Source organism: Panthera leo, chromosome B1 (assembly GCF_018350215.1).
Source record: "Panthera leo isolate Ple1 chromosome B1, P.leo_Ple1_pat1.1, whole genome shotgun sequence".
NCBI classification, from domain to species: Eukaryota; Metazoa; Chordata; class Mammalia; order Carnivora; family Felidae; genus Panthera; species Panthera leo.
The window spans coordinates 178041334-178113422 of NC_056682.1; the positions used below are offsets into that span (position 1 = coordinate 178041334).

At 34.2% G+C, this 72089-nt stretch overlaps 1 pseudogene; it reads left to right on the top strand.

Moving 5' to 3' along the window:
* The first annotated feature begins 9425 nt into the window (after positions 1-9425).
* Positions 9426-42675, top strand: LOC122218524 (annotated as a pseudogene).
* Positions 42676-72089: the final 29414 nt, after the last annotated feature.

The following is a 72089-nucleotide window of genomic DNA, read 5'->3' on the forward strand; positions in this document are numbered from 1 at the left end:
TCTGTAATTATAAGGTCTCTTTGGTTTATAAATATCTTTTTTAATCTATTAAGTTCTTTTATAGGTGATTTCTAATTGAAAAAAAAACATATTTTAAACAAAAAGCAGTTACTGAGTAGTTGGTAATCTAGATCACCTCTTCCGAAGGGTTATTCAGAAAATACATGACTCACTGGGGTGCCTGGGTGGCTCAGTCAGTTGAGAAACTGACTTCTGATTCTGGCTTCGGTGATGATCCTGGGGTTGTGGGATAGAACTCCGTCCATCTCCTTGCTAAGTGTGGAGCCTGCTTGAGATTCTCTCTCCCTCTCTCTCAATCTCTCTCTCTTTCTCTCTCTCGCTCTGGCTCTCGCTGTCTCCCTTTCTCTGCCCCTTTGCCCGGCTTGCCCATTCTTTCTCACTCTTTCTCTTAAAAAAAAAAAAAGAAGAAGAAGAAGAAGAAGAAGAAGAAGAAGAAAGAAAATACATGTCCTGACCATCTTGTTAAAATTGGTTTGGCTTAATAGGTTCTGTGTGGGATCTAGTATTCTGCATTTCTAATAAATTCCCAAGTAAAGCCCATGCGTTCAGTCTGCAGTTTACACACTGAGTAACAACAATCTAGATCTAGAGGGGGGCGCCTGGGTGGCTCAGTTGTTTAAGCATCCAACTCTTGATTTCCGCTCAGGTCATGATTTCACAGTTGTGAAATTGAGCCCCATGTAGGTCTCTGCACTGAGTGTGGAGCCTGCTTAATTTGGTTCTTTCCCTCCCTCTCTCTCTGAGCCTCCCGCACTTGCATGTTCTCTCTCTCGCTCTCAAAATAATTTTTTTTTAAAAATATAAAAAGTGTCAAAGAGAGGGGAGGGAGAGATTAAGAAATTAGTAAATAGGGGCACCTGGGTGGCTCAGTTGGTTAAGCATCCAAGTTCAGCTTAGGTCATGATCTCATAGCCCATGAGTTCAAGCCCCACATTGGGTTCTGTGCTGACAGCTCAGAGCCTGGAGCCTGCTTCAGATCCTGTGTCCCCCTCTCTCTCTGCCCCTCCCCTGCTCACCCTCTGTCTCTCTCTCTCAAAAATAAGTAAACATTAAAAAAATTAATTAGTAAATGCAAGAAATCAAACAAAAATACAAATAATGGTTATAAATATATAGCTTCAATTAAATATTAGTTCATTACTTGTATCAAATTTGGTGACCAACAATTATAGGGTTTTGAATTAGAACAAAATAGTTTCATATTGTGATCCCAAATTTTTAGCAGTGGGAATTTTATAACATTACTTTAAATTATGGTTGCCTTGGGGCGCCTGGGTGGCTCAGTCGGTTAAGCGTCTGACTTCGGCTCAGGTCATGATCTCACGGTCCGTGAGTTCGAGCCCCGCGTCAGGCTCTGGGCCGATGGCTCAGAGCCTGGAGCCTGTTTCCGATTCTGTGTCTCCTTCTCTCTCTGCCCCTCCCCCGTTCATGCTCTGTCTCTCTCTGTCTCAAAAATAAATAAACGTTAAAAAAAAAATTAAAAAAAAAAAGTAAATCATGGTTGCCTCAACCATATGATGGGGAAAATAACACCCACCTTTTAGAAGAGTTTTGAAGACTAGGCGTGATCATTTTATATAAGCGTTTAACATAATTCCTGTCACATAGTATTAGACTTTGAAAAATTACATTAATTATAGTCAGCATTTGTAATACTATGGTTACATGTACTTTTAAAATTATTTTATACTTTATAAAATAATACTTTTCTTCACCTATTTTATATTTTCTTTATAAGAAAATAAGAGACAGTTCAATTATTTTGAATAAATTTACTTTTCAATCCTATATGCTGGAATTTTCCAGAGAGTTTTAGGAATTGATCCTTAATTTCTATCTTGTCTCACAATAAAATCCCCAAACACTCAACAAAATAGGAAACTATGTTTATGATAATTATAAAATGAATTTCCTGAAGCCATCCCAAAGCTTCCAAGTGGTTTCTTTAGAATACCACCCATCCTCAATTGCAACATTATGGTATGTGAAGGTTTCAGTTACCATGGTTTAGTTAAGTAATCCTGGCTCCTCGGTAACATGCTTCATATCCCATTTGCCATGGCATATTGTCAGTAATTACACAAGGCACAAAGTTTGCTGTTTCAGTCTATGAGTGAATCACTAACTACATTAATAATAGATATGCATCATGATCAGTAACAAATCACTTCTTTCAAAGTCTGTCAAAGATTGTTCCGTGTGTAGCTGTTATTCAGTTCATGCACAGACAAAAATAATAATGTGAAGTTTTCCCGATTTCTTGCCTTCTTAGTAAATCCATCCTAATCATGTTACAAAATGCATAATTCAGGTGGTAATTGACAAAGCTGAAAGTACAGCAAAGAAGTGAGAAGTGGGAACACTGGAAGAGAAATCAGAATTAAAACAGAAATGGGGTCATAAAGACATTTACCTGCTGTTGGAAATGTTGACATCACTGCTTTTCTAGACTCTAGAGAAACATAGTGAAAGTGAACTGACTGACATAAATGAGAAAAATGATTTAACAACAACAAAAAGAAAAGAGATGAATTTGTTCTAGAGAAAGTGACACCAGCAAAACATTTCACAGTAAAGTAACTGTCAGAGATATTTCACAACATTTAAAGTGTGGAGGATTAAGTGAGGGATCCAAATTTGGAAAGGATTAAGACAATCTGCTAAATCATTGAAAAGGTGGACACCCCATGTTAACAGTTACATTATAAACAAAAGGCCAGCATTGTTCGAACTATTCCTGATAAGTATTTTTTTAAAAAATAAAAATATCTTAATGTTTTAAATAACAGTGCATCAAATAAATATTAGTTCTGTTTTTCATTTCCCTTTACATTTATAACAGATATTAAAAGATATTTTGATATTTTGACAATTCTTCTGGGTTATGGAAGTCATAATTTTTCACTATGATTAATGTCTCTTTTCATAATTTTAGCTGTCACATTTTTAGAGTCCCACCCTACTGTGCAAAGCAACTACCTGTAGATTAACTCTGAAGATTATCCTTAGCCCCAAACTTCCTGTTTCCACTTCTGTAAGTTTTATTATATATAGATATTTTAATTGACTATGACATCACATACTTATATATATAGACATATTTTAATACTTCAAATAATGCGATGGGTACATTTCTAAATTTCTGGTTTTGTTTATTTTTGTTCCTGCTCATTTATTTTGTTCTAGCCTTTAATTCAAAGAGGCAAATTCTAAGAGAATTGATACAGGCTTCTAGTATAATTTGCATGGCATTAATAATGTCCACAAATGCTTAATTAGCTTCTGTAGAATCACATACTTATTAAAAAATGTTAGAAATTTGCTTACAAAAACCTTAGAACATGCAACTAATAAGTAAAAAAGAAGTTGATATAATTTGAAAAAAATATAAAATCCAAATAAAAAAAAATCAAAGCTACAAAAAATGAACATATGTTTAAAGCATATTGCACTTATCTAATTGTGAGAATTTGTTAATCTAAGATGTTTTACAGCGGATGCTGCATTTTGTAAGAAACCTTCCCTACAAATTCTTGTATGGGCATTTCAGACAATAATAAAACATAACTTGAGATCGGAGGTAATCAAACATACATGGTTGTAAAAATAAGAATTGCCCTTGGGGTTCCTGGGTGGCTCAGTTGGTCAAGCACCAGACTCTTGATTTCAGCTCAGGTCATGATCTTGCAGTTCATGGGATTGAGCCCCACGTTGGGATCTGTGCTGAAAGTGTAGAGCCTGCTTGGGATTCTCTCTCTCTCTCCTCTCTCTGCTCTCTTTCTCCCTCTCTTTCTCTCTCAAAATAAATGAAGAAACTTAGCTGTAAAGAGATATAATTCACATGCCATACAATCCATCCATTTAAAATAGATCATCTTTAATTGCTTTTTCATTGTCATTACAATTTTAGACCATGTTCATTGCTCCATAAAGAAAACACGTATCCGTTAAGTTACTCCTCATTTACTGCCACCTCCCCAAGGCATAAGTAATCACTATTCTACTCTCTATATCTATGAATTTTCTTATTCTGGATACTTACTGTAAAATGAATTCTATAATATGTGGTGTTTTGTGGCTGGCTTCTTTCACTTAATGTTTCCAAAGTTTACTAATGTTGTAAATGTATCAGTACTTCATTGCTTTATATAGCTAAATAATATTCAATTGTATCAAACATACCACATGTTGTTAATCAATTCATCAGTTAATAGATATATAAGTGTATTCTACTTTGGAGCTATATGAATAATGTTATAAATATTAATGTAGGAGTTATTATGTGGATTTAAGTCATCATTACTCTTGGGTATATATTTAGGATAGAATTGCTGGGACATATAGTAACTATATTTTTAAGCTTTGCAGGGAATGCCACACTACTTTCCAAGGGAGTAACTCTGTTTTATGTGCAGCAGTATATAAGGGTTCCAAATTCTCCATAAACTCACAAACATGTGTAAATAAATAGTTGGGGTTTTTTGGTTTTCTTTCTTTTTTTCTTTTTTTTTTTTTTTTTTGATCTTTATTTTTGAGAGAGAGAGACAGAGTGTGAGCGGGGGAGGGGGAAAAGAGAGACACACACACAGAATCTGAAGCAGGCTCCAGGCTCTGAGCTGTCAGCAGAGATCCCAATGTGGGGCTCGAAATCACATACAGTGAGATCACAACCTGAGCCCAAGTAGGATGGATGCCTAACCATCTGAGCCACCCAGGTGCCCTGGTTTTGTTCTGTTTTTATTATAGCCATCCCAGGGAGTGTGAGGTGGGAGTTCACTGCGTTCATGATATACACTCCCATATTGACTAACAATGTTGGCCATCTTCAAATATGTTTATTGTTCACTTGTATATTGTTTTTGAAGAAATATTTATTCAGATGATTTGCTCAATTTTGCGGGCAGTGGGGGGGTTCTTTGCCTTTTTATTATTGAATTTTAAGTGTTGTTCTATATCTCAAATATAATCCCCTTATCAGATATATGAGTTGTAAATATTTTATCCCATTCTGTGAGTTGACTTTTAACTTTTTTTGATAGTATGTTTTGAATTGCAATTACTTTTCTTTTGTAACTTGTGCTTTTGGTATTATATTTATGAAATTATTGCCTAACCCAAGGCCAGAAAAATGTACCTATGTTTTCTTCAAGTAGTTTTATAGCTTAAGCTCATTTAAAACATTTTTTAAATGTTTTATTTATTTTTTGAGACAGAGAGAGAGACAGAGACACAGCGTGAGCAAGGGACGGGCAGAGAGAGAGGGAGACACAGAATCTGAAGCAGGCTCCAGGCTCTGAGCTGTCAGCACAGAGCCTGACGCGGGGCTTGAACTCACGAACTATGAGATCATGACCTGAGCTGAAGTTGGACACTTAACCGACTGAGCCTCCCAGGTGCTCCAGGACTATGACTCATTTTTATTTAGATTTTGAATATGGTATGGGAAAGACATCCAGTTTCCTGGATTTAATTAACGATTTAATGTGGATATTTATTTAATGTGGATATCCAGTTGTCCTGGCATCATCTGTTGGAAAAGCTATTAACCCCCCTCCCTCCCTCGTGTAATTGTCTTGCCACCATTGTCAAAAGTCAATTAACCATAAATACAGAAATTTACTTCTGGATAATCAGTTTTATTCTACTAATCCATATGACTCTACTTGAACTGATATCACACTTCTTTTATTGTAGCGTGGAGTGAATTTTGAAGCTGGGAAGTTAAAAGTATCCTAATTTTGTTCTTTTTTACAAAATTGCTTTGGCAAATTTGTGGCCCAATAATTTCTATATTAATTTAAGGATTAGCTTTTCATGTTTGCAAAGAATCCAAGAGATATCTTTATATGGATTGGTTTAACTTTAAAGATCAATTTGGGAAATATTGTCTTCTTAATGTCATAAGTCTTCTGATCCATGAACATGGGGTATCTCTCCATTTCTTTAGATCTTTACTTTCTTTCAACAACATTTTATAAATTTCAGAATATAAGTTTTGCATTTCTTTCATTAAACATGTTCCTAAGGGGTTTATTCTTTTTGATGCCATAGAAAATGGAATTGTTCTTTTAATTTAAGTTTTAGATTTTCATTTCTAGTGTGAAAATAAAATTCCACGTTTTCTGTTTATCTTGTGATCTGTCATCTTACAGAACTAGTTCATTAGTTCTAATAACTGTAAGTGGTCTCATTCAAATTTTCTATATATAAATCATGTCATCTGCAAATAGAGATAGTTTTACCTCTTCCTTTCCAATCTGGTTGCCTTTAAATTTTTTTTTTTTCTTGTCTAATTTCTCTGGCTAGAACCTCCAGTAAAATGTTGAATGAAAGTAACTGGAATATACATTCTTGTCTTGTTTCTGCTTATAATAGGAAATAATTCAATCTTTATCATTAAATATGTTAGCTGTAGACTTTTTGTAGATGTCCTTTATCAGTTGGGGAAATTTCCTTCTATTCCCAGCTTGCTCAGTGTCTTTACCATGAAAGGGTGTTAGATGTGTTTTATGTTTTTTCGGTGCCTTATTTGATGACTGGACAGCTTTATCTTTTATCTATTGATGTGGTGTATTATATTAACTGATACTCAGATTTTAAACCAACCTGACACTCCTGGAATAAATCCTTTTTAGCCTTGATGTGTAACAACACTTTTAAACTGCTGGATTTGCCTTACTAGTGTGTTGCAGAGCATTTTGCATCTATATTAATAACAACTATTGTTCTTTAGTGTTATTTTTTTGTGATGTCTTTGTGTGGTGTTGGTATCAGAATAATACAGGATGAGTAAGAAAATGTTTCTTTTATTTACTTTTTAAAAGAGGTTGGGTGGGAGAGGTGGTATTAATTCTTCTTTAAATGTTTGGTAGAATCCATGAGCAAAGTCTCCTGGGCTTGCTTGAGCTTTCCTTTGTGGGAAAATTTTCATTAATTATTCCATCTCTTTGATTGTTCTGAGTCTACTCAGACATTCTATTTCTTCTTGAGTAATTTTTGGTATCTCACATCTTTCTAGGAACATGTCCATGTTGTCTAAGTTACATAATTTGGGAATAGAGTCATTAATAGTATTCCCTTAAATTATTTTTTCTCCCTTAAGATTGGTAACAAGGCACCCTTTTTTATTCCTGATTTTGGCAATTTCAATATTTGATCTCTTCTTCTTGGGAACCCTAGCATTAATGCTATGCATTTGATGGAGCAGTCAGCTTGTCCAGACTTTAGAGACTGATACTGATGGAGATAGACTTGACCTGCAGCTGAGCATGAGGGTGCCCGTGGGTTGGGGTGTGGCAGTTTCAGCTTCCGGAAGGACCAGCTGTGTAGTCTACGAGCATTTTTGGCAGCTGAGAGGTCAGTGTTGGCGAAGAGAGTAGAGATCCCCAGGGGCAAAGGCTGCGGTGTCTGGTGAGTGCCCTTGGGGTCTTGGTGTCATGGGCTACCAGAGACCACTTGACCTCTTTTTCTCTCACGGAGGATAGCATGGCCAAAGGGATCCCTGTGACCACCACATCCAGCTTGTAGGCACCCCACAGTGACGGCGGAACAGAAATCTGATGGGTGATTATCGCTAGAGCAGCCATGGAGCCAGAGCCTGGAATGTGGGCCCCTGTGCAGTAAGAACAACTCTGGGTCTGTGGCACTGGCCGTCATCAGGGATGACTTTTGGGCTTCAGGCATTGACTGACACTGGCACGTCATAAAGCCCGGACCTGGAGCACAGGTACACATGGATCAACAGTGGATCTGGTGTCCAACGCAGTGGCTCCTCCACAGGCAGGGCTCCGTCATCTGAGACTCAGGTGGGGCTAGGGTCTGGGGCACGTGCAGAGTGGCCTCAGACCTGGGATCTGAAGTCCAGGTGCATACAAGTCAGTCATGGCTTCCGGCTGGGGGTGTTTGGAGTGCCAGAGGGAGCTCTCAGCCAGTGTCCCAGAGTGGCTCAACCTGTAGCTCCTTCTGGGACAGTGCAGGTATGGCAGCATCTCCCTCTCCAAAGGCTGTGCAGTGGGGATGGCTGTTGGTTCCCACAGTGGCAAAAGCTGCCAGTTTTCTTTGCAGAGCAGGCTCCTGCGGTCTGTGCCAGGAAACACTATGGCGTCCTCCGCTGTGACAGTTGTGGTGAGAGTTGCAGCTCTCCTGTGGACTGTGGACATCCTCAGCTGCAAAGGCTTCCAGAGTCTTCCATACAGTTAGGCTCCCGGGAACCATGATGACACCCACTGTGTGGTTGCTGCTAACCCTAACCCTTCTGTCCTCCTAGCTGTCTCTAGACTTCCCTGCTAACCTGAGCTTTCCCGTGACTCTTACTGTGTCATTATTCTGCACCCCGAGCTCCCCCTTTTTTTATCTCCACTGTTGCTGTAGGTTCTTAATTGGACTCAAGCCCTCCCAGGGCTAGTTTTGTTCATGGATAGCACTCTAATTTTGAGCTGGGGGGTCCAGAGTTGGGGGAGGATGCTTGCATCAATTACTGTACCTAACATCTTACTAATGTTACTCCTCATTTTCTAAATGGCCCCCTTTGATGCCTTTTTTAAATCTGACATTCTGGTGGACTCTCAGGCAGTTTTTGCTTTTTGTTTTTTCCCCCATCTGTGGGTTATGCTTTCCTGTTTCGTTACATGCCTTATAACTTTTCTTCCTTAAAAGTACATATTTTAGATAATACAGACCAACATATTTGGATGATTTCCCCCTGGTCTTGTTGTCGTTTGCTTGCTTATTTGTTGAATAACTGGGCTGAACTATTGCAGTGAAGTCGACTTCTGTCGTATTAAAGCTCTGACACTGTTCCTTAGACATCACCTCCTTGGGCATGAGCCCAGTCACACTGAAAGGACATTGATTTTTGCTTGGCTCTTCTTGGCCTGCTGTACTTTTTCTTATCTTTCTGTTAAGCTCTTTGCCTCTGTTGGTATCACACTCAGCTGAAATGCTTCATTAATTGCTGCATGATTGCTCTATTGTTTTTGACAATTCCATGAGGTACAGAATGTTCTATCCCATTTAGGTAAATTTGGGCCCCTTTGCAGTAATTTTTGAGGTCGGCCTTTGAGGTTTTTTCCTCACCCCACGTGGGCTTCTCTTAGCTGTCTGTTTTCCTGGTTGTCTCTGATAAATTAGCAGGCTTATGGTTTAGTTTGTTGTTCTCATGGTATTACCAGCCTCACCTTAATCGTTTACCACCAGAATCTCGATTGGTTTTTGTTGTTGTTGTTGTTTTCATTGTAACTGTTTATTGATCACTCATATTATGCCAGAAGCTTTACATTTACCCCTCTGTATAATACTGTAGTAATCTCTATTGTTTTGAAGAGTGCCCATAGTCTTGAAATTTCCCACATTCTATTTGAAATAAAGTCAGTTATTCTGGGGAGAATTCGCAGCTCTCTGTAGTTATGGCCCCCTGCAACCGGCCAGAACCTCTGAGACACTTCACTGGAGAAAAATGGAGGCAGTTACTGCAGGTGATTATTTGAAACTACCAAATTGGTAGGATTTGATGATAGATTATTTGTGTTTCCTCAGTAAATGGTGTCCCGTTCCTCATGGAACACGCGTTTGGTGGGAGGATAGAAACAGGCGATAACAAAGTATATAAATATATATTTAATATACAATATTTTATGCGGAGATATGTGAAGGAAAATAAAATGTGGTTAATTTTCACTTTGTGATTGGTGTGGAGCAGGGATAGTTGTGGTTTAGGCAGCATAAAGGAAAGATTTTCTCAGAACATGCCATTTGAGCAAAGATATACATAAACCATGTGACGATGTGAGGGGATGTGTTCTCAGCAAAAGAAGATGCAGATGTAAAAATCTTGAACAGGAAAATTGATGGAAGAGTTTAGAATGTTCTGAGAACAGCAAAACAGTCATTATCATTTGAAAAGAGTATGTGAGGAGAGGTTGTTTAGACTAGACAGCTAAAGGGGATGCTAAGAAGTCTGGATGTTCTGGAAAATGTCATGAAGAAGCCACTGGCAGGTTAAGAGCAAGGGGATGATGCTATCTGGTTTACAGATATGGCATAGACATATTTAGATTGTTGAATATCTCTTTGAATTTTAAGAGGAATGCAATTCTGATGAAGTGCAGGCTAAGTAACAAAGAAAACAACCCCTGCTTAAAGGACATTGTAAGAAAAAGAGAATTCCCAGCAGGCAAACTCTTGGAAAAATTTGTTACTAGGCTTAGGGAATACCGTATCCAGTTTTTCCAAGCTTTGCTACTAGAAGATTTTCTTATTTCCTACTTTTTCCTACGTTCCCCCTCCCCTTATTTTTGAGCATTCTGAATTTCTGCCACTTATGATAATTGTTTCAGTCTTTATTTGATGCAATATCTCTTTCTGTTATTGACAATATACAAAAAAGAGTGACTGACCCTTTTCCCCAACATCTTTCTCACTTCCCTCCATTCCCCTCACAGGCCTCATTCCCCTATAATAAATGTCTCTCCAGTTTTTTTGTTTGTTTGTTTGTTTTTACATTGAAAGACATATGACAATGTCTTGAATATACATAGCAATAAATTTAAACTACCACCCGCTTTGAAATGGAATATTCTGCCTTTACTTTTCAACACCACATACAGTGTATTCCAGAAGTTTTATGAACAATGAGTCCCGGAAAATGTCAGAGATCATAGTATAAAAAGAGAAAGAAATAGAGTCAAACTAAAACACACAACTGTAGGGTCTGACATTTTAAAGAGAAAATCTACTTCTAATACAGAAATTCAACCTCAGTATTATCCTGTGGCTGAGTTTTGATGCTCAGTTAAATAGACTTTTGTTCAGGTCGACGAATATTAAAATAGTGAAACCAATTAATGCATACTACGTGTGAATCAGTATATTTATTTATTTTTTTATAAGTTGACTCATTTAAAGACATAAAAGACAAGATATAAAATCCACAGAGTAGAACTGGAATTTCAAAGGCATAGTCTTCTATTAATTGTGACAGCTTGCCTTTCCTTACTGTCTACCACATCCTAAAATCAACATATTAAGGTCAGGAAATGAAATTTTAAAAGGCAAGCCACCTTAGTCCAAAATGTATATTGAGCCAAATATTCCCTAAAGAGCAGAGGTTTGGCAAATTTTGAAAATCTAGTAACTCACTCAAGCTGTGGGCAACAAATCACTGCTGCATAGAAATGTATTGGTATAAATGTGCTAGCATATGCTTCAGAAATGTCTAATTACCTTCAGGAATGGATTAAGTTTTTGGTATCTCAGATCAACTGTTTTTTGCAATGTGAAATTGATAATTTCCAGAAATATGAAAAAATAAGCATAATTACTTCTCTCTTGTAAATGTTTAGAGGAGGTGAAGGATTTTTCAGAAAAACGATGCTAATAAAAGTGCTTGTAACCACTATAACATCGTACTTCGAACATAATAGTTTCAGTTTAGCCAATTACAGGGTTGAATGAAATGAAGAAGCAGATCATTGCTTACAGGTTGTTTGGGATATGAATTTTTTTCCTATAAAAATACATAAAAACGCCATTATATAGAATATATTTGTTGAAATTTGAGGGAGTTTGTGGATTTACCCAAACACATAAAAGGGCCCCTATTTTCTGGATAAGATTCAAGAAAAGCTAACAGAGATCTGAAAACTGAATTGCAGAGCCTATCGGATTGTTCTTTGGCCTTAATTCACCAAGTTACATACCAAGATGATGTAGCAAATAAAACTCCCTAATTGTTTATTGAATTGAGCAGCTAAATTTGTTTGCTCAGTGGTGCCCACTAATAGAAGACCGAACGTGTGTTGACTCATCTAATGTTCTCAAAGCCTACGAACTAGGTTGTTTTCCTAACCCAAATTTTGCAGAGGAGGAAACTGAAGCTCCAATAGGTGAAGTAATCTGACTGTATTATACAGCTAGGAAAGGAAATGCTGAGTTTGAAGCCAGCTAGTCTCCTGCCAGAGTCCTTGCTTTGAATCATTGTCTTGGTAGGAATGATATTGGACATACTTTTCACCTCTTAGGAAGAAAGTTGCTCTCAATTTTATTTTGTTAGTATCCCTTCATAAAATCACTTTATTACATGAAAAGGTTGAGGGGTGCCTGGGTGGCTCAGTTGTTTAACAGTCCAACTTCGACTCAGGTCATGATCTCACTGTTTGTGAGTTTGAGCCCTGCATTGGACTCTGTGCTGACAGCTCAGAGCCTGGACCCTGCTTTGGATTCTGTGTCTCCCTCTATCTCTGTCCTTCCTCTGCTCATCTCTCTCTCTCTGCAAAATAAATGAACACTTCGAGTTTTAATTAGCATTTCTCAAAGGATTAGTGAGCTTGAGCATCTTTTATGTGTTTTTTTGGTCATTTGTATATTTTCTTTGGAGAAATGTTTATTCGAGTCCTTTGCTCAATTTTGAATCAGGTTGTTTGGAGGGTTTTGTTGTTGTTGTTATTGTTGTTTTATTTTTGAGTTTTGAGAGTTCTCTACGTATTCTGGATATTAATCCTTTACATGTTTTGAAATACTTCCCCCCTTTCAGTGGGTGGCCATTTTACTCTGTTGATTTTGTCTTTATGATGCATAATTTGTTTTTAATTTTCATGAAGTTCAGGTTATCTATACTTTTTCTTTTTCATGCCTAAACCTTTGTATCATATCCCAAAATTGTTGCTACGCTCAGTATTGTAAAGATTTTGTCCTACGTTTTCTTCTAAGAGTTTTATAGTTGTATAAATCTTACATTTAGGTTTATAATTCACTCTGAGTTAATTTTTTTGTATATGGTATTAGGTTAAGGGTCCAAATTCATTCTTTTGTATGTAGGTACCCAGTTTTTCCAGCACTATTTGTTGAAAAAACTATCCTTTCTCCATTGAATGGCCTTGGCATCCTTGTCAAAATCATTTGAGGTTGTATGAGAGGATTTATGTTTGGGCTTCTCTATCGTATTCCATTGGTGTCAATGCCTGCCTTTATGCCAGTACCACACTGTTTTGGTTATTATAGTTTTGTGGTAAGTTTTTAATTCAGAAAGTGTGAATCCTCCAGCTTTTTTCTCCTTTTTTCAAGATGTGTTGGTTACTCAGGTTACTGTGCAATTCCATATGACTTTTACAAAGGGCTCTCTACTTATGTAAAAAATGTCATTGGGATTTTGTTAGTGATTGCATTGAATTTGTAGACTACTTTGAGTATCATTGATATATGATATGAACAATATTAAGTCTTCCAATCCATAAACATGAGATGTGTTTCTATTTATTTATGTCTTATTTAATTTCTTTCAGTAATGCTTTGTAGTTCTCATCAAACAAGTCTTTCATTTCTTTGGTTAATTCCTTTTTTAAAAGCATTTTATTATTTTTGATGGCATGGCAAATGGAATTGTTTTTATAATTTCCTTTTCAGATTGCTCGTTGTTAGTATATAGAAATAAAACACTTGCGGTTTTGTTTTTGTTTTTGTTTTTTTAATATGTCTGAGAGACAGAGACAGAGTGAGAGCAGGGGAGGGGCAGAGAGAGAGAGGGAGACACAGAATTTGAAGCAGACTCCAGGCTCTGAGCTGTCAGCACAGAGCCTGACACAGGGCTCAAACTCTCGAAGTGTGAGGTCATGACCTGAACCAAAGTTGGATGCTTAACCAACCAAGCCACCCAGACGCCCATAAGCGCAACGGTTTTTTGAGTGTTGATTTTGTATCCTGATGTTTTGTTGAATTTATTTATTAGTTCTACAGTTTTGTTTTTGTTTTTGTAGAATCTTCAGGGTTTTCTATGGGTTTTGATTTCATAAGATCAAATCAGTGATGAACAGAGATAATTTTACTTCTTTCCAATTTAAATGACTCCTGTTTTTCTTGCCTTATTCCTCTGAGTAGAACTTCAAATACTGTGTTGAATTGAAGTGGTGAAAGCCAGCATACTTGCTTTGTTACTGATTACGGAAGAAAAGCTTTCAGTCTTTTGCCACTGAATATGATATTCATTCTGAGTTTTATTATGTTGAGATAGTTTTTTTCAATGCTTACTTTTTTGAGTGTTTTCATATGAAAAGGTGTTGAACTTTTTATTTTTTAATGTTTCTTTTTGAGAAGAAGAGAGAGACAGAGCATGAATGGGGGAGGGGCAGAGTCAGAGAGGGAGACACAGAATCTGAAATAGGCTCCAGGCACTGACCTGTCAGTACCCAGCCTGATGCCAGGCTTGAACTTGGGAACAGGAAACAGTGAGATCATGACTTGAGCCAAGGTTGGACTCTTAACCAGCAGAGCTACCCAGGCGCCTGTGGTGTTGAAGTTTTTAAATTTTGTCTCTGCATCAGTTGAAATGATCATGCATTTTTTCCCTCATCTTGTTAACATGGTATATTACATTATCTATTTTCATATGTTGAAACAATCTTGCATTGCAGGAATAAATCCCACTTGTTCATGGTGTATAATCATTTTAATATGCTGCTGAATTTAGTTTGCTGTTATTTTGTTGAATATTTTTGCATCAGTGTTTATTAGGAATATTGATTTTATAGTGTCTTTGTTTAGCTTCATCGGGGTAATGCTGGCCTCATAGAATGAGTTAGTGAGTGTTCCCTTGAGAATACTGTTGTTGGTTCTTCTTTAAATGTTTGGTTGAAGACATCAGTGAAGGCAGGTCTAGGACTTCTCTTTGTTGGACTAATTTTTATTCATATTGAATGAATTAGTAGTTATAAGTCTGTTCATATTTTCTTAATGATTTAGACTTGATAGGTTTCAAGTTCGTAGAAATTGGTTCATTTTATCTAGATTATTCCATTTGTTGCTGTCAGTCCATTCTGGCTGCTAGGATCGGTTACTTAAAGAGCAAACATCGATTTCTCACAATTCTGGAGGCTGGGAAGACCAAGGTCAAGTCACTAGCAAATTCAGTATCTGGTGAGAACCCACTTCCTGGTTCACAGAGAGCCACGTCTTTGCTACGTCTACACATGGTGGAAGGGGTCAGAGAACTCCCTGGTGTTTCTTTTATAAAGGCACTAATTCCATTTACGAGGGCTCCAAAGTCATGACCCAGTTGCTTCTTGAATTTCCTAACTTAGTATTTCACATGTGACTTTAGGAAGGTACACAAACATTCAGTTTATAGCATTGGCATACAGTTAGTTGTTCCTAGTACTTTGCAATCATCTTTTTATTATTATTATTATTTCTGTATAATCAATGGTAATGCCCCATATTTCATTCTTGATGTGATTTCTAATTACAATCTAATTTAAATCTTTCTCTCTCTCTCTTTTTTTTTAATTCCACCTAAGTAAAAGTGCAATTTTGACAAACTTTTCAAAAATCTAACTTTTGGTTTCATTGGATATCTCTATTAATTTTATATTCTCTATTTTGTTGCCTTTTATTTTGTTTTTCTAGTTCCTTAATATTTAAAGCTCAGTTGCTGATTTGAGATCTTTCTTTTTAACATAAGTATTTAGAGCTATAAATTTCTTCCTTAGCTCTGCTTTTGTTCTTCTATCAGGTTTGGTAGGTTATGTTTTCATTTTCATTTATCTGTATTTTCTAACTTTTCCTGTGATGTTTGCTGTGATCCATTGCTTATTTAAGAGTGTGTTATTTAAATTCCACAAAATTTTGAGTTTTCCAGTTTTCCTGCTGTTAATTATTGCTTTCCAACTTCATACACTGAGGTTAGAAAAGACAGTTTGTATGATATATAAATATAAATAATATCGATTAAGTATAAGTATATGTATAAGTAAATATAAATATAAATATAAATATAAATATAATCTTGGGATTTGATTTGTGGACCACTATCTTTGCTCCATCCTGGAAAATGTTTCATATGCCCTTGAGAAGGATGTACTTGCTGCTGTCTTTGGGTGTAGTGTTTTGTGTATGTCTTTTAGATCTAGTTGGTTTATTGTGTTAAGTCCTCAGTTTCCTTATGTATCCTCAATCTGCTGGTTCTATACCTACTGTCAAGAGTGGAGTATTGATATTTACAACTATTATTGTAGGATTGTGTATTTCTTCCTTCAACTCTGTCAGTTTTTTGCATCATATATTTTGATGGTATGTAAACATTTAAAGTTGTTATATATTCTTGCTCTATTGAAACATATATTATCCTTTTTTATGTCTTTTAAACTTTTTAGATTTCCAGTCTATTTTGCCTGATATTAGTATAGCCACCCCTGTTATCTCTTGGTTACTATTTGCATGGAACACATTTTTCATCCTTTCACTTTTGCTGTTTTTTTTTTTTTAATGTTTATTTATCCATTTATTTTGAGGGAGAGAGGCTAAGAGAGAGAGAGGGTGGGAGAGAGAGAAAGTGGTGTGAGCTGGGTAGGTGTAAAGAGAGAAGGAGAAGGAAAATCCCAAGCAGGCCCCATGCTCAGCAAGGAGCCAGATGCGGGCTCAATCCCTTGATCCTGGGATCATGACATGAGTTAGAATCAATAGACGCTTAACCGACTGAGCCACCTAGGTGTCCTACATCCTTTTACTTTCAATCTATTTGTGCCTTTGGATCTAAAGTGAGTCTCTTGTAGATAGCATAGAGTAGGATCATTTCTATATCCATTCTGCCAATTCTGGTTTTTGAGTAGAGAGTTCAGTCTGCTTACATTTAATGTAATTACCAATAAGAAGGGACTTCTGTCATTTTGCTCTTTGTTTGCCAATGACGTATAGCCTTTGTCCCTCATTTCCTGCATTATGGTCTTATTTTATGTGTAGTAATTTTTTGTACTAAGATGTTTAAATACCTTTCTCATTTCCTTCTCTGTATATTCCATAGCTTTTTTTTTTTTTTGTGATTAACATGGGAAATTACATTTAACATTGTAAAGTTATAACAATCTAACTTGAATTTATACCAGCTCAACTTCAATAATATACAAAAACTTTGTTCCTTTATATCTCTATCCCTCCCCCTTTTAGTTGTTGATGTCACAAAATTACATCTTTATACATTGTGTGCCCCAAAATATAAACAATCATTTTAAATACATCAATCTCTTAAATTATATAGAAAACAAAAGTAGAGTTACAAACCAAAGTTACATGATATTAGCTCTTAGACCAAAAATTGGTTTTTATATGTTTTAGTCTCTTAAATCATGTAGAAAGCAAAACCATTGGTACAATAGTATAAGCTATGATTGTTACTTTCATGTATCAACTTGACTGGCCTAATTGATGCCCAGTGGTCTGTGAAGATGTTAGTGAAAGAAATTAACATTTGATTCAGTAGATTGACTAGAGAGATCTATCCTTACCAATATGGGTAAGTATTATCCAATCTGTAGGGGGGCTTAATGGAATAAAAAGTTGAAGGAAGGGTGAATACTTTCTCTTTTTGAGCAGGTACATCCATCTTCTCCTGACCTTGGACATTGGAATTTAAAATTCCCATGCCTTTGGACTCTGGGACTATACCAGGGGCCCCTGGTTCTCATGTCTTTGGATTCATACTGAATTATACCACTGGCTTTCCTGGTTCTCCAATTTCAGATGGTAGATTGTGGAATTTCTTGTCCTCTAATAACAACACAAAATTATTCCTTTAATAAATATCTCTTTATATACCTATATCTATTATCTATCTGTATCTATATATCTGTATATGTCTATTCTATTATTTCTGTTTCTTTGGAGAACTCTAACGCATCAGCTTTCATGATTGCCCATGTATTTACCTTTATTGAGATCGTTCCTTATTTCTTTATACAGCTTTGACTTACTCTCAGTGGGCTTTTATTTCACTCTATATGGGTGGAATTGATCATACCTTGCTGTTTCTTTTTATGCCTTTTGATTATTTTTGTTCAAAATGACATTTGAGGAGCACCTGGGTGGCTCAGTGGTTAAGCATCTGACCTTGGTTCTGGTCATGATCTGATGGTTCGTGGGTTTGAACCCCACATCTGGCTCTGTGTTGACAACTGCCAGCCTGAAGCCTGCTTCGGATTCTGTGTCTCCCTCTCCCTCTGTCCCTTCCCACTTGTGCTCTGTCTCTCTTTCTCTCTCAAAAATAAATAAATATTTAGAAAATTAAAGAAAAACAACATTTGAATTAAATGATGGGGTAACTCTGGAAATCAAATTCTATCCCCTTCCTCAAAGTTTGCTGTGGTTTGTTTTTGTTTTTGTTTTTGTTTTTTCTTTTGGTTTTGTTTTGCTTTGTTGTGTTGTGATTGGTTTTTGCTTATTTGATTTATTTTTATTGTAGGCTGCCTCTGTGCCAAAGATCAGACTCTCTTTAAAGTCTTTTGTGAGCCTGTGCCTGAAATGTGTGGTGACTTTCTTTCTAATTTTACCTGTAAAAGCTATTGCTTTTTAATGTTCTAGTCTTTATTGTCCGGCTCCCAAAAGGGAGAAAAATAGAAGAACAATGAAGGTAGGAAAAAAAAAAAATAAACAAAACAGTACCAGATCTTTAAATCCCCTGGCAGTCACTCAGCCTAGGGGGAAGGGCTTGTAAAGATGGGAGGATGTACAACAGTGGCCACACCCCTATTTGTGCCTCGATGATCAGAAGGAGCAATCAGCTGTCAGAGCGCATATCATTGATATTTAGATATCTTTTTTGCACACCTCTGGCTCCTCAGAGATGTGTGCAGACTGTCTAGGAACATGTACACAGCTGCCTTCCATGGAGCTTGGAGTGGGGACTGGGTAGCTGCTACTGTGTGAGAGCTGAAATAGACTAAAATTTATTGTGGGAGGCTTCTCCTGGAAGACTAGAGCCTTCAAAGATTCTAGAGTTACAAAATAGTTATATCACACGGATTCTGACAGTGCCCTTGTCCTCGTGGGGACATAGATTCCTGGTACTTATTATCCTGCCATCTTTCCATAGCTCTCCTCTCATTAATTTTGTTTGCTGTCCTGTGTGACTGACACAGTCCTCCGTTATAGAGGAGGACATCTGACTTAGATCAGGCCAGTCAACGACTCCATACTCACAGCTACAGGGTGAGATGCATGGTAAGTAGGTGATCTAGGTGAATAAAGCAGGTCCCTCCGTAGAAATGGTGTTCTGTAAATTGGGAAAGAAGCACAGGTTCCCTTAAGATCATTAGCTTAGAACATTACATTTCTCTAGAAACATTAGTAGCCATATACAACACGACACAGGGCAGCTTACTTGATATATAGTCACTTCCATCATTTAACCTTTAGGTCCTATCTTGATTGAAGCTTTATAAGCCTCCATTAACTTCCCATTTAAAAACGATCAATTTATTTTTATTTTGTTTAAGCAATTCTGAGAATAGTTTCTGTCCTATGAAACGGAAATGGATCTAATTATTACTGGCAGGTACCTGATACCTTTAGAGCATTTAGGAAGTGAGGACAGAGACAACTTGAGATAAGACCACCTCTGGAAGCTGAAGCTGAGAACAGCAAGTCAGTCTTTGTAAAAAAAAAAAAAAAAAAAAAAAAAAAAGGTGGTAACTGCCTGCTTCTATTTGTTCTCCAAGCTGAGATGCAGAATTGCTTCTCCCATTACCTAATTTTTCAACACACTCCTGAATTCCACCAGTCAGAACTCTTTCCTTTATTTTTCTTTATGATCCTTCCCTTTCGATTATGAAGGCTAGTAATTATGAATTGGAATATGAGTGTGGAGAAAGGACTTAGGGCAGCTAAGAAAGAGGTAGTAAGACATTTGAAAGATTATTTTACACTCTAGATATACACTATGCTCCCTCAGCCATGCCACGTATCAAATAATGATGGTGTGTACATTTGAAATATCCTCATTTTTATATTGTTCTCATAATACTCACAGGACCAGGGCAACATAGGAAGGGATTTCCAGTAATGATCATATATGTTTTACGCTGTAGAGATTCCAAGCTTTTCTAAAAGTACTCAAAAATTTAATTATAAAAGAATAGTTGAAGAGATGCCTTCTGAATTATAGCTGCCACTTGATACCTGTGACAGAAGAAGTGCTTTGTATTCTTCTTTCTTCTATGCTACAGCTAATGAAACTCTTGACGAGGTCTTGCAATGACTATCCACCTGACTGTGGATCACACACAGAGAAATGGACATAAGAATAAAACAGCAAAGCTTTAAAATTTAGTATGAAATCCTTAATTATAGAAATTGTTCTCATCTTTTCCTTACTATCTCTTCATAAAATTCTATGTAATGACTAAAAGGTGAATAAGAATGTCTTAATAATTCAAAGTAATGCTTGTAGTGTGGGTACCCTTATAATTAGCTCTAATTATCTGATGGATCTCCCTAAATGGGGGGAAAACAACTTGGGTATTGTAGCAACATTGCTTTCAAAAAATAGGACTGTGCATACTTATCGACCTTTTGATATCCTCAATATTGGGGCAAAGAAATGGATTTCTTTGGAAAATATGATAACGTATTTCTTACTCTCAAAGAGTTCAAACACTGCCAGATATAGGGCACATTGTTTATTTGACTGGCAGTATGTTGGTTTATATGTTGTTCTCACGTCAGTGTATTCCAAAATAAGTTTTCCGATATTTTGCGCCTGTTGAAACACTTGAGTTGTGGTAAAACAAGGCTCTCAATCCTACAACATCTGCCTAAGAGAAATGAAGTAGTTACTGACAATATTGGGTGCGATACAATCTTAGGACCGAGTTGAGCAGAGGGAGAGTATGTGTGTGGGCTGAGTTGCCAGGTGTTGGAGTAGTTGGTTAATGCAACAAGCCAAAAATGATGAAGTTTTAAGCCTTTAATTGCTTAACGGCAATGGTATAAGCAAGAGGATAAAACTGGAAAAGTCACTAACTCCCCTGTTTATTTTCTTCCAAAGAACAGTACTCCAGGGGAGAGTCAGGTAGATCAGCACAGACGTGGGTGTCATGTCCCTGTTGAAGAAGCACAAAAGAAAAGCCTCTGGCAGTTTTATGGGAGCTGGGATTGGAGAGAAGGCAGGGGAGAAGGGCTAGGAGTGGAAAATACTGGCCACTGAATCAAATGACAAAAAAATATCTTCAATGTTTTTCTTCCTCTCTCTCCCCATAAAGAGCTCTCAGCAGGCGCACCTGTAAAGAACTCTGGCTAAAGTCTGAAATAAAGGACACTAGGCATGAAGGTGCATGCACCAGGAATGCAAATACTGGAAAAGTGTGACCAGCTAGGTTTCATCCTTTCCTGCAACTCCCCTCAGAAACTGGAATGCCCTGCTGTGTGCCTCTTTGGCTTAGTCTCCAGCCTGAAAAATCACCCATTGGTTTTTAACCAAGAGCTGGATTCCCCAAAGACACTGATCCGTAAATTCGTTGTGTGAAGATTTGAATAATCTTGGGTAGGATCTAGCAAAGCTCCTGGCATTTAATCGCTATATACTGGGTTTTTTTTATAAATAATTTTTTTTTATTTTAATAAAATCTTTAACATTTTTTTCTCATGAGTAGCTTAAAAAATATTAACCCAGCAGTAGGGTATAGTAAATATCAGGAATTCAATTTTAAGTTTGCCATTAGAGAATGCTACTATTCTCCCTAACAGTTTAGTTTACTTAAATAATACTTTTAGTGTATAAAAACAACAGTTGTTCTTTTTAACTCTGTGGTCAACAATGATTAGTCTTTCGTTTTTCAGTAATGTTGAGTCATACGGTAAATTAGTACATTGAGATGCTCAAAGACCTGTCTTACTGTTCACAAGTACCATACAATCTTAATGTAATGTGAAATAGGGAGACCCATTATTAAGTAATATGACTAAAATCAGAATAACAAAATTTCATATAAAGTTTAGTACTTGCCTAACATGACATTAATTTATATAATATATTCTGTATCTTTCTTCTATTTAAAATATTTTATTTGTTAAATCATTGACTTGTTAGACATTGTATATTATAGTAGTATATATTGATTACCTTAAAATTAAGAATTTATCATTTTATGAGTCAAGGCTACAGCAGATGAAGCCTAGAGAAATAAATACATTGGCCTCTCTGATCTCCTTCACCCTGTTATCCTAGAGGTGAACCCTCCCCCTTCCCCATTGGTCAATAGGGAATGGTGGGGCAAACATTTAACATAAAGCATAGCTCTAATTGTCACTTCCCTATGTAATCATGGAGACTAAATTGATAACCATAGATTTCTTTATATACATGTATATATACATATATATGCTAAATATAATATATATGCTATATATATTGTATATACACATGTATACACATATATATGTGTATATATATGTAATATATATACACATGTATACACATATATATGTGTATATATATGTAATATATATACACATGTATACACATATATACTTGTATATCTATCTATATAATATATATACATACACAAAATGTATTCTACAGGCATATATGCTCTAAGGTCATATACATGTATTTTTAGAGAGAAATATAGGTTATTTTTCAGCTTTACTGAGGTATAATTGACAAAATTACAGGATTTAATCAAGGCATATATCATGACAATTTTATATATGTATACTTTGTGAAAAGATTTCACATACCTAGTTAATCAACACATCCAGCACTATATCTATATATTTATCTCTATCTATATCTATCTATCTATATATATTGGTGACAATATTCAAGTTCTAATCCCTTAACAAATTTCAATAGTACATCAACTGTAGTCACACCATCAACTATAATGTATGTTATACATTAGGTCCTCATTTATCTTATAACTGAAGATTTATACACTTTGATTAACCTCTCCCTATTTCCCTTACCCCACAACCCCTAGCAACCACTTTTCTACTCTCTGTTTCTCTAAGTTTGACTTCTTTTTTTTTTTTTTTCTCAGATTCCACATATAAATGCAGTATTAGTCATTCCTTAGCACATTTCACTTAGTTTGTTTCCATATCTTGGCTAGTGTGAAAAAGGGTGCAATAAATATGGGAATGAAAATCTCTTCAATAACCTGTTTATATTTTCGTGTAATACATACCAAGAAGATTGATTAACGGATCATACGGTAGTTCAATTTTTAATTTTTTTTTTTTTTTTTTAGTAATCTCAATACTGTTTTCCATAGTAGCCAAACAAATTTACATTCTCACTAGCAGTGTGCAGGGACTCCACATCTTTTCAAAGACATAATATCTCTTGTCTTTTTTATAATAGCCATTCTAACATGTATGTCATGGCGTCTCATTGTGGTTGTGATTTGCATCTCCCTGATGATGAGCGATGTTGAGCATCTTTTCATGTACCTGCTGGCCATTTGTATGTCTTCTTTAGAAAGTGTCTATTCATGTCCTTTGACCATTTTTTTTTTATCAAAAATTTTTTTCATTTTGTTTTTTGCTATGAAGTTGTTTGAATTCATTTCATATAGTGAATATTAACTCTGTGTCAGATATATTGTTTACAACATTTTCTCCCATTCCATAAGTTGCCTTTTCAATTTTTTGACGGTTTCCTGTGCTGTGCAGAAACTTTATAGTTTGATGTAGTCCCGCTTCCTCATTCTTTCTTTTGTTACCTTAGTTTTGTGTCATCCAAAAAACTGCCAAGAGCAATTTCCCAGAGCGTACCTGCTATCTTCTAGGAGTTTTATGGTTCCAGGTCTTACATTCAAGTCTGTAACCTATAATTGAATTTCTTTTTGTGTATGATGTAAGATACTGGTCGAGTTTCATGCTTTTGTATGTGGCTATCCATTTGATCCAACACTATTTCTTTAATAGGCTACTATTTTTCATTTTATGTTTTTGGCTCTTATTCAAAAATTAATTGACTGTATAAATAGGGGTTTATTCCTGGATTATATATTACTCAGTGCATATTCCCCTTATTCTGAGTCAAAACCTCAGCTAGAAAGTTTTCTTGGTAACAAAAAAAGAAATGCTTTCTTCCTTCAGGATCTGAATCCTTGGAAAGCTGTTTCCACTATTGAAAACGATTATACAGGGGGTACTAAAATATGCCCCAGTGAATTCCTTAGGGTCTAAACATAGACCTCCTTGAACCTATTGAGTAGCAACAACCAAATATCCCCTTGACCAGCAGAATATATCACATTAGCCACTGTAGTGCTTTCTTCCATTGTTTATTGGTTTAGTACCATTAAGAGCCCAATATAACAAAGGGTAGTTTCAGCTTTCATATTTGTGAAAGTATAGCTGTGTTTCCTCATGGAAGCATTCCTCTCTTGGGCTCTATGATCTCCGTAAACACTGAACCTGGGATCACGGGGAAGAGAAGTAAAAATTTCTTCTATTACATGCAATCATGAGAGGTATCTTTCTCAACTTAACTTAGGTCCTGAACTCTTTATGACTGGTTATGAAGGCAAAGCCTTGTATATTGGCTGCTGGTTTCAGATTTATATTGCCTGCTATAGAAATGCATCCCTACCTCACAAAATGATATTTCCATGATTTACTCTTTGCTAACTCATACAACAGTTTTAGGGAGCTAACCAATTCTGGGTGATAGAACTAAATATTGCCTGTGATTTCATGGGGTTTATTTTAGAGTGTAGGATTTGTGAATTATTCCTGTGTACAGAAGTGATATTGACCATACAACGGACATTCTACAAGTACTTATATAATGGTTCTGGGCAAGGAAAACAAATCTATACCTGGAATATGTATCTATTCTTACAGGGAGAAATTGTGCCCCACTACCTCACAATGAAAAGTATAGACTTTAATAAATCTGCTACTTGCCTGCAGATCTCCCAGGGTATTAGGCCATTTTAGGGCTCGACATTGGCTTTTGGTATCAGCATCTAATCTTCTCAGTAGTGACTGTAGCTAAATAGACTTGGTGAAATAATTTCATGTTTTTGAATCCATGCTTAGTCACATCTCTGCCACAATGAACACTTTGTGAATGAGTCTATTAAGCAAGAACTGGGATGACTAAGAAAAACTAACATCTGAAGGATTGTATCCAACAGTTTAATATATCCCCAATAGAGTGATACCTTCTAGTGTTCATTTGTGAGAGATATAAATATCTTCACACTCTGACCCATTCTGAGATGCATTCATGTATATTTCCTTTGTCACTGATGTTCTATTGTTGTTCTGAGTACCTGATTAGGAGTCAACCAGTTATCCATGACTTATGAATCTATAAATTTTAACCAAAATACTCAGTTTGTGTTCCAAAGGGGATATATATATATATATATATACACATCCCAAGCTTTCTGCCTACTAAGAAAATCTAATCTCATTGAAAGATATTGGAAGATAGTGTACAAATCCTGGTGGAGTAAGGAATATTCAGTAGAGTAAAATTCATTGTTTCAATAATTACATAAGCAAGGAATAGATATGAATGTCTAGACTCCAAATTAAGAAATGTGTAAAAGGGCAGCAAAAGAAACACAAATAAAGAGGAGATAATAAATAGAAAAGTAAACAAATTTGAAATATAGATATTTTATAAAGGAAATATTTGCAAATAATAAATTTTCTATAAAATTTATCAATTAAATAAAACCTATAGATCTTGGGGCACTGGGGTGCCTCAGTTGGTTGAATGTGGTCAAGCCCCACATTGGGCTCTGAGCTCACAGCACAGAGCCTGTTTGAAAATCTCTCTCTCCCTCTCTCTCTGCCCCATCCCCCACTCATTCTCTCTCTCTCTCTCTCTCTCTCTCTCTGTCTCTTTCTGTCTCAAAATAAATACATAAATATTAAAAAAAGAAAAGAAAAACCTATAGATCTGATGAGAGAACTCATTGGTCAAACTTGGTAAAAAATAAATATCCATGAATATAAAGGGCACCCACACAAAAACACACACAGAGAAGCAAAGTTCCTTTATACATTAACAGTTTAGCTTGCTGTTTAAATGCATGACTTTTGGGGTTGGAAAGCCTGTATTTATTCTCATTACTGCCACTTTATAGTATATGGTACTTTATTATAAAAGAGAGGATAATAAAGGTAGTACAAATTTCCAAATATTTATGATGAAATACATGGAAAAATCATTTTATTATTACATATATTACTTATTTAGTATAAATTTATTAAGAACAAAAAAGATAACATGAAGAAATAAAAATGTTTCAAATATATCCTTAATATCATGTTAATATTGCAATGTGTCAATTATTTTAAGAAAAACTTAATATTTATTTATTTTTGAGAAAGGGAGAGAGACAGAGAGTGAGTGGGGGAAGGGCAGAGAGAGAGAGGGAGACACAGAATCTGAAGCTGCCTCCAGGCTCTGAGCTGACAGTTCGATGTGGGGCTCGAACTCACAGACTGAAAAATCATGACGTGCACTGAAGCCAGACATTTAAGCCAACTGAGCCACCCAGGCGCCCCAATTATTTAAAAATATTTGTGTGTTTAGTACAATTTCACTCAAAATCGTCTTTTTTTTCCCCCTTAGTTTCCTTCAAAGTTAGACAAGTAAATGGCTTATTCATATCTTGGGAAAACAAAACCATATTTCTATCTTCTACAATTAAATTAATCCATAGATACATACTATTAAAAGCTTAAAATTATATACATATAAATATATAGTGTATACTGTAAAATGTTTGATACTATAAAGTATCACTGTGAGAAATATATTTCAAGTTAAATTTCATAATATATGTATAGATTTTACCACATAAAATAAAATATTTTCTTATAATAAAACACTAATATCTGATAAAAGAAATATAAAAGTAAACATTCCCTGGAAAAATATTTGAATCATATAAACTCCTAAACTAAGAATGTAATTCACCTGGAAACAGCATTTCACCACAGGAAAAGTGTGGTTGAACAAATAAAATAGGACAAACAATAAAAAAGAGGAAACTCTGGAGAAAAAAAAATATGACTGAACTAAAAACTTACACAAAATTGTTGATGTCGTTAATAAGCAAATAAATGCAAATAAATATAAGTGAAAATTTAGTTAGTATTTATTGACAAATTAATTGATGCAGATTTAAAACATTAAATTTCTAATCTTTAAGATACACATATTCATATGTTATACTTATAAACTGGCAGGTTTCCAAAAGGGAATCTTGTCATTATGAGTCAGTTTTAAAAATGTGTTACAAAGCAATTTCATATCTAGGAATTTACTCTAAGGAGATTATAAAGGATATGAACACAGATTTAGCTAATAGAATATTCAGTGCGTAGATTTTAACATATTACAAAACAGGAATCACCAATAGCTGTAAAGGTCATACATTTTAGATAAGGAAAGATTTCTGTAGGGAAAGCATGTGGAGAGATATATACACATTCAATACCCACATTCATGTGTATCATTTGTATTTACTATGAAATTCAAATTCTTTGTGTATGTGTGTGTGTGTGTATAATCTACTTAGAAAGATATGCATATATTTGCAAAGATATATATGCACTCAAATACAAATATATATAAATATATATGTATATACACAAATGTATGCACACAAAGGTAATTATAAATACACACAACTACCACATGTGAATGAAATCATATAGTGTTTGTCTTTCTCTGACTGACTTATTTTGCTCAGCATAATACTCTAGCTCCAAAAAGTGAAACAAACAATCATAAAGGGAAAAAAGAGAGAGGCAAACAAAACAACAGAGCCTCAAATTATAGAGAACAAAGCAATCGTTGCCAGAGGAGAGGTGAATGGGGGGATGTGTTAAATAGGTGATAGGGATGCACTTGTGATCAACACTGGGGTGACGTATGGCAGTGCTGAATTATAAATTGTATACCTGAAATTAATATTACACTGTATATGGTAAATAATGGAATTTAAATAAAAATTAAAAAAATAAAAGAACAAAACAAAGAAACAAAATTTTGCAAGAAAAAATACATTAATAAACTACATATCAATTAGTAAAATTAAACTGAATTTATAATTTAAATACTGTAAAAAAGGAACCTAGAAAACACTTAAATTGTTCCTACATAAAGACAAAATTAAAAGAAAACTATTTAAATTAGAGAAAATCTAAAACCTTAAAAAATCCAGAAAATAAAATCAGTAGTATCTAGGCATTGAAAAAGCAATGCAAATATATTAATTTAATGCATATTGGTGGGAAATTGATGGAAAGTTTCTGTATTTTTGAAATAATCTTCAATGAATCTAAAATCCCTTAATCAAGGTAACATAGCAGAATATAGGATATTACAAAGAAATCTTCCAGCTGTGCCCAAAACTGTCACTTGCAGCAATGCTCATTGGATCGGATGTCTGTCTTCTTTAACAAGAAAAGATAAATTCCTTCAGGCTTTTACTCAAGATCCTGAAAAAGACTGAAAAATAATTTTATATGTCTACAAATATTTATTTACATGTAATCTTAAGTTTCTCTTTTAGAACACTATTTATATACTAAAATTTTTGGACAATAGAAGATAATTTTTATTTAGATAATTATAAACATAAATAGAATAGAAAACTAAAAGTCCATTGTAATAATGGTATTAAAATATTGAATGATCTTGGGATGTTGTTGCTATTGTAGTGTGAAAGCAATAAATAATATGAGATATTTAAAATATATACATATGTATATATACTTATATAGGTCGTGTTTGTGTATGTTTTAGTATCGTTAGAAAGAAATCTATTAAATTTTATTATGAGCTTTCTGTTGTCAGAATACAAATAATTATGACTTTCAATATAATGTTAAAATCACTTTACAGATTTAACTTTTCACCATTGTATGAAATATTATGACAAGATAACTGAACAGTGGCCAAAGAGATTTAGTTAAATCAATAAATAAAATCACCAAATGCAATGGAAGCCCGCATTATGACTAGAATTTATATGGTATATACATAGAGATTCAGATTTTTACTGAAAAAGTGTTATATTTGCAATGAGAGAAGGTTTATAAGATAGAAATTTTGTCAAACGAACATTGTTTTGACTACAAGAAGGGCAATGACGACAGAGAGGTGACTTTGTCTAAGGATTGCTTTTAGCTCATTCATTGGAGTAAATTTTCCCAGTAACATCACTGAGCCCAGATATAATATGGATTATATAGAACTGTAGAACTGTAAAATAGAAAATGCCCTTGGCAATTGTTAAATAAGACAAAACAGTTTTTTATAAGTAAGAAATACGTTAACTATACTCAGTAATATACATAATAAATAGATAATAAAATTAAAGTAAATAAGAAATATCATAACAAAAATCTGACTTTACAAAGGGAGTTTAATTAAAGAAAGCAACATTCTTTGCAACTGATAGACTTTGGGGGTGAAAGTAGCCTAGAAACACTAGTAGCAGCTAAGAGCTAACAACTACTGTGTACTCAGTAAGGATTGATTAAGTCATTCTTCAAAATTACTCTGAGATGAATACGACTTCTACCCATTACTTCTACCCTTATATAAGATAGAGGACAAAGAGGCACAGAAAACCTAAGTCATTTGCTCACATTTTCACAAGTAGGAAACGGTGGGATACAGGATTTGACCTAGAGCTTCTGCTTCTGAAGTAATATTTTTCTTTATAAAATAAGATTTGGTAATAAGTGAAAGCGTATGCACAGATTAAGTTTATAATATACTGATTAACATAGAGCAAGACATGTTTTTAGAATCTACAATTGTGGAATTTTGGTTTGATTTGAAAAGCTCCTAATGTAAAATTTTAAGAGGTCCCATAGTGTTTCTATATAAAATCTTGTCATTAAAATTTACACCATGTCATTTTTACTTTTGTCCCTTTTTTCTAAATTGAAGTTAAATAGGAGTTAACTTTAAGGTCTACTTTCTGATTAAACACCAACTTTAAAACAAGGACACTACCTAAAATGTTTTAAAACTTTTTTTTTTTTTTTTCATTCAGACACTTCAGGGCTTCCACCAAAATATAAAGAAAAGAAATCCCCTTAAAACCATTTTATTACATAAAACAAGTTTTAGAGAAGAAACACTGACTGGTTGCAGAGAGGCATTAAATGTGCCTCTCAAAGTACATCACACTCACACACACACACACACACACACCACCATATTCTCTAAGTTCAGAATAAGTTCAGATAAATGAATGCCTGTCATTGAAAGAGCTTGCTAGTATCAGGCCTGGCTGTTTTGGGGACTATGAACGAGAATCAAGCTGTGCTACACATTGGGATCGCTGCCAAATGAATGACATTTCCTGAGAACATAGGCAGAATTTTAAAAGGTTGCCTTGTCCTTCCTAAACAGTTGGGTTAAAGGGTATTAAAAAAAATAAAAAGAAAGAAAAAAAAAAAAAGAAGAAAAAGACACAGTCAACCTGCTGGGGAGACAAAAGAAAAAAAGCCAACATATCTTTAAACTTAACTGAGCTGAGAAGAAGCTATATGGCAAGAAGCAATTTATTACACAGATTTAATGTTTTGACTTTTTTTGGTCATTTTCAGTTGGAAGAAAGCTAAGTATTTTCTGTATTTTGGCTGTTTACAATTTAGAAAAATACATGAATAAATATATGGCCAAAGGAATTGACTGGATTTGGTCTTATTCTCACTAAAATTATGTAGAAGTACAGTGGAGACTAAAATATTTTTAATTTTTAAAATAGAGTACTATCAGAAAAAAAATGAAGTGACAACAGGACATTAGAGCTTTGACATCTGAATTGAAAGCTGAAATCTCATAGTGATGAGGGCAGGAGAAGTTTTATACATTCAAGGCACAGTCCCCACTGAACTTCTTGCATAAAGTTGAGAGCCCATAAGGAATTCATTTACTGAGTGCCCGAAGGGTAGCATAGAGAAAAGGCATTCCTAGAAGTTATAAAGTTTTATAATTGTCTAGACTTGAAGAAAGACATGAGTCTTTATACAGACATGCATGCTGAGTCTAAAGTAAGATATTAAAAAATAAAATTCATATTTTCAAAGAGATATTAGCAGTGACTAGAGATAATACATGGATTATGTATAAATGTGTTAATAAGGTTGGCCAAAGAATTCTCATCAAAAACTTAAAGAAAATATTCATTAAACTAGAATTCTATACCCAGATCAGTTATCTTTCAGGAATGAAGAGTTATATACAGATATTTCACAATAAAAAGTGAGTATCACTCATGGGTCCACCAGATAAATTGCTAAAGTACATAAATCCAGCAGGAAAAATTGAAATGCATGTAGCATGTATAAAAAAATTGGTAAATCTTTGGTGAATATAATTAATCATTGACTGAATAAAAATAGAAGGTTTTATTTAAAGTTGAAAACATAAAGGGCTTCAAATTCCAGATAGCATAGCTGGAAGGGAGGAAATTGTCGAAGCATTCTAAAATTCCTTTATTTTTTCATAGGGAGATAAGAGATATTGATTACATTAGGACTTGGTAAAATCAAGTTCACAAGTTAAAAATTAAGAGGTTGCTGCTAAATGATTATTAAAGGAGTGCATACCTTTCAAAAAGTAGATAACAGAGCTTATCAATAAAATTCAAGGAAGAAAGGGGTAAGAAATTGAAAATATACAAAAATAAAATTTTTAAAAACTTTAAAAATAGTTTGCCAATAAATTATATTAAAAAAGCTTTAAAATTTTGTCTGAAATAGGTGATAACAAAATAAAGAATTAAAAAAAAAAAACAAAAACATTTGAAACCAAGCCCAGAAACCAAAAGATCACTAGAAATAACAAATGAAGTGTGTGTAAAACTTTTCTGGGAAAAGTATGACATTTTCTTGAAAGAAATAAAAGTAGATCTAAAATACATGGAGACCAGCACATTTTCAAGCCATCAGTATCCTCTAGTAATCCAAATAATTTCATACAGAAATTGACAGAATATCCTGAAATTTGTGAGTATGAATAAATCATCAAGAACAGCTACAGTGATTTTGAAAAAAGCAAGAGAACATTTGGGGATTGAACTCTCAATTACTTTTTCAAAAAATGTATATAGAAAATAGCAAAAGTGTTCTCAGATTGGATGGTAGTTTAATCTTCATATTTGACATTAAAATCTTTGTACTGAACTCTATTATAGGAACAGTTCACAATTTAAATTGAAAAGATTTCAATATTGTTAGTTTGAAATTGTTTTTACTCCTTTGTAGATAATTACAGTAACTATACATTAGGAAAAGAACACACAAAAATAGAACTATCAAAATAATCCCTCATTTCAAATTGTACCTATTCAACTGTGGTTGCTTACCTACACCATTTAATTTCAGTAAGCTTATTTAATAACAAACAAACAAACAAACAAACAAATGAAACAAGTAAATTCATTCCCAAATACTTCATTTGAGTAGACAACTGGTGATTATGTTTGAGAAAGCCAATTTAAAGGTTTCAAAAGCATCACATTCTTACAATAGTTTATATTTTCTTCCCTTTTATAGAGAATCTTGAAGAGGCAGTATTTTACCAAATCAGGAATTAAAGACCTATTCCATGCTCCTAAATTCAATGAAATTTTTAAATATTGGAGGAGCACATCCCACTCTTGATTTTAGCTTAGATCATGACCTCACAGTTCTTGAGCTCAAGCCCCACGTCAGGCTCTGCACTGATGACACAGAGCCTGCTTGGGATTCTCTGTCTCTGTCTCTGTCTGTGTCTCTCTCTCTTGCTATCTACCCTTTGCCCACTCACACTCGCTCTGTCTCTCTCTGTGTCTCTCAAAATAAATAAATAAACAGAAAAATCTTTCTTAAAAAATAATGGATATTTTGCTGAAAACTTTAAAGGGAAAAGTGTCTTTGATATCCAAAACTTTCAGAAGCCACTTCCTGAATCTGTGTGTATTTTTACATGATTTCTAGTCTCAGGGTTATATCTCTGTATTCTTCAGTCCTTGAGTGTTACCTCTGTCCAGCAATGTGAAACCAGCTCTTCAGGAGTTACAGAAGAAAGTCATTTATACCAATCATGAGTGGATGTGTTAAATTCTAGTAAAATCACTACTGTTTTTATTGTGGAGCTTGTGTGAGGGATAAACCATTGGGTGTATCATGCAGTGTGGAAGCCACCACCCTCACAAAACTTCTGCTCTCTTTCCTCCTCTTCCTTTTATTCTCACAGATAATTCTGGATCTCTGAGTTTATTTTCTATGTTATGTAGCACAGTCTTCTCCTTTAACAAGACCCTCTTGTTTTCTACCTTTTTGACTGAACATTTCTTGTAGTTGCCTCCCCTAAAAATATAAATATATAAGTTATGGAGTATATAAAGCTGATAAGCCCTGAGGAGAGAAAAAAAACAATAGAAAAGGAGAAGGATGAGCCTGGAAGAGGGGTGGTTGTGGTTTACAAGAAGGAGACAGACCTCAATGAGTTTTCTGTTCAATTTACAGATAGACACAAGTAATTCCTAAGCAGCTTGAACCAGGACTCTATCACTACCTCTCTTCAAATTGTTTATTTTATGATTTTAACATCAATCACCAGACTTGTTCTCTAAGACTTTGTTGTTTACTAACCTTTGTCATAGTCATTTTGAAATTTAGGTTTCTGGTACAACTATTTTCTTGGCTCAAGATCTTGGTTGCTGGCATTCTTCATAGCCTTTGTCACAGCTCTCAATCTGAAACTTTACTCTTCAGTACCCCGTTCCTCAATGAGTCACTCAAATAGTGTCTGTTTAGCCCAACTCCCAGGGAGTGAATCACACACATCCAAATATGTGATGTAGACTCTTTCAAAGTCATCACTCTGAGATGAAATGATAATTTTAATGATACAATAATGTTCAAGATGTTTGGGAACTCTCCTTTGAGACTGTCTTCAGAAATCTGGTATAGTCTCTTGATTATATGCAGTGATGATGAAGCTCTTAACATTCATATATATAATGACAGATATGTATTAATTTGTAGAGATATATCTATAACATTGAGCATATCCTTTGAAAAGATGTTCAGTTTTAGGGAATTAAAAAATGTATTCTGACCTGCATTTGATAAAATGAAAAACACTGGTTTGCTTAATGGGGAGGACGGGGTATATGAAATTTTAATTTTTTGGAAGAAACAGAGCATAAACTGAGATTGTATCATTGTATTGTTATGCATACTATTTTAAGACCACCAAAAATATTTTATTGATGTTTTAATTAATTGATATCATGATTAAGTACTATAAAGAAGTGAACAAAAACTAGGTTTAGAAATATAAAATTCTTTTAATAACCTAGTATATATGAAAGCTTACTATTGGAGACGTACTTGCTTTAAGAAATGTATATATATATATTTACTCTTAACTTTAATTCTTTCATCTTTCAGTGAGGCAAACAGCAAAATCCATTGGTCGTTTAGAAAATATAAAATACAGAAATTTTCATTAACATATAGAAAGTTATATAAAATACTTATATTTGCAAATACATACAGAAATGAAATGACTTTTTAAATCCTTGAAGTAATTTTCAATACCAAGGCTTGAATTTAGAATCAACTTTTAATGGACATCCAACTCAACATAATAATTCTCATTTTGAAAATAACTTGTCAATTATTTTGTCATTCCTGTGGTTACACTGTGTTTATGTCAACTACATCACATTAAAGAATTATGTATATGAGCAATCATTCTGTCATTCATAAGTTGTTTCTTTGGAACTACATTATTGAAGCAGTGACTATAATTAGGTTTTACAGTTTAGGGAGAGGCCAACTTAAGAGCGTGTTCGCAGATTGTTATGGCTTCAGAACATATCTTGCCATGGGATCATAGCTAAGCAAGATGCAAGAGTTTCAACTTCAAATATGGATATGTACTGCTTACCTCCTGGGGCACTCTTCACATCATATTCGAGAGAGAAAGTATACTGTAAGGGAAGGATGGTAAGGAGATCTCCAAATTAATTATATCATTCAAGAAAAAGAAAGAAACAATGCACACACACACACACACACACACACACACACAGAATCCTTATGTCTCCTTAGGAAGTCTCTTAACCACCAATTCTTGTCCCTCCAATGTTGCTTTTCTGGATCGATGTGCCCCTTGCAATTTCCTTAGTTGACAGTCCTCTAATCCAACTGTTTATGAAATTAGATCACTGCTTCTGCTAGCAAACACATTTTAAATCCATTATATACCTGTTGAATTCTGTTGCCCAACCCTTATCACCATTATCCTCCCCCACTCCCCCTCTCAACATTATGGGCAATGAATTGGGTGATTTGTTGCTTTTCCTCACAACTTTGTTTGTCAGGGAACAGGAGTAGTTACTTTATATTTTCTAGACTTTTTTTTTTTTTCTTGAGACAGAACTGGTAGTAGATATGCAGATGAGGGTATTTGGAGGAATATTGATAAGATTGGTAGCAGCACCGGGAAACAATAGGAGCATTGAATTGATTTATGTGGGTGGGGTAGTGGAGGTAGGTCTTGTTTTGTTTTGTTTTGTTTTGTTTTATTTTGTTTAATAGTCATAGGAGAACTAAAAAAGAAAGTATGTGAGCTATTTATCCAGGCCAAATATTTTTGGACAATCAGTAAGAAACTTATTGTTGCTACTATATCCACAGTAGCTTGTTTCCTAGACCTTTACATTTTTTTTCAGATTACCTCCTTTTATTCAAAATGGGAAGGAAATGGTCCCTAACATGTTTCACAAATTGTTATTGCCTTTTATTCTTCTAGTTTACTGACGTGGCATCCAGCGACACTAAACACATTTTAAGTGTCTAAAAAAAAAAGACTTTAACTTAGAAGTGATAGAGTGGATTCTCCAACACCATTTGCTAAATGCATCTCTTGAAAGGTCTTGCAAAAGTTAAATCCTATGTCAGGTACACAGAATACATTTGTAAACAACTTACCTTTACTTCCTTTAGGTAGGTAGACTTCCAGCTTCATCTAGTGGCTTCAGAAGCATTTTCTTTTCTTTTTTTTTTAATGTTTTATTTATATTAGAGACAGAGAGAGAGAGAGAGAGAGAGTGAGAGAGAAAGAGAGAGAGCAAGTGAAGGGGGGATGCTGAGAGACGGAGACAGAATCTGAAGCGGGCTACAGGCTCCGAGCTGAGAGCTGTCAGAACACAGCCTGATGCGCGGCTAGAACTCACGAACTGTGAGACCATGACCTGAGCTGCAGTTGGAAGCTGAACCAACTGAGCCACCCAGGTGCCCCGTCTCAGAAGCATTTTCATTTGCAGAGTTGCACCTTATAGCTCTTACTATTAATCAGTCCCACAGCTTCACCGAACAAAAATAGATTTATTACTTCCAGACATCTCGATCCCGTGCATGTCACTATCTTCCTTTTTAAATCAGAATTCTCAGTTGAAGACAAAAAATATCCTAACATAGTGACTAATGTCGCATATAGAATTAGAAGGAAAAATCTATGTGCCAAAAACTATACCCATGAACTATTATGATATAAAGAACTGTCTACTAGTGAGTGTAAGTACATATATTTCTGTAAATCTATGCTTGTGTGTGTGCCTACACGAGTGTAAATATATATATTTATATATAAACATGCTGATATGCTTGAAAAGAAGTAGTCTCAGAGAAGAAAGAGATACAATGTGCGAGCTATTCAGTTTGTCCATTGCATGCCTATATGTATATGAAAGGAAGCACTATTAATAGTTATACCAAGACAGTAAGTATAAACCAATACTGCCCCTGGAAAAACACGATACATGTTTAGGTGCACACACACATCACAGATTGCGCATATTAATGTGGATTTGTGCTAAGCCTTTCTTTCAGTTGGTTCTTTCGAGACCAATGGTATGTATATGCTGTTTCCCATTTAGTGATTGTACTGACAGCCCATGAAAGTATAACTCGTGACTTCCCATAGCTGAGCTCATGTTGTTATAAACCTGGCAGTTCCACTACCTCATTCAATATACCTCAAATAGTAATAGCTCAATAAAGCCAGAGATTTGGAAGTGTTTATATCTATAGATTATATAGATGAATTTTACACGGTTGTTTGGGCTTTTATTAAGTATGGTTTGATATATGCTTCAAATAAACCCCTGCCTGTAAACCTCTGGCAGTAAACTAAAAACACATTTACTAAATAGAATCAACTGTGTGTTTCTTTTTATGCAATATTTTCCTCCAAGCCCCTTTCTTTTTCATAATGTTAGTTTACAAAGGGGTAAATTGACATTAACTGTTTTGCAAGTTCAAGGGCTAAGAGGATGTGTTTGAACCTGTCTTTCTAAGAAGGACTAAGTGGAATAGATTGGACTTGAACAGCTGGTCCTGAAAGATGAAGATCACTAGGGTCATTACGAAGAAAAAGAGAGGGCATGTGTGATCAATATTACCAGTTGCTAAAATCTTTCTCAGTCACATTGTTTACTTGCTTTGAGTGATGAAAGATAAGAGGTGTAAAAGTAAAATAATTCTATGACTATATATATATATATATATATATATATATATATATATATATATTACTTTATATATTAAAGTTGTGATCAGCTTTGCCGAGTCTCAAATACTTTGTCAGCTGAAAATCATCTATATATGATGATGTGTGTATGGACAATTCTATTGCTGAATCTAAGAATAAATATATTTCACCTCTATCTCACACATATATGCACACATATACAATATATATTACACATATAGACTTATATTTTTGCTTCATATATATGCATGTTAACATATACACTTCTGTTAACATATACACAGAAGTGTATATGTGTGTTATACACATATATATAAAATATATGATCTAAGGAAATAGAAAGTACAGTTGCTCTCATTTTACTCTTTTAAATACTCAGGAGGTAATTAGATAAGTAGAGTTTGCATTTATGCATTTAAATAAAGAATGACTGATTCCAATGTTTCAAATCTGATAAAGAGCTCTTATTTGAAATTAATTATCTTTTTATTATATCTGTTTGACCTCTAAAATACTCTCAATATATTGTGTCTCAGGCTATAATTAGAATAGGGTCTCAATTATTTGTAGATGGATGGATAGAGAATGGATAGTTGAGTTAATGGCTGATTGATAGATACAAGAACCACACTTGTTCCACCATCTTGTGAAGAATCTATCAACACACTCTGACTTGTGTGAACACTTGTACACTTTGTAAATGGTCCTCCCTTGAGGTCTCTGCAGCTAGTTGTCCTCTTTGCCTCCAAGTGACTTTCTGACCTGGCGTAATGCTATGCACTGAGTAGGAAAGCAATAACTTGTCTATTCAACCAATGTACTTCCAAATTTGAGAGCTATGACCTGGAGATTTGCATCAGTTTGATAGGAAGACTAAGCCAACTCTGTAGAAGTGCTTTTTCAGTCCTTATTTTTTTTTCCATTTTATTTGATTTCTATTTTGCAAATGATCCTGATTTGCTTCAGCGTTCCTTCTTCCCCTTTCTGGGAAGTGTACATCTGCTCCTGACATCTGTCTTCTATCTTCCTTTGTAAATTATGAAGTGATGCCAACTCCTTTTATCAACAAATTACCCTTAGAAGCATTTAGAGGCTATAATGATTCTTTGATTTTCTTTGATTCTTTATGAATTTGCAAAATGACTTGATGCTTATATTAGCTTTGTTTGTCCTTTCTTTTTCCATATTTAATATTTATAGTTGGCAGGCCCAGATGGTGTACTTTGTTATGTCCTGAAATGTTGCTATTTTTTTCATTCCTTAATTACAGGAATGTCAGTCTGTAATATCCCCAGCCTCCGTCTCTAGTTGACATTGTAGATTTCACATTTGTTGTATTATTTGTTGAACTGACTGAATGTTTGACACTGTGAAATATACAGTAATCTTTCCCTAACCTTGCTGCTTTTCCTTGTTTGTCTACATTGACCATTTGCCTCTGCTGTTAGATGATACCCTCAATTTGTTGCATTTTTTAAAGTTTTGCAGATATTTTAGACATTGATAACTCCTCATAAACAAGACACTGCGAAATGAGAAAAATAAAACAATTTGCGTTGCGGGGTAGCAGCCAGAGACATTGTAGAAAAGTATACAAACAGTTTTTTTGGAGCTCTAGAAGTGCCCTTATAATTTGGTAGAGAAAAAGTACACGAATTTATTTCACATTTTACAAAGTCTGTATCTTTTAGGAATGTAGTTCATAAAACCATATAGTGATAGGCCTCATTCATATAATTAAAAGTACCAGTGATTTCTTCTCAGAAATGTATTTAATTTTGTTTATTAAAATTTTGAGCAACATCATCTTTCTGCTCAATCAGTGACGAATTCTTACAACTCATTTTCCTAAGAAGGTTCAATAAAATGTACAAGGACTTCGCATATTAACATCTTAAGTTACATAGCAGACTTCCACAATAGCTTTTTATTCCCCAACTCTGCTTACATTTTCTGAATGCTAACAGGAACTATAATGCAAAGTATTTCCTTCGAATTAATTTAATTTAGCATATCAAGAACTACTAAAAATATCTTCTTAAAAAATGAGGTATATTTTTTGATATGCTAGCATTCTTTCAAAAATTTCCTGAGAGACAGACCTAGAAATAGAAGTATCCTATTCATATAACAGTCCCACTTTGGGCAGCAAAGTCAGTACTTTGTCCTTGCATTCAACAGCACATGACATTACATGAATTTCTCAACTACAACACCTGACAGTGTCAGCCACCTTTTAAAAAGACATTTGTAGGGGCACCTGGGTGGCTCAGTCAGTTAAGCGTCCGACTTCGGCTCAGGTCATGATCTCACGGTTCATGAGTCCGAGCCCCGTGTCGGGCTCTGTGCTGACAGCTCAGAGCCTGGAGCCTGTTTCAGATTCTGTGTCTCCCTCTCTCTCTGCTCTTCCCCCACTCATGCCCTGTTTCTCTCTCTCTGTCAAAAATAAATAAACATTAAAAAAAATTAAAAAATAAATAAATAAAAAGACATTTGTAGCATCACTAAAGACTGTGTTTCTCCTATCCCACAGAAAGCCCAGTGCGCATCTCAGAGGGTGCTACATGACCTTTTGCCTTTTATGTCCATTTCATTATATTTCTTTCTAATTTCAATTTAGAACAAAGGATATACAGCATTCTAAAACTATTGGATTCAAGGAATGGCTGGATTGATGACCTATTTCCAAATTGGCATTTGACCTTATTATGTAATTTAGAATATGTGAAGGCAAATCATATTTTTATTAACAGTGCCTATACAAGCAGCACATTGCATTGAACACTGACCCAATGGCAGACAAAGCATTGCAAACAGCTGCCTTGTGTCCATGTTCTATCATACGTGCATATCCATGTGCACATTCATATGCCATTGCCTATGTTGTATTTACACACACACGCACACACACACACATGCACACACACACACACACACACACACACACATACACATTTAAGATATTCCACATGAAAGAAAGGACTTGGGGCTAATTATAAAATAGATCTAACAAAACCGGAACACCTTTTCTTATTAATTTTGTTTAAATGTTTATTTATTTTTGAGAGAGAGAGAAAGGCAGAGCATGAGCTGGGGAGGGGCAGAGAGAGAGGGAGACACTATATATATATATATATATATATATATATATATATATATATATATATGTAACTAGTAACAAGTAACAAGTGGCTACCTGTAAGTAGCTCTGACCTTCTTGTGCTACTTTCATTGTTTCATTGTTTAAATGTTTCTTAGCACTAGTTACAATGTTTTTTCTTCCAAACCAGCCAGTTCCATAACCTGAGCACTGGTGACATTCTGTTCTCACATCTAAATATATGTCTTCGTTGCTATGTGTTTACTCTGTAAAATGTGTCCTACTCTGAAATATAGTGTCCTTCCCATGAAATCTGAAACTTACATAATAGGTGGTTTATGAGTTAAATAGGTTAGGACAGAGAATGCTTTTGGAGTAAGGAAAGGAGGTCAGAAAATGTAAAGAAACCAGGTCAGATCACGAAGACTCAATTTCTGATATAAAGTCTCTTACTTAACATTTTCATCCTTATCGTCCACCACAAAGTACTAACATATAATCAGGGACTTCTTTCATAGACTCCCAGTGTCTCCTAGTTTACTAACTTCTTTGTTAGTAAACTTTCATATTAAAGTTTGTAAACTTTCATATTAAAATGTCTTTTATTGAAACCCTATTTTTTCACAGCCATTAATATTTTTACTGCTTTTCCACCATTTGCGTGGATACCATCAGATCTGTATAACTTTGCATTCACACAGGAATTCTCCATTTTGATAAACCACTCCCAGTTCTTTGAAAATCATGATCAGGGGAGATGTGACCATATAATAGCTTCATGATGATGACTTTATTCTCTCTCTTAGGATAAACTACTGGATACGATTTTCTTCTCCCCATCTTACCTAATATTTTTGTACAGACTTTCAGGTAGTCCAGTGTTCATAAGTTTCAGAATCCATGCATGTGGAAAATATAGTTGTGCATAAAGTGTCCATATTGTTTTTTATGATGATACTAAACAGAATCATTTGTCATGTGCAATGGGAAAAAAATTGTTTTATCTCAAATGGTCATAATATTAGGCTGGAAAAGGAGAAAATGGCAAGAAGAAAGACTAAAACTTACTGAGAACCAAGTGCTGTGCATGGGTGTTCCAGGGCTTTATGTGTTTGAGATCATTTAATCCAACAGGAACTCTATTTGACTGTTTTAATATATGGACAATGGGTGGTACATATCCATTGTTAACTAAATCTGAGGTTCTTTGCTCTCCCTCGGATTGAAAGATTTAACTTATTCTTGCTTTCTTACATATTGAGGAAAAAAATCTCAATGTAACTTTACACGAGTTAAAATTATTTACATTGGAGCCCAGAGCCTCAGAGCCCCAGCAGGTTGCTACTGGAGTCCCAGCCATCACCCATCTCTTCTTTCCTTTCAACCTGACAGATGGCGCTGCACTCTGTCCTTCACTAAGTAGCTCTTGGTGGGTAGAGGGGCTGCAGTAAAGCCCACCGAGCGAGTCAAGCTGCTGTTGCAGGTGCAGTATGCAAGCAAGCAAATTGTCACAGATAAGCAATACAAGTGTATTGTAGACTGTGTGGTTCACATCCCCAGGGAGCAGCTGGTGTCCTTCTGGCATGGTAACCTGGCTAATGTCATCAGCTACTTCTCCACCCAGCCTCTCAATTTTGCCCTCAAAGGTAAACATAAGCAGATCTTCCTGGGTGGTGTGGACAAGAAAACCCAGTTTTGGTGCTACTTTGCAGGGAATCTGGCATCAGGTGCTGCCCCTGGGACTGCTTCCTGGTGTTTTGTGTATCCTCTTGATTTTGCCCATACCCGATGTGAGCAAACTTGGAGCTGAAAGGGAATTCAGAGGTCTTGATGACTGCCTGGTTAGGATCTACAAATCTGATGAGATTGAGGGACTGTACCAAGGCTTTAATGTGCTTGTGTAGGGGTATTATCATCTACTCAGCTGCCTACTTTGGTATCTATGACACTGCTTCTAGATCCCAAGAGTACTCATGTCTTCATCAGCTGGATGATTGCACAATCTGTTACAGTGGTTTCTGGGTTGACTTTCTATCCATTCGACACTGTTCACGGCCACATGATGATGCAGTCAGGGCACAAAGGAACTGGCATCATGTACAAAGGCATGCTTGACTGTTGGAGGAAGATTGTTCATGACGAAGGAGTGAAAGCTTTTTCCAAGGGTGCACAGTCCAGTGCTTTCAGAGGAATGGGTGGTGGTTTCGTACTTGTCCTGTATGATGAAATCATGACGTTCACCTAAGATATTTTCCAGGTTTTTTTTTTTTTTTTTTTTTTTTTTTTTTTTTACCCCGTGAACATGCGTGTTGAATTATCTAACATTTCTTGAGCATTCTTGACATACTGGTGGCAGTCCATTTATCAATGGCCACTGTTTACTGGTTGAAAATGGAAAGCAATAATATTCATCTGACCAGTTTTCTCTTAAAGCCATTTCCATGATGATGGGACTCAATTATATTTTTTTGATTTCAGTCACTCCTAGTAAGTAACTATGAAGAAATAAAAAAAAAAATCTGAAATATAAAAACAAATAAATAAAACTGTTTACATTGGACATATTTTTTCAACCTCTTTATTACTTTCTATAATTCCTTAGATTTGTTTTAAATTGTCTGTACTCTTAATTCTCCCATATGCTTAGTTAAAAGCGCTTATTCTGAAATATAGAAAAGCACAAGAATATATACATTGATTTAAACTGTATGGCTTCCTTTCACTTTTAACTCTACAGTAATGTTGAGCAGAGCAGCAGTGTGATTTTTTAGTGGCCTATTCCATCTGTAAGTCATTTAGCAGGCTTGAGAAACCATATTAATTCTGTAACTATTCCTGTAAAACAGTAATATCTACTCTATTTTCATTGAATTAATTTCATTAAAATAAACTCTACTTGCCTAAAGTCAGGAAAAATTTTAGTTGAATCTCAATACTTTTTCATCTCTTCTACCTCTGAGTTTTTAATAGGCTACTGAAATTAAATGTAATATATAAAGAAATTAAACTACAAGATGAACACTGTTATGCAGGATTTATAAAGACTTCAATTTCAACACTATATTTGATGCATTTAACATACAGTTAAATCAAAGGTGACTATTTCAGATATGTTCCCATTTTTTTATATTAAGCCATATATTTCACATGTCATATTCTGTAAACTTGCCAATAACTTTAGAGGAATGCCAGATACACCAAAGTGGTTAAATTGACATTTTTTTTAGAAAGGTAGCTACAGAATAGTTTATATTTTAATAGGTAGAAAATTAAGCCTACAATACGTTTTTAAACATTGTCATTTCTATATTTTATGTAAACCTAATATATTACCTATCATTAAGTATATAAGTACATGTCATAGCAAATGTTGATATTACATTAAATATTATAATTCATCCCTTTTTTGATATGTAAAATATTTTTTCTACATCCGCTTATTATTTGCTAACTTTTAAAGCAAAATGCATTTCCTGGATGATCAAGTAGGAAGACTTTATTGTAATATTATTTAAATATGTATACATATTTAGAGATAAACTTTTAATGCTTATACCATTTATGCACGAACAAAACCAATTTTCAAATTAAAAGGGAGAAATACTGCAAAACCAATAAATTTATAAACTATTTTTATTGATGTGCTGTTTTGCTGAAATGGGCCACTACTAAAAATACAGTGATGGTAGTGACCTTTGTAGCACAGGTTCATGTAACCTGGTCACGCTCACATTTCTGTGTGTTAGGGGCTGGGTCAATTATTGCTCAGTCTTCTCTATTTATACTATGAAAAAAAAAAAAAAAAAAACAACCTTAATGTTTCCAAAGTGTCAAAACAATATTCAGCCTTCACCTAGCAGGAATCCCTTGGTGCAGTATAAAGTTAATAACTTTTTCACATTATCTCATGATAATTTAAGTGCTACTCTTTGGTTATTAAAAACAAAAAGAATACACACAGAGACACACAAAGGAAGGAAAAACTGATGGTAGTCAGCCAGATATTCAGATATATATAGATAAGTTTAGATATAGATACAGATATAGATATAGATATAGATATAGATATAGATATAGATATAGATTAGATATACATGACATAGATATAGATATCTAGATAGAGATAGAGATTAGAGATAGAGATAGATATGTGTAAGAAGCCCATATGCTTCTCATTAAAATTTTAGAAACTTAAAAATAAATATTCAAAAATTCCTAGACTCAGGGCGACTTCTGTGGACTTCCAGGTGCCCATGAACTTTGAGAAACATGCATATCATCATCTTGCTACTTCTAATATTTGTCAACCATGGTGAATATTGAGTTTATTTATACTTAAAGAAAGGCAAAAAAGAGGTATTGGAAGTTCATGAATATTTAATGAAATGGTGACCAAATAAAATGTACTCTAAATGTATATTTCACAAAAGTGTTTCTCATGGTGTTTGAATTGAGAGGCTATATAAATATCTGAGTCAGAAAACGAATATTGATTAATAAACTCCTTTTTTATTTATTTTGACCGAGAGAGACAGAGAGTTCATGAGCAGGGAGGGTCAGAGAGAGAGAATCCCAAGCAGACTCCATGCTGTCAGCACAGAGCCTGATGCAGGGCTCGAACTGAAACCTTGAGATCATTTCCTGAGCCGAAATCAAAAGTGGAAGACGAACTAAGCCACATAAGCTCCCAGATTAATCAACTCCTGAAACACATTATTACTGGGGGACCTGGGTGGCTCAGTCGGTTGGGCATCCGACTTCGGCTCAGGTCATGATGTCACAGTCCGTGAGTTCGAACCCCGTGGCAGGCTCTGTGCTGACAGCTCAGAGCCTGGAGCCTGCTTCGGATTCTGTGTCTCCCTCTCTCTCTGCCCCTCCCCTGCTCATGCTCTGTCTCTCTCTGTCTCAAAAATAAATAAAAACATTTCAAAAATTAAAAAATAAATAAATTACTATAATAGAACTGTTGAAGATATAGCACTGAGACAAAAGGATGTAATAAACTGTGTGCGTGTGTTATGAACATCTCTGCTTTATATTGGTTTCACTTTTGTGTCTCCATTATCCTTAGTTTGTTGACTGCATATCTTGAATTTTCTGACCCAGTCCCAATTTCAAAAAATACATTTCCAAACATGCCCCAGTTGTAGTTCTTGCTGTGGGATGTTTCAAATATTTTTTTTTTTTTTTTACCACAGCATCATTAAAAAAAACAAAAACAGAAACAAACAAACAAAAAAAAACATAAATTACAGCAAAGCACTTTAAATTTCTCTTCATTCAAATACATAGCAAATGATCTCTCTAAATCCTTAGGAAACATTTAACCCAACAGTTAAAAAAAAAAGTTTCAACTTGAATACGAAACCTTGCCCAGGTTCAAACAATTCAGGAAGTCCCTGGGTTGTGGACAGAAGACAGAAATGCATGAGGCAAACAGCTGGGAAAAAGAAGGCATGTCTGACAAAAAATGCCATCAAATAAGTGAATGGTACTCTAAATCTTCCAGTATGCAAAGTGTTTTGTTATTTTAAATGCTAAAACTAGTCATTAAATATCAAATTTGAATCAGGCACATTAACAAAGACTAAAAGTAAGTTATGTATAGGTATATTGGCAAGTTTTATGCCGTCATTTATATATACTGTACACATACTGGTAGTTAATTTTGTTATGGAAGTTAATCATATTAAGTAAATAAATGTTTGTATATCTTAAAGATATTTTGTGTCATTGATATTGATCTAGCAGATATATTCATAATAACAACTAATAGTAAATAATCAAACTTTTCTGTAAAGCAGTAAAATTGATATGCTCAATTAAATGTTAGGTTATCATTTGACGACATATTTTTCTTTTATAATTTTTCTCACTTACTGACTCCAGAGAGGAAGATGAAGGAGATTTTATATCTGATGGGAGTCACTAAGAAAGTTATTCAAAAATATTTGTCAACTAGCAGCACTTTACGTACTGGAAAATTCAGCGATGCTTCTGTAACAATATTGTGGGACTGTCCTTTGGGTACAGACTAATATGAACTCTGTCTAACATTGGACATATAGCAAAAAACGCTTATTTTGCCATGGAAATAGAGGACGTTGAGAGGCTACGCTAAGTAGGTCTCAAGCTGAATAAAGATAATAAAATTCACTATCTATTTATGTACCATGGCCATTGCTGGCCAAGAATTGACTAGGCGAGCAGAAAGAATGGAAAGTTATAGCATAGGCCACGCAGAGAGGTAGTCAAGTACAAATACTCCAATACGTAAGCCTGCCTTATCACATAGTAGTGAACTTGAACAAGTTACTCAGCCTTTCTTCTTCCTCGTATACAAGTTGGGGAAAATAAGTTCTCACCTAAGAAGTTGTTTGAAAGACTTAATTAATACATTCTAAAAAATACTCTGAACTATACCTGACACATAATGCATGCTAGATATTATTTCTGGTGACAAGCAATCATAATTCTATGAACTATGTTTGATAACTTTCCATTAATTATAGGCCTTGCATTGAAAAATAATCAACTTTTAAATGAAGTCTTTTCCTTAATGAGCCTTTTACTATGCAACCTGGATTTGATTTGAACATAGCTCAGAGTAAACTTACTTTGTAAATATAACTATATTATATTTATTTTGCATAATGATTTGAAAGATATGCATGCTAAATTAAGCTGTTACATTATAAAAACAGCAATCTTTACCATAGATATACTTGCTGCCCACTTGTATCATAAATGTAATATATTCTACTTTCATAACTCTTCTGAAATGTGGTATCAGAGAATAAGCATTGAAGGTGACAAAATAAACCCGGTATCTTTGTGTTTGCTTAATGCTATAATTTACTATAATTTTTTCTAAAGGAAACAATTAGGGGGCTATTTATTTTTTATATAAAAGTCCATGACTGGCTATGGATAATTTGTATTGTATTTATTCTATATACAATGTAAATCTTCTGCTGTGAAAGTGTATACTCTTTCAGAAACGAAACCCATTGCACTTACCAGGCTTTCATTGACCTTGACTTCATTTTTTTTTTTTTTTTTGGAAGAAAATAATCACCTGCATGTTTCTGAGAAGAGTTAATACAATGAGACAGAAGCAGTACTATCCAGGAGGAATTATATTCCGGATTATACTAATCACTGTCTACATCCTCTCAACTTTGTGACACAGAAATCAAGGACAAAAAGGCCAAGGATTAAAACAGAAACATTGTTGCAAAAGTGGCAACATATATTTTCTGAAAACTGTGATCATAACTCATTTGAAATCAATTTGCGATTTAAACATGTTTAAAAAAAATTAACATGTTTTAACAATGGACTATTTAGCTCTTAAAAAGAAATTAGTTTAGGGAGAAATTTAAAGCTACATGGCCATTATTTGCAATTAAATTTCAACACTAGCATGTTTTTTTTTTTCAAGAACATTCTTCTAAAACAGTATATTTTCTGAAAAAAATCAATAAAGTCAAATAGCATTTTTCACTTACATTTGTTTTTGACAGTATAACAAGCATGGGATAGTTGCTATTGCATAGTATTTTTTAGTGGAAAATGTTAAGAAGCATCATGGTTATAGTCAGCATAGGAAGCTCATTTTGTGACTTAGAAGTCACAAAACATCACTAACGTTTGTTATCTTATAATGCAATAAAAATTACAGAATAATTTTCATTGTTAATATGTGAGCAAATTTTGAAAATAAACTTTTTACAATTTCCAAAATATTATTTCCCAAACTATTGGTATTACTTTTTCTTCTTTTTTTTTTTAATTTTTTTTTTAACGTTTATTTATTTTTGAGACAGAGAGAGACAGAGCATGAGTGGGGGAGGGTCAGAGAGAGGGAAACACAGAATCTGAAACAGGTTCCAGGCTCTGAGCTGTCAGCACAGAGCCCGACGCGGGGCTCGAACTCACTGACCGCGAGATCATGACCTGAGCTGAAGTCGGCCGCTCAACCGACTGAGCCACCCAGGCGCCCAACTTTATCTTCTTTTTTAATGTTTACTTATTTTTTGAATAGAGACAGACTGTGAGCACAGGAGGGGCAGAGAGAGAGAGAGAGAGAGAGAGAGAGAGAGAATCTGAAGCAGGCTCCAGGCTCTGAACTGTCAGCACAGATGCTGAAGCGGGGCTCAAACTCACAAACCATGAGATCATGACCTGGGCCAAAGTCAGATGCTCAACCAACTGAGCCACCAGGTGCCCCTAGTATTACTTTTTCTAGAACACATTTGAGGGTTAGTACATCTGAATGTAGAAACAAAACTATCCCATACTAAGCCCACCTCACACCTTTACTCCATGGGGGAAACTCGCTCCAATTGTATATTTCAGGTGCAGATAATAAATATTTAAGTATTAAAATAACGCTTGATTTTAGTATGAAAGAAAATATAAATGCTAACTACTTAGTGCAGTCTTATATTGAAATAATGGTGGTTTTGTTTTTCTATTATATGCTATATTCCACAGAAGTTCTTGTATTACTTTCCCTTGCTGTAAAAACTATGAGGGGCACCTGGGTGGCTCAGTCAGTTAAGCCCCCCATCTGGGCTCAGGTCACGATCTCACGGTTCGCATGTTCAAGCCCTGCGTCTGGCTCTGTGCTAAAAGCTCAGAGCCTGGAGCCTGCTTCGGATTCTGTGACTCCCTCTCTCTGGCCCTCCCTGGCTCACATTCCCTCTCTCTCACTCTCTCTCTCTCTCTCTCTTTCTCTCTCTCTCCCCCCCAAAAATAAATAAATATTAAAAAATTTAAAAACTATGAGAGAAATTATATTGATCATTTTTTTTACCTCAGTACAAAACAAACCCCAAAATCTTTAATGAAAAATTAAGAATTGATTTCAAGTATAGTGCATTTCTACTCATTAACCCTCATTTCATTTTAGTTTTTAATTCCCTTCCCTTTTCCGTGTTTTCCATTCTTTGATTCTCTCTCAACTGCATTTTGTTACCAGGAGATTGGTATTCCTTCTGTGGTCTTGATTCTCAAATTAAAATGACAACTTTAACTCTTTGAGCTTTAGTTATATTGGCTTAGGGACTTCATTATTGCTATTATAGTCTCTGTAAGTGGAAATGTAACGTTTGTTATTATCACAAAAGTTGTAAGCACAATAGAAAAGGGTGTTTCTGAAAAAAGAAAAGTTTAAATCATTACCCTACTCCACATGTTTTCTTCTTCATAAAAGGACACAGGAGTATATGACTTGAATCACAAAAACACCGTTTGCTAGGTTTCAGTTAGTGTCTCGAGAAATAATAACGGATTGTCTTTTCCAAGGAGGAAACTAGCAATGCTGAGCATTTCTTTAAACAAGTGTAAATAGCTGTGATTTTTTTCTTGGATCAGAAACGCAGGAATGGCCACACATGCACACAGAAACCCACAGACACACATGTCAACAATATGCCACAATGGTTTCTTTAAATAATGCAGTTGATTATTATTTTTTGTGTGTGCAACTGAGAATGTAGAGAAAGAAAGATTCTAAAATCTAATGTGCATTCCTTATGTATAACTTACAAGTTTGTTCCCCAGGTGACAGTGTCATCTATACTTGGTAAAGCAATTTAGATTCGCTGTAATTTGTATAGCTGTGTCAATTTATTTGTTTGATATTCAAATGCGATGCTATGCTCAGCTTGAAATACTATTTTTATATTTTCCCATCAGCCATTTTTGGATGTGACTTCATATGCTTGTACATAAGATTTAATTCTCCATTATTTAGTTTTAAATGAATAATTCATGTAATTCAAAATTCTACTCACAAAAAGCATAACCATGTATGCATGTAACTATGTATATGTGGTTATAAATATGTTATGTAGTTTATACATGTATTTATAAAATATGAAAATAAAGGTGAAAAAAGTCATCCATTATCTCTGACATGTAAAATATCTAAAAATACCATCAACAATAAAATGATCCTCAATATATAAACCCTGAAAGCAATAACCTCTTTTTACCCTTTTCCCTGCCTTTACAAGTTTGGAACATCTGGGGATTCAACTGAAGTGCTAGGAAGGCTTTGAAAAACTCTGTTCTTATTAACACCTGATTTTTGACCTTGAGGTTCTCCTCTCTTCTCTTTCTATGAATTCTGTCACACATCCAGAGTATATTTCTAATATAACACTGTCTTTGAAATATACTAATAAAAATATCAGAAAATTAGTCTTTTAAAAATTAAATTCCATGCTTCCAAGGTTGCTAACAATGAAATGATGGAAGCCACTAAAATAATAGGTTTAACAAGTTATGTTTTTGAGTTAATTCCTAGCAATGAAGTGTCATTTGTTTGTAAATTATTCTAAGGTAAGAAATTTACATGAGGATGAATATGTTCAAAGAAGAATTTCTAGAAATAAAAAAAAATAAAAATTTGATAAAGTTCAGAGTCCAGAGGGCTAACCATTACAGGAAGGGACCCGCCTAAAATTTGGTAAATTTCAAAAACATCTGTTCCTAAGGGTTTAATCATTGGTTTTGACGGTATTTTCTTCCCAAAATGGCCAACCTCCCCAAATAAAAAGCAAAATAAAACATGTAGTGATGTAAGAAAAAAATGTCAATTATGCTTTTTTTTAGATCAATTGAATAAGTTTTTATGATATTTAACATTAGAAAAAAGGTAAAAAAAATAGTTCCACCATGAATATACCTTATTTCCTAATGGGGTCACACATTTTTTTCTCTTTACTTCAATTTATTTAATTTACTGGTATATATATTTTTATTAAATTCTTTAAATATAATCTTAATTTAACAGAAGCAATCCCAATAAATTCTCCTCCTGAACGTTCCCATCTGTTTCCTTCATAATATTGCAGTTTAAATCTCCTTGAGGACCAAATCCCGGTCTCAGTCCTTAGATATTTAGATATTTAATGGTTGACTTGCGAATGAATGAATATTATGTAATTATTTACTATGACCTACTCATAAAAAATATATTTAAGCTGAAGTTCTTTGCCTTTTACACTCAGGCTTCTCTGACGAGTAAGTATCGAGAGGGATCATTAATCGACCAGTGGTTGCCTGGATACACATTGCACACTGTCAAAAAAATACTTTTAAACATATTCCTTTTCAATTTCTCTGCTTTTAGCCGCTTTAGTGAAAGTGGCTTAACTAAAAAGCAAGCTTTTCAAATATTTATTTGAGTACATGAGAAACCATATAAAGTTCAAGAGTATCCCTGTGTTCTCATAGATTCTATTTTGAAGACAAAATTCTCAACTAGGTATTTTCTTTGATTCTGTAACTTCAACCCTTGGTATCAGGAAAAGTTTCCCATTCTCAATTATCTACGTGTATGTGTTTTCTACATAGAGAAGTTTATCTTCCTAATAGAGAATAAGTATACCAAAATTAATTTTGAGTGTATCAGAGCTACTTCAAACTCTCCCCCAAATTCTCTCTCTTTCACTCTTGCTTTTTTTTTTTTTTTTTTGAGTATAGTTATAGGTGAAGTTACATTAACTTCAGTGTGCAACATAATGATTCAACTACTGTATACAATATTCTATGCTTACCACAAGTGTAGATACTGTCTTTCACCATGTAACAGTACTACAACACCATTGGCTATATTCTGTATGCTGTACCTTTTCTTCCTGTGACTTATTCATTTAATAACTGGAAGCCCACTCTCTCTTAATTTACAACTGGAACATTCAAGCCAACATTTCCAGAAACCTTATGAGAAGATTGACCTTTATCCTGATAAAATTCTCCAAAATCTAGAACATTGTGTTGCAAATTAACTAACATTAATAAAGTAATGAACAGAAGCAAGCTTTAAGAAGTAACACGATGTATTCATTTGGGGACAACTTGAGATATCCTCAAGTTTTCAAATTGGAAATATCCAACAGACTTTTAGAAATACATTTTTTTTTTCCATAACTGTGTTTAGTGACTGCTCTCTGGTGGATACTACTGTGCAGTAAAAAAGATTCTCGTACTTTGCTCCTCACCTGGTATGTCCATTGACATACTCTTCTCCATGTTTTAATTTTGCTTTTCTCAGTCGGCTATAAAGTAAGCCAAGACATTTCCCCCTGCCTGTAAGGCCAAGTTTATCCCTACCTTGAGTGATTTCTCTTTCCAAACAGAGTAGATAATCAGCAGCTACACCCAAAGGTGTGCCCAAATGGAAGATTTCCCTGTACTACCCTCATTCAGGACCCCCCTTAGCTGGGGCTGTAGTGTGTACAGTAAATTTTCAGCTTGCACCCAAATACTTTTCCAAACCAATTAGGTCTCTGCCCTAAATTAATAAGACCATGGATATCTGCTTTTTGTTTGTTTTTCAAGTCCTCAGAGAATCAGAAGAACACATACATTCACCTGTCACCAAGAGCTGATAATTTCGGAAGGACATCTGGGTTTTGATGTTCAGATATAACTATTTTGATGGTTCTCAGGAATAAACTTGAACATAAAACCCCTGTTCACAACATTATTGTGAACTAATATGAGTTTAATCTACAACATGTGTCAAAAAGAAAAAAGGAAATTGGAATTCTGGGACAAAATTTTAGCTATATTTAATTGGATTATGGAAGTAAAACATTTCCAGAAACAATTGAATTGTTCATGTGATTGCTGTACTTAAATATTTCTTTATATAATAATATCTTTTTCATGGTAGTAAAGTATACCGATTTAATATATTGAATTTCTTATGTTTTTTCACCAACTTGACACACTGTAACTGTTCATTTCTCATAAAAAATGAATTCATAAAAAGAAAATATTTATTATGAAAATAAGATTTTAAGTCTAAGGGGTGTTTTCTTGCTGGTACTTCAACATCAATCCAACGTCCACCATAGTGATATAGTATCCTGATAAATCATTTCAGAGATACCATTGTGATGATATATTTTGACTCACATATACATCATCATGGTCATCAAGATGCTTTATTAGTATCATATATCACCAAAATGATGGGGCATTGATGATGTAGAATTTCTCAGTCAAATACTGATGACAAAAGTAATCTTTCCTGGAGAAATGTTCTGTAACCTCATTCCTGAAAAGTTTATAAATACGCCGTCTACCTTTCCTACCCTGTGTCAGTAATATGCTTTCAAAAATAGAAACCATATGTATTTTTTTTTTTTTTAGGGACAATGAAACATGCATGGGGTTTTCTTATTATTACATTCTCCCACATTGACTAATCTGAACTTTTTTCATTCATTCTAAATTCACATAGTTTTATGATATTTTCGCCCATCAACAGGCTTACTTGTCTCCTTATATCAATAAATTGAAAGGAATCTGTCACTGGTTATGTTACTGTAAAGAGGAAATGCAGTGGGTCAAAAAATATAGAAATGTATTTCTTCTGTGTACAGTGTAGGATACCTGAATATTCTAGGATAGATATGTGTGTTCTACTATATAATGTAATTTTGCATCCAGATTACTTCTAACTTGCCCTGTTATCCTCTAGGGCATATTCTTTATTTACATGATTAAAAATGTCTTACCACCTACATGTACACTCCGCAGCCCCAGGGAAGGAGAAAAGACAGAATGGAGGGCAAGGTACTTTCCTTGAAAAAGCGACGCAGAATTTCACACCACTGAAGAATAGCCTACATGAAGAAATATAAATATATGAGCATATTAATTTCTTGAAATTTTATAAATTTATATTACATATATTAACTAATTTATGTATCATATACCTTAGATAAACATCAATTAAGTAAAACTATCAACTACACCTAGAATAATATATAAAAGTATCAATAGACTTTAGGATGTGCATTTGTTACCAAGTTAGCAAATATCAGGTTAATTTTAAAGTTGTTCAAAGCCACCTCATCATATTCATAAATTACATAACATACTGTAAAAAATAAAATATCATGTATGAATATAATTAATTCACTATAGCAGTAATGCTATAATCATTGTGGCATTACTATTCCTTCTCTTGTCTTGTTTGTCATAACACCTTTAAATAATTTATTAATATACTTAATCCATAGTCATAAATGTTTACCCTATCTCCAGCTAGAATGTAATGTAAGTTTTCAGGGTAAGAATTTTGTTTTCAGTGTTGTCATGACTTTTTCACAGTCTAGTGGTTGTCATAGGGCAGCTTTTCAATATTTGTTTCAAATGGCATACTTTTCAGAATGTTGTCAATATCTACATTTTAAAATAAAAATGTTAACTCATTCTTTCACCATAGTGATGTGACATACAACATTATCCATTTAAAATATATGCAAACAGATTTTTTAACAGTAGGCAATTTTATGTCATTCTTTTGAGTATGTATTTCCATTTCACTTATGCCTCAGAATTTTTTTCTAGTTTCATGTATCTTAGTGTAAGAAGACTTATTCATGGTGACCAAAGTTTGGCAATGGAAATAGGCAAATTAATATTTTGGTATTTTCAACAATCTTGTGACTTTAAAGTTATATATAAATAGGAAAAAAATCAGTTGTATTGGATTATTAATATTTATAAATAATTTAATAAAATGAAAAGTGTTAAATACTAATAATTATTAGTGTAACTAAGAATTTATTGTAACTCAATCTCTTAATGAGATCAGTGAGATAATTTTTTAAAAATCCATGCATTAGGGGTGCCTGGATGGCTCAGTCATTTAAGCTTCTGACTCTGGATGTTGGCTAAGGTCAAGATCTCTCAGTTTGTGAATTATAGCCCCACATTTGGACTCTGCATATATATACATATTATATATATATGTGTATGTATATATATATATATAATATATATATATAACATAATATTACTTAGCCATAAAAAAGAATGAAATCCTGACATTTGCACATGAATGGATCTACAGAGTATAATGCTAAATGAAATAAGTCAATTAGAGAAAGACAAATATCATATGATTTCACTCATATGTAATTTGAGAAACAAAACAAATGAACAAAGCAGAAATAGAGACAGACCAAAAAACAGACTCAACTATAGAGAACAAACGGTTACCAGAGGCAAGGAGGGCGGGGGAATAGGGATTAAAGAGTACACTTACCATGATGAGCACTGTGTAATCTATAGAATTGTTGAATCACTATATTGTATATCTGAACTAATATAGCACTGTATGTTAATATTGGAATTTAAAAAAAAAGAATCTTAATAAAGAATAAAATGAACAACAAACCCCCCCCCCCAAAAAAAAAGAGACAAACAAAAAACCATACTCTTAAGTATAGGGAACAAATGATGGCTAGGAGAGGAGCGGTGTGTGCGGGGGATGACTGAAAGGTGAAGGGGATTGAGTATCCTTATCATGATGAGTACTGAGTAACATATAGCATTATTGAATCATTATATTTTACACCTGAAACTAACATAGTGTATGCTAATGACACTAAAATTTTTAAAAATTAGATTGAGTTTGTAATCAATTTTGTTACTGATTTTCACTTTTATAAAGAGGCGGATTGTTAAAGAAAAGCCTCTGAATTCTTTAAACTTATCCCAGATTATGACTGAGACATAAAATAGTGACATATCGCAATAATATAAAAACTGAAATCTCTTAGATTTTAGATTTTCCTCATTCTTCGTTAAAGATAAAAATTAAAATTATTGTGTCTATAAAGCATTTGTACCCACTCAGTAGAACTATGAACTTTGTTAATTTCATGTCTTAAAAGGTTCTAACAAGAGTAATAAAAATTTCTGTAATGATTTTTGTTTCAACCCATGGCAACTTCATTGCCCAATTTAGTTAGAATGAGTTATGGATATAATTTTTAGAAGTTAATATACCTATGACAACACTATGTTTTTGGACAAAATATTTTTATATTCTTTGAACTTTACATATTTTTGTCAAAATATTGTATGTACATATTTATCTTATCCAGTGTACAGAATGAATATGTCTACCACATTATATTAGCAAAGTCAGTGATCAATCTTGTACCAATCAGCCAAATCTGATATACTTTTTGCCAGACAAGAAGGAAAATCATTTATGAAATAGATAAAGCTGTTTATATTATAGCATGAAATGACACAAATACAATGAAAATATTACTGATAGGAATTAAATCATAATTAACTCAAGTTTAACAGTAGTTTTATTAACATAAATACATATTGTTTGTCACTACTAAATAGCCAAAAACTTATAATGCATAACTAATATTATAAGATATTTATAAAATAATAATTAGGATATAAGGCATGTTATTACTTTAGTAGTAATTATTTTAGACATGAGTATGTTGATGTCTGGTATTCTGATTTAAAAATACTTACAGATCAGTGATAAATCAGATCAGTGATAAAAATTCAGTTATAATTCCATTAATTTCATGAGACATCATGAAATTCTTTACAGCAATTAAGGAAAGATGAAGGTCTATACTATTTTAAATTAACATCTTTAACTGTTAATTTGTAGTTTTGTTATTAGAAGTTAAAATACAGTAAAAATTTAGAAACGAAATGAGATTAGACTGTAATTGGAATAAATATTTCAGAATTTGATTTGGGTAAATAGATTATAAGTACCATTGTAAATATTGAGCATATTACATGTAATAGAAAGTATATAAAATCATAACCTTGACTCATAGCCAATATAACAAAAAAACGTAGTTTTGAAAACATTCAGTTACATTCAGTTGTGTCAGTGTCACTACATTGAATTTCTTCTGCTGTTTGTAGATACTTTTATTTCAGCAGTTATAGCTGAGGAGAGAATTTCTTATGTTTAAATTTCTTATGTTTGTGGAAGAAATAGCACCTTTGAAAAAAGTCAGTGCTTTCTTTACTTTGTTCTCACAGTCTTTCATAAGGGCAATATGTTACTTGACAATATTTAGGAAATGGAACATGTAAAATCCCCCTCTGTCCATATTCTGTACAAGATTGAATTTAGCAGTGTAGAAGGTGAAGTACCCCATTTCTAACACCATGCTTATATAGAAAAGTTTCAGAGTTGTTTACTGTGCCTTGATTAACCGTAAAAGGAGTCTTCTCTGAAAATAATATTTCCTGTTGCGCTTTTTGTTTGATTCCCTGGAAGTTTTTATATATGGAGTAATGTACCACAGTAAGATTGATGCCAGGTGAGAAGTATGCTTTTGTTTTGTAAAGTGGGAGACAGTTTGCAAAAGTGGATATGGCAAAGGACCGCTAGTACACGGTAAATATAGGCAGATTATCTGGACATATTTCTTTAAGATTATTAGTACGCTGTTATTTTTGGAAAACTTGTGTAGCCCCCACGAGTATGGCTACCTGTTTGAAGATCAATGTCTTCAGTAAACCTGTATTTAACTTGACAGTGGTCAGGCTTGTTTGTTTCGCTTCTTGGTTAATAATTCGTTAACTATTTAATGAGTCAACTTACATTGATTATCTTATTAGTTTCACAAATTCTATTTATTTTCAGAAAGTAGGAAATAAGCTTGATCTGGATTTGAGCCTGGGACAAGGTAAACTGACCTTGAAAAGAGAATGGCTAGACCTTGGGGCAAATAAGAGGAAACAGCAGTCAGTATCTATCACAGCTGAGGTTAGCTATTTCCCATTTAACAGTTTATCAAATTACTCTTGGTTTTCTTAAATTCTCTAAAGGCTGGTTGTCTTTTCTCTAAGTGTGATAGAGAAGCAATAGAAAGTGCAAAATGGGTATGAAATGAATAAAAAAAGGTGTGCTGGGAGAGTAAATTTTCCCAATTCCTACAGTTTCAAAAATTTTGAAAGGTCTTCACAAAATGAACAAATATTAGAGTCACCTGAAGATAATAATCTTGAAAAAAGCCTTTCTTTATTGAAATACAGATATTTTAAATAATTTTCTTAATTCATAGCTTAATTTTTTCACCATTCAGGAATCAGATTGAATTATAGGAAGTAAATCCTCAAATATAGATTTAGTAACAATTACCATCAAAGTAAAAAAAAAAATCTGTCTTCTCTAAATGGCATACAATCTAGAAAAAGAGATCTATTTTAAATAGCAACTTTAAAAAAAAATATTCGTTTGAATTCAAGTTATTTAACACCTGAAAGACTCTACCAAAAACTGATAGAACTGATACATGAATTCAGCAAAGTCACAGGGTATAAAATCAATGTACAGAAATCAACTGCATTCTTATACACCAATAATGAAGAAGCAGAAAAAGAAATCAAGGAATTTATCCCACTTACAATTGCACCAACACCATAAGATACCTAAGAATAAACCTAACCAAACAGTTAAAATAGCTGAATGCTAAACACTATAGAAATCTTATAAAAGAAATTGAAGAATACACAAAGAAATGAGAAGACATTCCATGCTCATGGATTGGAAGGAAAATATTGTTAAAATGACTATACTATCCGAAACAATCTGCATACTCAAAGCAATCCTTATCAACATAACACTAGCATTCTTCACAGAGCTAGAACAAACAATTCTAAAATTTGTATGGAACCAGGAAAGACCCCAAATAGCCTAAGCAATCTTGAAGAAGAAAAGCAAAGCTGGAGGCATCACAATTCAGGACTTCAATCTGTATTCTAAAGCTGTAATCATTAAGACAGTATGGTACTGGCATAAAAACAGACACATAGATTGATAGAACAGAATTGAGAACCCAGAAATGGACCCACAAATGTATGACCAGTTAATCTTTGGCTAACCAGGGAAAAATATCCAATGGGAAAAAGACAGTCCCTTCAGCCAGTGGTGCAAGGAAAACTGGACAATGACATGTAGAAGAATGAAAATGGACCACTTTCTTACACTATACACAAGAATAAATTCAAAATGGATGAGACTTAAATGTGAGATGAGATATAAACAACTTTTGAAAGAGTATATGATGAGATATGAAATAGTTTGCTAAACATTGTCATGTTTATATTCTAATATATATATATATATATATATATATAATATATATAAAGTAGAAAGTATCAGTTAACAGAGAAGATAGTTCCTATGAATCAAGACAGTTCTTATTCATAAGAAATGATGAATCATGGTCTTCTTAATAAAATGCACAAGTATTATCCCATGTTTTATCTTTAAAACTTGTTCAATCACGGGGCACCTGGGTGTCTCAGTCTTTTAAGTGTCTGACTTCAGTTGAGGTCATGATCTTGTAGTTTGTGAGTTCGAGCTCCACGTCTGGAGCCTGCTTTAGATTCTGTGTCTCCCTCTCTCTCTGCCCCTCCCCCACTCATTCTCTATCTCTCTCTCTCAAAAATAAACATTATTTTTTAATTGAGCTATCATGCCATTCAATTATTCATTTAAATAATTTTTCTTAAACATATTAGACTTTTATGATGTGCCAGCAACTGTTCAAATTTCAAGGAACATAATTAGTACAAATTTGTAAGTTTCCTAGCTTTTTTTTTTATTCTGAATACCTTCAACTTTGCTCCTCTGATATCTTTAATTCAACTATTGATATTAATTCACCATTATAGACATATCCTATTTATATGTATACTACTGTTATTATTTTCTTTATCTTAGATCAAAAATGTCAATGAATAGAGATTAAGTTAGCAATGTCTTACTAGTCTTACACTAAATACTGATAATAAAATTAGAATAAACAAAAACTCCCCATATTTTACACTTTATTCATCAGTGCTTGCCTTATCCTTAGTGTTGTGTACATAAAATGTATGACTATACTGTTGATAAAATGACTCTTGCTTTCTAGAGTTCAAAGTTTCTGATGAAATGTGCAATATCATTACCATATTACAATGGATTTAGAAAACTGAAATTCCAGCACTTAGAACTTTGAGAAAACAACATTATATCAATGACAAGACTGATGTAATTTATGACATTATTGATATGCTTTATGAGAATTCTAGTTTCTGCGAATAAGGTAGTAAGAGGGGCTACTGAATCAATGACAATAGAAATAGAATGACCCAAATGGCATCATACAGTGGGTCAATCTCAAGGGGACATGGTCCTCTCAGTTATACAGCAAGAATGTCTAGTTGGAATATTAGAAGAAAATGTTGCTAATATTGGAATATTACCCAGCCATCAAAAAGAATGAAATTTTGCCATTTGCAGCAATGTGGATGGAGCTAGAATGTATTATGCTAAGTTAAATAAGTTAATCATAGAAAGAGAAATACCATATGATTTCACTCATATGTGAAATTTAAGAAACAATACAGATGAACATATGGGAAGGGGGGAAGAGGAGAGAGAGAAACAAACTACAAGAGGCTCTTAATGATAGCAAACTGGGGGTTGGTGGAGATAGGTGGGTGGGAGATGGGCTAGGTGGGTGATGGCTATTAAGGAGGGCACTTGTTGTGATGAGCACTAGGAGTTGTGTGGAAGTGATAAATCACTGAATTCTCCTGGAACCAATGTTGCACTGTATGTTTACTAACTAAAATTGAAAACAAAACAAAACGAACAAACAAAAAACCATGGACTTTTCCTGAAAGAAGGCAGAGAAAAGGCTTTGTCTGAGCTTACATTTAAAAGATAAGCTAGCCTGGGGAAAGATCTAGTTTTCCTGACATATTTTTTAAATTTTGACCAAGATTACTTAATATTCATATTAAGAGATTATATCATTTGCCTTCCGATAAACAGTTAAGATGTCTATGTTTAAAACGCACTATTTATGGTTAAGTAATACAGGTGAATAATTGTACAGTTTTTATTAAATACTTCAATTATGAGTAGTTTTTTACATTTTTGTGAGTTTTTGTTTTTTTACATTTTTTTTTTTATATTTACATGCATTTCTGAAATGGAAAAGAGCCTGCCAGTGGAAGAAGAAAATTCAGGTCCACGGAGACTGTGGACAAAGAACATACTTTGCCAACTTATTGAAATTTCACATGAATGTCTTGCAATAATGCTAAGCAGAGGTGCCCTTGAAAATTCAGGATGTGTATATGGAAGACATTGCAGAATATACTAATGGCATACGAACTCTGTCTTTAGGTTAGTTTAGGTATATCTTTATAGAATCATTAGCCACATTTTCAAACATTAATTGCACAACAGTTATTTGTTACACAATATAAAGTTAATTCAAAAAGTCAAATCTTAAAAATGTTTAATAAAATCTATTAATCTGTTCTATACTCACGGCATTAATTTTATAACTTAAAAGTCACGAATATATATTTATTTCTTGGACCTGAAAAGCTGATATATATTTTAGGCAAAGTACAGATTCACTGAGCAAATGTAGAGCAAGTTTTAAATGTCTTGACTATGTGTTCTATTTGTTATGAGTACTATGTTAGAGTTAAAATGACAGAAATAAGGGGTTCTGTGCAGTGTTTTTCAATATCACTGATAAAAATTAAAAAAAAATACACGATGCTGGTGATATTTTTTTACCTTGACTTTTTGTTACAACTTTGAAGATAGGATATTTTATGTGTTGGAAGCTAAGATCACTGATTTGAGAAAATTTCTTTCTTTTTAGTATAAGTATTTGATTGTCTCAGTTTCCTTCTAAACATCTTTAGGCGCACCTCACAAATCTGGATGTTGTGTTTGGTTGCCATTTATTTTTACTTTTTTCTAATATCTATTGTGACTTCTTTTTTGGCCCATTTGATATTTAGAAGTATGGTATGTAGTCTCCAATTATTTTCAGATAAGATATTCTAGACCTTTTTCTGTTATTGATGTTTAACTGAATTCTATTGTGGCCTGGGGAATACTTCGTAAGAGGGGGTAATTCTTCAATACTGGTTAAGACTAACACCTTTTGTATTACGGTGTAGGAAATGGTCTATTTTAGTGATGTCCCACGTGAACTTGAAAGAATATGTTTTGTGTTCTTTAAGTCCGTACATTCGATCAGTGTCATTTCACTCATTAGTTGTTAGTGTTCTTCAATGCTTCAGTATCCTTACAGATTCTCTGCCTACTTTTATTCCCTTCAAATAATGAGAGATCTAGTGAACTATCTACCATAATTATGAATTTGTCCACATTTCCTTTTAGTTATTTCCTGTTCTTATACTTGTGTTATTGGGTTCTGCGTTAAGTGCATTTTTAGATTTTTACTGTCCTTTGTGAATGTTTTCTGTATTAACATGTAATATCATTCTGTATCTTTGGTAATATTCCTTTGTCAGAAGTCTGTTTTTCTAAGGTTTATTTATATAGTTACTTTCACTTCGTGTTGATTATGGTTAGTGTGTTATATTTTTTTCACATTTTTTTAATCTTATATGTAAATACATCATGACCAGATAAAATTTCCCAGGATTACAAGGTTCGTATAGCATTCAAAACCCAACCATTAACTGACCATATCAAGAGACTAAAGAATACCATATCATCATTCCAGTAGGTACATAAAAGAGTTTAACAAAATACAACAACATCGAATCATATAAAATCTCTCATCAAACTAAGAAAATTCATCATAGATCCTACAACTAGCATCCCACTTAGTTTGAAAGACTGAATTCTTTCCCTCCAAAATGGGGAGAAACTGAAGAAATAACCCTTATCACCCCTTCTACATGATACCTCTCATTTTATCACTTCAAGTCTCAATGGAATGAACTTAGATTTCATTTAATTTAATTTAATTTTACCTTTTCCTCTCTGTCATGATTACCTTCAAACAAAAACAATTTTATTCTTTTTCTGTAATTTTTTTTCCTGGATTCTCGCTTTTATTTTCTCTCTGGAAACAAAATGTACATTCTCAAATAAGAATTAATTTGAATTTAAATTTAATAATTTATAGCTAATAATTTAATTTAGCTTGAATTTAGCTTAAATTTCCATTCTATTATTTGATGCAGGCTATTTGTGAGGACTTTTTCCATTCTAGAAACATTATCACAGAGGCTTCTTTTTAGAGGGACTGTAGTCATCTTGCAAGGATGTCCTCAAGGAAAACCTCTATCGATGACTGTTTTAGTTCTCTATCTTGGGGAGAAGAGAAAGATGGTATAGTGCAAAGAATGTTTATTAGAGAAACAAACTCGTGGAAGGAAGGCAAAAGAAACAAGATTGGCCAGCGGGAGAAATTGAGTTCCGAGTCTCCTTTAGTTCACCCCATGGGGAGCTCTGGAGCTAAAACTGCCAATTAAAGTTGCACTGCATTGACCCCAAACTTGTGGGTTGTTAACCCCCTTATATTATCGCATTTATGCAATATTCTTAAAAAGCAAGACAACTGGGGCAGAAAACATATCAGTGGTTGCCAGGTGATTCAGGTGGGAGTGAGATAGGAGATTGACTACATAGGAGACTGACTACAAAGACGTACCTCATAACATTTTATAATGATGAAAATCTTCCGTAGCTTGACTGTGTGATGTTACAGGACTGCATAGGTCTGCAAAAGTCATCAAATCCTGTATCTAAATAGGCTTCATTTTGTGGTATCTACATTATCCCTTCAACATGAGAAAAGATAAAATAGAGCAGAATTTTAGTGACAAGCTTAAAATTAATAAACAGCTGGCATGCCTAACAAATATTAAAGATGAGAAATTCATATATATGAATTAATAATCAATAAATGTATATGAAATCAGTTTTTCAACATGAACCACATATATATGAAAATTATTTAAAATATGTTGTCAAAGTATGTAGGTATGTTTGGTGTGTGTATGTGTGTGTAATACCACAAAAATATTACACACTGCAAAGGGGAGAGGCAGGAAAAATATAAGTAATAATAATAGATTTAATAAAATATGTCAAAGAAAATTTTTCCCTCAAGACTTTACTGATGATTTATTTTTAAGTAAGAAATACCGTCTATGATCCTGTTTCTCAGACTTCAATGTTACATCCATATCCCCCAGGCATCTTGAAAGTGCAGATGTTAAATGAATATATCTTTCAGTGGGGTCTGAGATCTGCATTTTTATGAGCTCCCAAGAAACTCCAGTGTTGTTTGCCACTGAATCTCTTTTAAGCAGAGCCCTATGATATTTAAACTGTTTCACTGGTAGAGAATAGTTTTTTAAATAAAACTAGAATTTGAAATAAAAAGCCGGGAAAATTAACTCAATTATAAGTTGCCAAAAATCGTGTGTGCATGTGTGCATACACATACAAAACATGGGAGAGTATTTATTAAATTTCAAAGACAGTTATATGGGGCACCTGTGTGGATCAGTCGGTTAAGCGCCAGACTTTGGCTTAGGTCATGATCTCATAGTTCGTGAGTTCAAGCCACATGTCCTGCTCTGTGCTGTCAATTCAGAGCTTAGAGTGTGCTTCTGATTGTGTGTCTCCCTCTCTCTCAAAAATAAATAAACATTTTTTTTAAAAAATTAAAAAAAAACCCAGTTATATGGGGCACTTCGGTGGCTCAGTCATTTAAGCATGAGACTTCAGTTCAGGTCATGATCTCGAGGTCCTGGTCTGTGTATTTGAGCCTCATGTCAGTCTCTGTGCTGACAGTTCAGAGCCTGCTTCAGATTCTGTGTCTCCCTCTCTCTCTGCTCCTCCCCTACTCATGCTCTGTCTCTGTCTCTCTTCCTCAAAAATAAATAAACATTAAAAAAATAAAATAAATAAAATTAAAAAACAGTTATAAAAACTAACAATAAAAAAGTGTGACCTGCTTGAAGAAAACCAGTAAAACTTATGATAGATTATTGAAAGTGATAAGTAAAATATGAAAAGTTTCTTTTCTTTATGTGGTAAACTCAATATCATTACATGGTCTCTTTTCGTCACCAATATATATTTTATTCAAGTCAAATAGAAATCCTATGATTTCTCTTTCAGTTGGTAAAGTCTCCCAAAAGTCATCAGAAGGATAGACAGTAATGATGAATCACTGAATTCTATATCTGAAACCAATTTTACCGTCTATGTTAACTAAGACTTCGACTCAGGTCATGATCTCACAGTTCATGAGTTCAAGCCCCATGTCCAGCTCTGTGCTGACAGCTCAGAACCTGGAACCTGCTTCGGACTCTGTGTCTCCTCTCTCTGTCCCTCCCCCACTCACTCTCTCTCTCTCTCTCTCTCTCTCAAAATTAAATAAACATAAAAAATTAAATAAAATAAATAAATAAAACTTGAATGAAATAAAATAAAACTTGAATGAAAACCTGAAATCAAAACAAGAAAAGGAAACCTGCGTAACTTCAGCTACGAAGCTGAAATTTTGAACAGCACAGAATGACAAAAACAGAAGTGAAAAATCACCACACTGAGAAGAAAATCTAGAAACAGAACCATAGACGTAAAAATTTTGAAAGTGTCATTTCATCTCAGACACTGAGATGCTCGAGTTATATTCAAGCCATTGGTTTGTAATAAGTGGCCAACTAGATTTAAAGAAAAAGTGTCTCACGAGGGCTGCTGTATACAAAGTTGCACCAGTTGCTCCCTGGGTACCTCCAGAACTGCCATTCCCATCACCATCTGTGTGAACAGTTTTCCCCCTGGGTGTGCAGTGTCCGGGATGACTTTGCCTACCTTGTCATTTACTCCAAAGTAAGCTCCAAGTTGTTAACAGAGTAAAGCTTTATTTTTGATAAGTAAAATCATAAAAGTACCGAGAACATTTGTTGGAGCAAATTCTCCACGTCCATCCCGTCCTGGAAAATGGAATAACAACTTAAAAAAGAAAAAAAAAAAAAAAAAAAAAAAAGGAGGAAGCTGAAGCCAAGAAAAACTAATAACAGCACACCCATACATGGAGTAGACAAAGTCAAATTATGTTAATTTCAAAATCCTTTCTTTTCAAGCTTCAGTGTATTGCATAGAACCATACACATTATATGGAGTTGAAGTGTGTGCACATTAGTAAATAGAGTACATTTTAGTTCTTAGGTTTGCTCATGTGTTTTCCAGTCTATGATGTCTGTGGGGTGATTATGTTAATTACTCTCCCCACATTACTTGCATACCAAAACTTATCTCTTATAGAAAAAAATGTTGGGGCACCTGGGTGGCTCAGTCGGTTAAGTGGCCTACTTCGACTCAGGTCAGGATCTTACAGTTCATGAGTTCGAGCCCCGCGTTGGGCTCTGTGCTGACAACTCGGAGCCTGGAGCCTGCTTCAGATTCTGTGTCTCCCTCTTTCTCTGCCCCTCTCCCCCTCACGCTCTGTCTCTATTTCTCTCAAAAATAAATCATAGACATTAAAAGAATGTTATGTGAATGTGTATAGGTACCTATTTATTGTCTGTGAATCTTTCAAAGTTTATCAAACCACTCTCCAAATTTGAGTCTTCTACAAAACATAGATTTGGTTTTGTTTTGTTTTTTTTTAAATTGTCTTCATCCTTTCAAAATTCCAATCTGTATATCTTAAGTAACCCTACCTATCTGTGTCCATGGCCCTAGAAAATCATATATAACGGTTCACACCAAAAACATCTTCCATGTCTAACTGAGTTTGTTAATTTCATGTTTTTGAATTTCACATATTATCTTATTTGTAACATTCCAAATATAAGCTAACATTTAACAACAAGAGGAAAGAAAGAACAAGGTAATGATGATTTTTTGTTTTCATCAGAAAAGAAGATGAAGCAATCTGTTCTTCTTATTTCTTAAGAGTAGGGGCACCTGGGTGGCTCAGTCCATTGAGCATCTGACTTGGGCTCAGGTCATGATCTCACAGTCTGTGAGTTCAAGTCCCGTGTCAGGCTCTGTGCTGACAGCTCAGAGCCTGGAGCCTGCTTTGGATTCTGTGTCTCTCTCTCTCTCTCTGCCCCTCCCCCGCTCAAGCTCTGTCTCTCTCTCTCTCTCTCTCTCTCTCTCTCTCTCTCTCTCTCTGTCAAGGATAAATAAACATTAAAAAAAAAAAAGAGTAGTTAGGATAATGTATCAGTTATTTATTGATGCTTAACAGGTTACCTAGGAATCAAGGATCTTAAAGCAATATGCATTTATTATCCAACACAATTACCATGGGTCTTGGTGTGTTTGGCTCACAGTTCCTGAGATTTCAGTGAATACATTGGCCAGAGCTCTGTTCTTCGTCAGGCTTTCCTAGGGCCAGATTCTGCTTTCTAAGATGCTTACTCAGATGTCTGGCAAGTTAGTGCTGGTTGTTGGCAGGAGGCCAATAGTTCCTTGACATGTGACCTTTTCCATAGGCTGCTAGAGTGTGCTTATGGCATGACATTTAGTTCCCCCAGAGCTAGTGAACCAAGAGAGAGCAAGGTGGAAACAATAATGTCTTTTGCCATCCTGCCTTGGAAGGAATAGTCCATCATTTCTATGGATCCTATTTGATACAAAAGTGATCCTTATTCAATTTGAAGGAGGGCTCAAACTGATGTCAAGAGAAAGGAAGTTGTTGAGGGCATTTAGAGACGGGCTATTCCACATAATATTTTCACTGACTTTGAAAAGCTTTAATCACAATCCTGATCTTACCCCTTTAAAAAAATGAACTTCATGAACAAAGCAGATATTGGAAATACCCATTACTGTAAAAACAAAGTGAATACAAAACTGATTTGACCTGTTATTTGTGAAGCTCTTACACTATTACCAATATTTCATGACAAAATATTTCAGATTATCTCAGTACCATGATGCTATTAACCATTTTCTCCACAAATCTTTTTATTTGCTAACGTAATGTTTTCTAAAGGTTGACAAAAGTGGCATAGTAAAAAGACAAAAGAAGATATTAACAAAAAAAAAAAAGTCTACACTAAGTGGGAATATTTACACTTAGGATATCTGATAAGTAATGCAAAGCCATAAGTTTAGGGGATACACCATTGACACTTTTTTCTGATGATAGCTTATGAATTTGAGTAATACAGATGAAAACAATAGTGTGAGAATTAGAGAGTGAAAAATTAAATATTTGAAAGCTTCCTGCTCTAATTGCAAATTATTTCAATATGTGAAAAGTATTTCTATTTCAAAATTCCACCTGTTAAAGACTATAAAGTATTTACAAACTTTCAGAATATGCTGAGTTACTTGAGACATTTAGTTTAGGAAATAGAAGGCCAAGATGATTTAAGTGTTACCTTTAAAAGATGTTTTACAATTTGTCTTTTCTTCCATTGCGTATTAAATAAGATATTGTCAGTCAACAAATATTGAGATACCCTAGGCTATATAGCACTACCTTAAATGCTCAGATATCCAACTGTGTTAAAGTTATTAGTACTGAAAACATATCTCTGAAAATAGAGTTAAAATTTACTTTGATAGGGGTGTCCTAGAATAGAATTTCATCTGTTTGGAGTCATCTAGATGAATCCAACTTTAAAGTTAGATGATGGAGTTATATGATCTTTCAAAGTTTCTGCTAACCTATGATTTCATGAGAAAATAAGGATTTTCAGCTTTCTAGCTTTCCCACTGACTGTAAATCTTATTCATAGCAAACTGACAGATCTGGATATTATCTAGGATGATAAAATATTCTCATGGTTAACTTTAAGTCTCAACACTTTTTAATCTTTTCACTAATGATTCTCACCGGGGAATAGAAATTCTGCTCGTTAAAGTTGTAGAAGATAATAATTAAATCTTTTTATTATTATTATTCTGTAGTTCTTGTATTTAAGGTTCAGGAACTTCATGAATTCACAAAATGTACAGTGTTTTAAGGCTCTGCTTTTCAAATTGTGTTTGAAAATCTCTAGTTTTAAGCTATGAGGAATGTAAATTGCCAAGGAAAGAGCAACTAAACTAATCTTTAATAGAGTCCTTTCCAATGTATAGAGCATATTCTTTTAATAATATATAAAGTGAAATCTGTTTTAATGTATAATAATAATAAAGTATTAGTTGATCTTTATGGGGAGAATGAGAATTAAGTTTTTAGGACAGTGATATAATATTTTCTTTGAAAAGTGTTTATAGATTACAAAGTGAATCAATTTGTATAAAATATTAAATAATTGGAATAGTGAATACAGTATATAAAAAAGGTTAAGTTCACAAACACAGCTGTAAGACTTAGCTATTGTAGTGCAGAAGTTTTCCTCTGAACATTTAATGACATGCTTACCAAACATGGAACCATAGAAAATCTAGGAAAAATAAATAAGTTGATGCCATTAAATTAATCCTGTTTTTTTTTTTTTTTTTTCAATACAAGATCTAAGCCAGGCATTTTAGTGAATCTCTTCAGTACTCACTTTCAGATGACAACACATTCCTCTCTTCCTCAGGTCATTCTTGGAACCTGCTCATCAGTGATTTTATGATGGTTAAATTCTGAAATTAGGATGGGGTTTGGGTGGAGTAACCTAGCTGTTGGAGTAGGACCCCATAGCTGGTTTGCATGGAATATGTGCCTTGAGGTAGCCCAATTGTAATAGTGGTAAAAATTCTTGAAGAGAGACTTACAAATTCAAAAGTTAAATATAGCAGTATACAAACACCAAGTTAACTATAGAATCAAAAAGAAGTGATGGAGGGGAGCCTGGATGGTTCAATCCATTAAGCAGCTGACTCTTGATTCTGGCTCAGGTCCTGATCTCATGGTTGTGAGATCAAGTCCCACGTCAGGCATGCTGAGGTTGGAGCCTGCTTAAGGTTTTCTCTCTCCATCTCCCTCTGCCCCTGCCCTGCTCGCAAGGTTTTTTCCCTCTCTCTCTCTCTCTCTCTCTCTCTCTCTCTCAAAACAAAATAAAAAGGAGTGATGAAGAGAGTGAGAAACTGGGTGAAAGTGATTCTCCTTCTAGGAAACAAGAGAACAAGAGTACAGTTAGACCATTCTAACAGAATTTTGTGCCTCAAGTCCATTTGTGAGGCTGTAATCCTGTACTTCTTAAATTTGTAAGGTTCATTATTTATAGGCAAGCCATGTGGGGGCTTCAAGAGGAATGTTTCCACTACTTGTTTAGAGTCTGACATGCAGCAATTCTCATTCATTCAAAAGCAGATTTGGTGGATTTGATGCTATATTCCTGGCATTTTGCTGGACCAAAGATTTAATTGAGGGAGCACGTGTCCTCATGGGACTCTGGAGAATAATGACTAGTCTATAACTAAATAGAAAATTACAGTCAGGTTGGCAAATACCACAATCTGGATAAATATGGTATAATATCAGAGGCATAAAAAAGTAACTAGTATCATCTGTTTTTTTAAACTATTTTAAAGTACAGAAAAATCACTGAATAATATAACAAGCACTCCCCATAATCCTAAATGAATAAATCCTGGAATTGTATGATATTTTTCCAAAGTTCTTTAGATACATAATATCTAAAATAATATTTTTTTAAAAAAATTAGTTAAATGCATAGATAAAGCAAAAGTCCCCTTTGAATTGGATAGGCTTACACAGAAGACTTGCACTAATTCAGCTTTTAATGGCTGTGGTAAAAACCACCCAGCTCTACAAGTAAGGACATCACTTGCCAAGGTGATTGCCTGCCATTTTCACCTGCTTCAGGATTTACCTTACTTTGGGGCAGACACATGATTTCATCCAAGGTCAGCCTTCCCTTAGGGTGACCCATATCCAGCGACTGACGGAAGTGGGCATGTAAGTCGGAGACATTTTGCACCAACCCAGCACAGCTCTGATGGACTATTCCATAGTTTCCTGCATGATAGCTGAGGCAGTCATTAAACCGGCCCCGTAGATCAACTTCCCCCCCCCCCCCACGCCCCACTTGGTCCAGTCATGCTTCCTTCCCTTTCTTCTAAAGAATTGTCCCCAAATAATCCCTTAAATAACATTCAGCCCACTAAATTCCATCTCAGTGTCTGAATCTTCCAAGAAAAACCTATGGCAATGGTCAAGAAAGCTTTTCCTATGACATGGTGACACCCAAGTGGAAACCTGAAGGAGGACCAAGTATTTGTCGCAAAGAAACATGTGGAATTCTATTTCCAGGAGTAGATCCCATTTTCTAAATACTCTTTAGCTCAGAAGAAAATAAGCACGTAAGTTGAAGCTGTATATTTTCTTACATGTGTATATAGATATGAATTTTGTGGTTGCAAAGAGGAAGAAAGACATGAGAATCCAAGAGAAATTAGGAATGAAGAAATAAAATGATTTCACAAATAAAATAATGGGGAAGAACAAATAAAATTAAGCACGATGCTAGTTTTGTCAAATGTACAGTTGAGGCAGTAGCCTCATTCAGGCAGAATGAATGTAGTTTCTGATGAGTTTGGGGAGTTGCCTGTATCTAAATAAATCCCTCCCCCAAATTGGAAATATAACTTAGCTCGTAAGTAACAAAACATTTGATGGGTCTGTTGGATTAACACGTGTTTACTAAGTCTCTCTGTATTTCTCAGTATAGTGGGATGATTTTTTCTGGTATGGTCCCTGTCCTCAGCATGGAAGATAGGATAGGATCAAAGACAGATATCACACACACAATCATATAAAGAAATATACAGCTGCAAAGTCTGATATAGTCCTTAAGGATAAAAAAGTTTCTGTTATGAAACAGAAGGGAGGAGAGTTGATTCACACTGTGGATTTCAAAGAAGGCCTCTCAATGTCTTGACATGAAGTTAAAATTTGAAGGATAAATAGAACTTAGCTTAGCAAAAGATCAAGAGAAGACTAGTGTCGCAAGAGGAAGCGGCATCTGCCAAGTGTTTAAACTGTGACTATAAGACTAGATTTTTGTAGGACTTGCTTAACACTGGAATGTTATGCTAAGTGCTGATGGAGAGCCACTGAA